Genomic DNA, 71,497 nt, shown 5'->3' with positions numbered 1-71,497 from the left:
GACTGCTCGTTGGAGGGGACATAAGCTCCTCGGACACGTCGAACGCCACTACCTCTTCGGAAGAGGTGACAAACAGGAAACGCTTTCGTGAGGACGACGAGGCGGGGCCATCAAAGGAGAAGTAGTTGGAAAAATTAGTTTATATTTTTCAAAAAATTTACGTGTAATTTATTATAATATGTTGCACTACTTTGAAAATCTCGATTGTACCTACAAATTCCTTCTCTATTGAAATAAAAATGCAAAAAAAAAACAGATAATGAGTTATTTTAATGTTTGGGTGCGCGTTTGGGAGACGCGGCTTATAAGCGACGTCCCCAAATGCGACACGAAGAAAAAACGTCCCTCAAACGCTCGATTCGCCGGCGTTTGGGGACGCGGGACGCTGCTGGAGATGCTCTTAATAAGTTAATTAATCGGCTAATAGGTTGATGATGTGAAGTGAACAAATTGGAAGCTAGTGGAAAGATGTTACACGAAGCAGAACAAAATCTATGGATCTCAGACTTGCAATAATGCTTCCTTATGATGGCCCCTGAACGGCGACTTTTTTAAAATAATACACTTTTTATTATTAATTTTAGGAATAATATTCGTTTTTAGCAAATTTCCGAAATAATACACCGTCGGGGTGGATGAACCCGAATTTACAAAATCGGGTTTGAGGAACCCTATTTCCCAATCTCGGGTATGACAAACCCGATTTTAGGATTCTTCTGCGGTGTCAGTCAAGCGAAAAAGAAATTGGGGTGGAAAAAAGGAAATCGGGGTGGAAGAACCCGATTTCAGTAAATCGGGCATGGTGAACCCGATTTCAGTAAATCGGGCCTGGCGAACCCGATTAAGACCCGACTTGTAAACACCAGCGATTTTTCCCGCCTTTTCGCGTTCACACTGCTTCCCGGCCGCCACCCTTCCCGCCACTCCTTCCCGCAACTCGTTCCCGCCACCATTTCCCGCCAATTTTATCCCGCCAGTCGTTTCCGTCACCATTTCCCGCTATATTTTCCCGCCCACGCTGTCAAATTTTTGCCTATAAAAGCAGCATCGCTAATCTGGATTGCACAAGTGCTTCTATCTCTCTCTCACCCTTAGCTATCATGAGTGTGCCGTGCTCTGACCAGGAGTTTAGGCCGGTGAAGGCGAAGGCTGCAAGTTTACCCCCGGGTGTGACTGCGGAGCGTTGTTGGTGCGGCCGTCTTGCTAAGGTTAAGCAGGTGGAGGATTTCTCCGACCAGTTCGGCATGAAATTTTTCATGTGTGCGAGCTATGAGCATGATCCACCCCGTAGTTCAGCTTCGTCGTCCACCAGGCCGCCGGTATGTTTCGACATAATTTTATGTTGGCTTAATTTTGTTTGTAAATGTGATTTAATGTTACTGTTTGTGTTGCAGTCTCCCCCGCTCCTATGCAAATGGTTTCACTGGATAGACGCGGAGCAGCCGGATTGGGCGCGCGAGGAGGTTGAGGAGAAACACCGGCGTGTGTGGGCAACGTTCTTTGAGGAGGAGCGTTGGGAAAAGGTTCGTGCTAATGAGAAAGCAGAGCGAGAGAGGCAGATACAGAAACTAAGGGCGGAACAAGCTCGTAATCGAGAGGTGAATCAGAAGAGGATGGATGATGAGGCTGCACGTAGGTTTGCAGAGGAAGAGGTGCGCAGGGAGGCTCGTGAAGCGGAGAGGAAGAGACTAAGGGAAAGAGTTGCTGAAGCGCAAGCGGCAGAAGAACGCGGCGACAAGTCTGGAAAATGGCCACGGTAGACGCAGGGAAAGTAGTGTGATGTGTCGTACTGGCTATGTACGTATCTTAATTTCAGTTTTAGTTTGTCGTTGTATCTTAAATTCCGTTGTAGTGATAAACCGTATATTAATTTTAGCTGCAATGTATCTTAATTTCAGTTTTAGTATTAATGTTTCCCTCCTAAATTCGCCGCCCAATTTTTCCCGCCTAATTTTCCAGCCTTTTACTGCCCTAATCTGCCGCCACTTTTTCCCGCCCAATTTTTCCCGCTCACCTTTTCCCGCCGAAAGTCATCCCTTCTAGCCTATAAAAACCCCCCATCGTTTCCTTCTGTTTCAGTGTATTCTCTCAATAAGATGGATCCCCCATATAAGAATCCCCCCATCTTTTCAACGAATCCATGGCCAAACCTCTTCTAGACGAGGCCCGCAAAGTGATGAGGGAGAGTAATGTAGACACATTCGAGGAGTTCATCAGTAGCGACGCCTTGCTCCGTAAGGTGGGTAGGGAATTTGAGAAATATTCCTATGGGTGGCCAGTGAAGAAGATGCCTGCTCGCAGCCCACAGGAGATAAGGTGTGAGCTTATCAGGTTGAATGAGAAGTGGAAGTCACTAACATGGAAGAATGAAGAAGATAGGGAAAGGGATTTCAAATATCCATTCCGGTGGGCGGTTGAGAGTGAGGACGATGATGATATCTTTGAGCCTAGCAGCAAGGCGAAGAAAGCTGCATCGTTGAAGGGCAAGAGTGCCAAGTCCTCGAAGGGCAAGAGTGTTGCACCACCGGTTGTCGACTCGGACGACGACTTCGAGCCTAGCACGAAGGCGAAGAATGCTACATCGTTGAAGGGCAAGAGTGCCAAGTCCTCGAAGGGCAAGAGTGCTGCACCGCCGGTCGTCGACTCAGACGACGACTTCGAGCCTAGCACCAAGGCCATGAAAGCTGCATCGTCGAAGGGCAAGGGAAAGGGTGTGCTGCGTTCTTAGTGTTCTAGTTATCAGTAGTCATGGATCTTGCAGTATGTTGTAGCGTTGGTGTAGTTTAATTTGTTAGAAGAGAGGTATGTTGTAGTGGTAAGTGATGTCTACATGTGCTTCTATTCTTGTAGACAGTATTGGGCCTCCAACAGCAGAGGTTTGTAGAATAGCAGCAAGTTTCCCTTAAGTGAATCACCAAAGGTTTATCAAACTCAGGGAGGTAGAGGTCAAAGATATTCCTCTCAAGCAATTCTGCAATTAAGATACAAGAAGTCTCTTGTGTCCCCAACACAGCTAATACACTTGTCAGATGTATAGGTGCACTAGTTCGGCGAAGAGATATTAAAACGCAGGTGGTATAGATGGTGGTAAACGGTAATTGCGATCTGAAGTAAATATTGCAGGAAGTAAAGATGCAGTAAAATAGTAAATAAGCGATGTTTGCAGTATTTCGAAACAAGGCCTAGGGATCCTACTTTCACTAGTGGCCACTCTCAACATTGCAATCATAATTGAATATAAATATAAGCACTTCATCATACTACTCTCATGTTGGATAAAGAACTCAAATTCATTGGGCAAGTGTGCAAAAGCACACCTCAAGGGCATATTCCCAAGTACTAATAAACACCCCACACTATCACCGTGAGCATTCATAGGAGGTACTAACACACCACAATTCATAAGGGAGTTACACACGGCGCACACACTGTCACCATTACACCGAGGTCACAGTAACTCCAAAGTTCACATAATAAAACACTTGAATAGCATATGACATCTAGATTGCAAAGCCTACGATCACATAGATGAACAAATAAGTACTACTCTCAAACACTCTCTTGTTGGATAACAAACACCATTCATTGTGTAGGGCTACAAGAGCTCCCTCAACCCGGAGTAAACAAGCTCCACAACATCCGGAGTTCATATTTAAAGTAACCTCTAGAGTGCATAATAGACAAGAGTAACATCTACATATTCATAAAGATCACACCATGGGAGAGAGAGATGAACCACATAGCTACCGGTAGAGCCCTCAGCCTCGGGGGAGAACTACTACCTCATCATCATGGGAGACAGCAACGGCGATGAAGATGACGGTGGAGTCGATGGAGATGACTCCGGGGGCAATTCCCCGTCCCGGCGGCGTGCCGGAACAGAGACTTCTGTCCCCCGAAACGGAGTTTCGCGATGGTGGCGGTGCCCCTGGAGTCTTTCTGGAGTATGATAGATTGATGTAGGGTTTTCGCGTCGCGAGGAATATATAGGCGAAACGGCGGCGGGAGGGGGTGCCTGGGGGGCCCACCCCATAGCTGGGCGCCCCCCCCCCCCTCTTGGCCGCGTCGCCAGGTGGTGTGGGGGCCCCTTGGCCTCTCTCCGTCTCTCCTTCGGTGTTCTGGGTCCGTCTCGGTAAAATAGGAGGTTTGGCTTTTGTTTCGTCGAATTCCGAAAATATTGCCCGAACAGCTTTTCTGGAACCAAAAACAGCAGAAATAAGGAACTGGCACTTCGGCATCTTGTTAATAGGTTAGTCCCGAAAAATGCATAAAAACATTATAAAGTGTGAGCAAAACATGTAGGTATTGTCATAAAACTAGCATGGAACATCAGAAATTATAGATACGTTGGAGACGTATCAAGCATCCCCAAGCTTAGTTCCTACTCGCCCTCGAGTAGGTAAACGATAAAAAGAATAATTTCTGAAGTGACATGCTACCAACATAATCTTAATCATACTATTGTAAAGCATATGAGATGAATGAAGTGATTCAAAGCAATGGTAAAGATGATGATTAAACAACTGAATCATATAGCAAAGACTTTTCATGAATAGTACTTTCAAGACAAGCATCAACAATTGTTGCATAAGAGTTAACTCATAAAGCAATAGATTCTTAATAGAAGGTTTTGAAGCAACACAAAGGAAGATTTAAGTTTCAGCAGTTGCTTTTAACTTTCAACATGTATATCTCATGGATAATTGTCAACATAAAGCAATATAACAAGTGCAATAAGTAAACATGTAAGAATCAGTACACACAGTTGACACAAGTGTTTGCTTCTAAGATAGAAAGAAGTAGGTAAACTGACTCAACATAAAGTAAAAGAAAGGCCCTTCGCAGAGGGAAGCATGGATTACTCATGTGCTAGAGCTTTTTGTTTTGAAAACATGGAAACAATTTTGTCAACGGTAGTAATAATTCATATGTGTTATGCATAAAACCTCCTATAAGTTGCAAGCCTCATGCATCGAATACCAATAGTGCCCGCACCTTGTCCTAATTAGCTCGGACTTCCATGGATTATCATTGCATAACATATGTTTCAACCAAGTGTCACAAAGGGGTACCTCTATGCCACCTGTACAAAGATCCAAGGAGATAGATCGCATTTGATTTCTCAGTTTTGATAGATCTCAACTTGAGGACATCCATACCGGGACAACATAAAAAACAGATAATGGACTCCTCTTTAATGCTTAAGCATTCAACAACAGATAATATTCTCATAAGAGATTGAGGATTAATGTCCAAACTGAAACTTCCACCATGATACATGGCTTTGGTTGGCGGCCCAATGTTCTTCTCTAACAATATGCATACTCAAACCATTTAATCATGATAAATCACCCTTACTTCAGACAAGACGAACATGCATAGCAACTCACATGATATTCAACAAAGGTGTAAAGTTGATGGCGTCCCCAGAAACATGGTTACCGCTCAACAAGCAACTTATAAGAAATAAGATACATAAGCAACATATTCAATACCACAATAGTTTTTAAGCTATTTTCACATGAGCTATGTATTGCAAAGGCAAGGAATGAAATTTTAAAGGTAGCACACAAGCAATTTACTTTGGAATGGCGGAGAAATATCACATAGTAGGTAGTTATGGTGGACACAAATGGCATGAGTTTTGGCTCAAGGTTTTGGATGCACGAGAAGCAGTCCCTCTCAGTACAAGGCTTAGGCTAGCAAGGTTGTTTGAAGCAAACACAAGTATGAACCGGTACAGCAAACTTACATAAGAACATATTGCAAGCATTATAAGACTCTACACTGTCTCCTTGTTGCTCAAACACTTTTACCAGAAAATATCTAGACCTTAGAGAGATCAATCATGCAATCCAAATTTCAACAAGCTCTACGGTAGTTCTCCACTAATAGGTTTAAACTACATGATGCAAGAGCTTAAACATGATCTATGAGAGCTCAAAACAATTGCCAAGTATCAAATTATTCAAGACAATATGAAGCATTTTCTGTTTCCAACCAAATAGCAATAAGTGAAGCGATCAACTTTCGCCATTGAACATTAAAAGTAAAAGCGAAGAACACTAGTATTCATATGAAAAAGCGGAGCGTGTCTCTCTCCCACACAAGGTATGATCCAATTTATTCAGAGAACTAAGATAACAAAACGAAAATAAAAGCACGCAGACGCTCCAAGTAAAGCACATAAGATGTGACGGAATAAAAATATAGTTTCACTAGAGGTGACCTGATAAGTTGTGATGAAGAAGGGGATGCCTTGGGCATCCCCAAGCTTAGACGCTTGAGTCTTCTTGAAATATGCAGGGATGAATGATACGTCTCAAACGTATCTATAATTTCTTATGTTCCATGCTTGTTTTATGACAATACCTACATGTTTTGTGCACACTTTATATCATTTTGATGCGTTTTCCGGAACTAACCTATTAACGAGATGCCGAAGTGCCAGTTCCTGTTTTCTGCTGTTTTTGGTTTCAGAAATCTTACAAAGGAAATATTCTCGGAATCAGACGAAATCAATGCCCAACATCTTATTTTTCCCGGGACCTTCCAGAAAGTCAAAGGGGGACCAGAGGGGAGCTAGGGGGCCCACCCCACAGGGCGGCGCGGCCAGGGAGGGCGCTCCCCCTATTGTGGGGAGGCCCCGTGGCCCCTCCGACTCCGCCTCTTCGCCTATAAGATGCCTCCTGACCTAAATCCTCGACACGGATTGACGAAACACCAGAAAGCCTTCCAGAGCCGCCGCCATCGCGAAACTCCAATTCGGGGGACATAAGTCTCTGTTCCGGCACCCTGCCGGGACGGGGAATTGCCCCCGGAAGCCATCTCCACCACCATCTTCACCGCCATCGCTGTCTCCATGATGAGGAGGGAGTAGTTCTCCCCCGAGGCTGAGGGCTCTACCGTAGCTATGTGGTTCATCTCTCTCTTTGTGATCTAGTTGTGTTACTCTGGTGATGTTATTAAAGTACTCTATTCCTCCTTCATGATGTAATGGTGACAGTGTGTGCATCGTGTAGTTCTTGGCGTAGGTTATGATCATAATCTCTTGTAGGTTATGGAGTTAATTATTACTATGATAGTATTGATGTGATCTATTCCTCCTTTCATAGTCTGTCGGTGAAGGTGTGCATGCTATGTTAGTACTTGGTGTAATTGCAATGATCTATCATGCACTCTAAGGTTATTTAAATATGAACATCGAATGTTGTGGTGCTTGTTAACTCCGGCATTGAGGTGCTCTTGTAGCCCTACACAACTAATGGTGTTTGTCATCCAACAAGAGAGTGTAGAGTGGTTTTCTTATGTGATCAATGTTGAGAGTGTCCACTAGTGAAAGTATGATCCCTAGGCCTTGTTTCCGAATATCGAATCTCCGTTTATTTACTGTTCTATTGCATGTTTACTCGCTGCCATATTTTATTCAGATTGCTATTGCTACTCATATACATCCATACTACTTGTGTTTTACTATCTCTTCGCCGAACTATTGCACCTATACATCTGACAAGTGTATTAGGTGTGTTGGGGACACAAGAGACTTCTTGTATCGTGATTGCAGGGTTGCTTGAGAGGGATATCTTTGACCCCTTCCTCCCTGAGTTCGATAAACCTTGGGTGATCCACTTAAGGGAAACTTGATGCTGTTCTACAAACCTCTGCTCTTGGAGGCCCAACACTGTCTACAAGAATAGAAGCACACGTAGACATCAAGCACTTTTCTGGCGCCGTTGCCGGGGAGGTAAGGTAAAAGGTATTCACATCCTCCGACTACTAAGCTATTTCCTAGTATTGTTGCCGGTGTGTGAGTGCTCGAAGCTATTTCCTTTAGATCCTGCAATTGCATCTTTTTGTTTCTTGTTTTACACTAGTAAGGCATAATGGAAAATAACAATGAGCTTCTTAATCTTTTTCCTGAGTTAGAATTGTTTGATGCGAAAATTAAAAAACCTATGGAACCTTATTTGCATGCTAGTAGCGATGTTATTAGTATGAATGCAATTACTGCTAATGCTATGGAGAAGTCTAAGCTTGGGGAAGCTAGTTTTTGTGATCTTTTTAGCTTCCCATCTTTAGGGGAGAAAATTTGCTCTGATAATACTTTATCTCCCATATGCGATAACTCTAATGATGCTTGTGATATTTTAAATGCACCTACTGAAAGTATTCCATATAAAATCCCTATGAAAATTATTGAACATGTTGTGGATAACCGCTATGAAGGGGATGGAACTGTCCATCCTGGAGATCATTTACTCTTTTTGCATGAATTATGCGGGTTATTCAAGTGTGCAGGTATCTCTATGGATGAAGTGAAGAAGAAATTATCCTCTATGTCGTTGTCTGGTAAAGCGGCGCATTGGTATAAACTGCTGAAGGATGAGCATTCTCTTGATTGGAAGGATATTGTGCCTCTATTTTATTCTAAATTCTATCCTCCAAGTGAAATTCACAAAGACCGAAACCGAATATATAATTTCTGGCCTCATGATGGAGAGAGTATTGCCCAAGCATAGGAGAGATTGAAGTCTTTAATGCTCAAATGCCCCAATCATGAGCTTCCTGGTAATATCATCATTGATAATTTCTATGCAAGACTTACTTTTCAAGATAAAACCTTCTTTGGATACCGCTTGTTCGGATCATTCACGCGCAATAAAGAAGAGTTTAAATGGGACCTTCTTAATCGGATTCAGGAGAACGCTGAAGATTGGGAGAACGACAAAGGTAAAGAATCAGGTATAAACTATGATTATGAATGCATTGAAACTTTTATGGATACTGGTAAATTTCAAAATATGAGTGCTACCTATGGTCTTGACTCTCAAGTTGCTGCAAATCTTTATAAAGCTTTTGCCACTCATTTTGAATTGCCTAGGAAGAATTTTGATAAGTATCATGAACCTTTTAAAGAGGCTTGTATGAAGGATGAAATTGTTGTTAATGATTTCAATAAACATGCTCAAACTCCTAAGAATGCTATTTCCTATAAGCATGTTAATTTTTGTGGAATGCATAGACCTTGTGGAATTAATCAAATCGAAGATGAATATTGTATCCATCATACTAATGAAAAAACTAGAAAGTGGTCTAGGGCGCTAGATGATCTTGGTAAAAAAGTTTGTGTCCTCTATCCTTTTATTTGTGAACTTTGCCATAGAGTGGGTCATTTTAATTTTCAATGCTCCTCCAATGATAATTTGAACCCCATGAGTGCTGCAAATTTGTATTGTGATGATGAAATTACTCCTAATCAGCATGATGAACTTGCTTTATTTTTGTGGTGTGAAGAGTTATCAAGAAAAATTTCTTTGTTACATATTAACGATCTTGATGTTGATGATGTCCTGCATGGGTGTTTTTCTTATTGCATTGATAATTGCCAAACAAATACTTACATACAAAATATTTTAGAAGATGACACCTTGCCAAAATATGATAGGACCGATGTGTGTTTCAAACTTATTAATGAAAAGGAGGAATCCTCCCAAGTTTCTTCTATTGTTTCTGGAAGTAAAGCAGGTTATGTGGAGAAGCCTCACATCAAGCCTCTCCCTCCTAAAGAAGGGAACGAGGAGAAGGAGAAGGAGAAGAAGAAGAAGAAGAAGAAGGGAACGAAGAAGAAGAAGAAGGGGAATAAAAAGAAAGAGCTAACAGCATATCCCCGCATGTATGAGATAACGATAGGTAACCGTAAGTATGTTGCTCCTGATGATTATTATGATAATGAATCTGAGTACAATGATCTTCCTATGCCCTTTACCTACATTAGTGATCATGATTTGAAAGAGCACACTACTTTTGATATTGCAAATCTCTGGGAAACTAATTCTGAAAATGATAATGTTAATAATTGCCATAGTATCAGTACTATCCATGCTTCCTCCCATAATGATATAGAAAGCTCTAAGCTTGGGGATGAGGTGTTTGAAAATCATTTTGCTACTGATCATTATATGTTTGATACATCTCCTTCTAGTAACAATGATGGTATGTTCAAAGATGAACATACTGTGAAAGATAACTATTCTATTTCTTATGATAACACTGTGCCTCCAATCTTTGATGATTATTATAAAGAATGCTATGATATAGGTTATAACTATCCTTATGAAAGTTGTCATAGTTATGATTGGATTGCCAAAAACAATTCCCTTAGTATGCAACTTGTTTACCATGTGCAAATTCTTGATAATAATCTTGCTCCAATTACTATTAATGAGAAGAACTCTTCTTATGCCAAAATTAACGATACTTTTATGCATATGAACCATGATAAGAATGTTTTAAGTGATGGTTATATTGTGGATTTCATTAATGATGCTACTGAAAGTTATTATGAGAGAGGGAAACATGGTTATATGCGTCCTAATAATATTAAGTTTCCCCTCTTTATGCTGAAAATCTTGAAGTTACTCGTGTTTTATCTTCCTATGCTTGTCACTTTGCTCTTCATGAATTTATTTATCTACAAGATTCCTTTTTATAGGAAGTGGGTTAGGCTTAAATATATTTTGAATTTGCTTCTTGATGCTCTCTTTTGCTTCAACTCTTATTTCTTGCGAGTGCATCATTAAAATTACTGAGCCCATCTTAATGGCTATAAAGAAAGCACTTCTTGGGAGATAACCCATGCGTTTATTTTACTACAGCAAATTTTTTTTTATATTTGAGTCTTGGAAGTTGTTACTACTGTAGCAACCTCTCCTTATCTTATTTTATTGCATTGTTGTGCCAAGTAAAGTCTTTGATAGCAAGGTTCATACTAGATTTGGATTACTGCGTAGAAACATATATCTGTCTGTCACGAATTTGGGCAGGGTTCTCTGTAGGTAACTCATAAAAATCTGCCAATTTATGTGTGTGATCCTCAGATATGTACGCAACTTTCATTCAATTTGAGCATTTTCATCTGAGCAAGTCCAGTGCCTCTGGAAAATTCGTCGTTACGGACTGTTCTATTTTGACAGATTCTGCCTTTTATTTCGCATTGCCTCTTTTGCTATGTTGAATGGATTTCTTTGTTCCATTAACTTTCAGAAGCTTTGGGCAATGTCCAGAAGTGTTAAGAATGATTGTGTTACCTCTGAACATGTGAATTTTTGATTATGCACTAACCCTCTAATGAGTTTGCTTTAAGTTTGGTGTGGAGGAAGTTTTCAAGGGTCAAGAGAGGAGGATGGTATACTATGATCAAGAAGAGTGAAAAGCCTAAGCTTGGGGATGCCCCCGTGGTTCATCCCTGCATGTCTCAAGAAGACTCAAGCATCTAAGCTTGGGGATGCCCAAGGCATCCCCTTCTTCATCGACAACTTATCGGGTTTCTTCTCTTGAAACTATATTTTTATCCGGTCACATCTTATGTACTTTACTTGGAGCATCTGTTTGTTTTTGTTTTGTTTGAATAAATTCATGCTTGTGTGGGAGAGAGACACGCTCCGCTCGTTCATATGAACACATGTGTTCTTAGCTTTACTTTTAATGTTCATGGCGAAGGTTGAAAACTGCTTCGTTCATTGTTATATGGTTGGAAACGGAAAATGCCACATGTGGTAATTGGTATAATGTCTTGAATAATTTGATACTTGGCAATTGTTGTGCTCATATAGATCATGTTTAAGCTCTTGCATCATGTACTTTGCACCTATTAATGAAGAACTACATAGAGCTTGTTAAAATTTGGTTTGCATGATTGGTCTCTCTAAGTCTAGATATTTTCTGGTTAAGGTGTTTGAACAACAAGGAAGACGATGTAAAGTCTTATAATGATTACAATAAGTTCATATGTGAGTCTTGCTGCACCGTTTTATACTTGAGTTTGCTTCAAATAACCTTGCTAGCCTAGCCTTGTATTGAGAGGGATTCTTCTCGTGCATCCAAATCCTTGAGCCAAAAACTATGCCATTTGTGTCCACCATACCTACCTACTACATGGTATTTCTCCGCCATTCCAAAGTAAATTGCTTGAGTGCTATCTTTAAACAATTCAAAAGTTATTACCTCTTATTTGTGTCAATGTTTTATAGCTCATGAGGAAGTATGTGGTGTTTATCTTTCAATCTTGTTGGGCAACTTTCACCAATGGACTAGTGGCTTCATCCGCTTATCCAATAATTTTGCAAAAAGAGCTGGCAATGGGGTTCCCAGCCCCGAATTAACTTTCATAAAGTTACAAATAGACACTCCTTCATGGTATGTGATTGTTGGTCGGCACCCGAGGATTCGGTTAGCCATGGCTTGAGAAAGCAAAGGTGGGGAGGAGTGTCATCTAAATAAAACTAAAATAAAAAGGCACTCCTTCATGGTATGAGATTGTTGGCAGGCACCCGAGGATTCGGTTAGCCATGGTTTGTGAAAGCAAGGTTGGAAGGAGTGCCACCCAAAAATAAAATTTCATGGGAGCCGCTCTTTGAAAGTCTGTCTGGCAAGGGGGTTAGAGTGCCCACTACCATTCGTTGACAACAACAAACACCTCTCAAAACTTTACTTTTTATGCTCTCTTTATGTTTTCAAAATAAAAGCTCTAGCACAAATATAGCAATCAATGCTTCCCTCTGCGAAGGGCCTTTCTTTTACTTTATTTTTGAGTCAGTTTACCTACTCCTTTCTATCTTAGAAGCAAACACTTGTGTAAACTGTGTGCATTGATTCTTACATGTTTACCTATTGCACTTGTTATATTACTTTATGTTGACAACTATCCATGAGATATACATGTTACAAGTTGAAAGCAATTGTTGAAACTTAATCATCCTTTGTGTTGCTTCAATGCCTTCTACTAAGAATTTATTGCTTATGAGTTAACTATTATGCAAGTCTTATTGATGCTTGTTTTGAAAGTACTATTCATGAAAAGTCTTTGCTATATGATTCAGTTGTTTAATCATTGTCTTTACCATTGCTTCGAATCGCTGCATTCATCTCATATGCTTTACAATAATGTTGATCAAGATTATGTTGGTAGCATGTCACTTAAGAAATTATTCTTGTTATCGTTTACCTACTCGAGGGCGAGTAGGAACTAGGCTTGGGGATGCTTGATACGTCTCAAACGTATCTATAATTTCTTATGTTCCATGCTTGTTTTATGACAATACCTACATGTTTTGTGCACACTTTATATCGTTTTGATGCGTTTTCCGGAACTAACCTATTAACGAGATGCCGAAGTGCCAGTTCCTGTTTTCTGCTGTTTTTGGTTTCAGAAATCTTACAAAGGAAATATTCTCGGAATCGGACGAAATCAATGCCCAACATCTTATTTTTCCCGGGACCTTCCAGAAAGTCAAAGGGGGACCAGAGGGGAGCCAGGGGGCCCCACCCCACAGGGCAGCGCGGCCAAGGGGGGGGGGCGCCCCCCTATTGTGGGGAGGCCCCGTGGCCCCCCCGACTCCGCCTCTTCGCCTATAAGATGCCTCCTGACCTAAATCCTCGACACGGATTGACGAAACACCAGAAAGCCTTCCAGAGCCATCGCCATCGCGAAACTCCAATTCGGGGGACAGAAGTCTCTTTTCCGGCACCCTGCCGGGACGGGGAATTGCCCCCGGAAGCCATCTCCACCACCATCTTCACCGCCATCGCTGTCTCCATGATGAGGAGGGAGTAGTTCTCCCCCGAGGCTGAGTGCTCTACCGTAGCTATGTGGTTCATCTCTCTCTTTGTGATCTAGTTGTGTTACTCTGGTGATGTTATTAAAGTACTCTATTCCTCCTTCATGATGTAATGATGACAGTGTGTGCATAGTGTAGTTCTTGGCGTAGGTTATGATCATAATCTCTTGTAGGTTATGGAGTTAATTATTATTATGATAGTATTGACGTGATCTATTCCTCCTTTCATAGTCTGTCGGTGACGGTGTGCATGCTATGTTAGTACTTGGTGTAATTGCAATGATCTATCATGCACTCTAAGGTTATTTAAATATGAACATCGAATGTTGTGGAGCTTGTTAACTCCGGCATTGAGGTGCTCTTGTAGCCCTACACAACTAATGGTGTTTGTCATCCAACAAGAGAGTGTAGAGTGGTTTTCTTATGTGATCAATGTTGAGAGTGTCCACTAGTGAAAGTATGATCCCTAGGCCTTGTTTCCGAATATCGAATCTCCGTTTATTTACTGTTCTATTGCATGTTTACTCGCTGCCATATTTTATTCAGATTGCTATTGCTACTCATATACATCCATACTACTTGTGTTTTACTATCTCTTCGCCGAACTAGTGCACCTATACATCTGACAAGTGTATTATGTGTGTTGGGGACACAAGAGACTTCTTGTATCGTGATTGCAGGGTTGCTTGAGAGGGATATCTTTGACCTCTTCCTCCCTGAGTTTGATAAACCTTGGGTGATCCACTTAAGGGAAACTTGCTGCTGTTCTACAAACCTCTGCTCTTGGAGGCCCAACACTGTCTACAAGAATAGAAGCACACGTAGACATCAATGAACCACGGGGGCATCCCCAAGCTTAGACTTTTCACTCTTCTTGATCATATCATATCATCCTCCTCTCTTGATCCTTGAAAACTTCCTCCACACCAGACTCAAAACAATCTCATTAGAGGGTTAGTGCATAATCAAAAATTCACATGTTCAGAGAGGACACAATCATTCTTAACACTTCTGGACATTACCCAAAGCTATTGAAAGTTAATGGAACAAAGAAATCCACTCAACACAGTAAAAGAGGCAATGCGAAATAAAAGGCAGAATCTGTCAAAATAGAACAGTCCGTAAACATGAATTTTTTCGAGGCACTTAACAGGCTCAGATGAAAAAGCTCAAATTGAATGAAAGTTGCGTACATATCTGAGGATCACGCATGAATTTTTTCAGCATTTTACGAGTTTCCTACAGAGAGATCTACTCAAATTCGTGACAGGTAAAAATCTGTTTCTGCGCAGAAATCCAAATCTAGTATCAACTTTACTATCAAAGACTTTACTTGGCACAACAACATGATAAGGAGAGGTTGCTACAGTAGTAACAACTTCCAAGACACAACAAAACAGTAGTAAAATAAAAACATGGGTTATCTCCCAAGAAGCGCTTTCTTTATAGCCATTAAGATGGGCTCAGTAATTTTAATGATGCTCGCGCAAGAAATAAGAGTTGAAGTAAAAGAGAGCATCAAGAAGCAAATTCAAAACACATTTAAGCCTAACCCACTTCCTATGAAAAGGAATCTTGTAAATAAACAAGTCATGTAAGCATAATGCAACAAGCATAGAAAGGCAACACAAGCGCAACTTCAAGATTCTCAACATAAAGAGGGGAAACTTAATATTATTAAGATGCATATAACCATGTTTCCCTCTCTCATAAAGATTTTCAGTAGCATCATGAACAAACTCAACAATATAACTATCACATGAAACATTCTTATCATGAGCTACATGCATAAAATTATTACTCTCCACATAAGCATAGTCATTATTATTAATTGTAGTGGGAGAAAATTCAATAAGATAGCTATCATTATTATTCTCATCACCAGAATCATCATATATAGGAGGCATATTGTAATCATAATTAATCTTCTCCTCAATAGTAGGTGGACCGAAAATATGATAGTCATCATTGTAATCATCATATATAGGAGGTAAAGTATCACCAAAGTAAATTTTCTCCTCCATGCCTGGGGGGCTAAAAATATCATGCTCATCAAAACCAACTTTCCCAAGCTTAGAACTTTCTATATCATTATGGAAAGAAACATGGATAGTACTAATACTATGGCAATTATTAACATCATCATTTTCATAATTAGTGTCCCAGAGATCTTTAATATCAAACGTAGTGTGCTCTTCCAAATCATGATCACTAATATAGGTAAAGGGCATAGGAACATCATTGTACTCAGATTCATTATCATAAGAATCATTAGGAGCAACATACTTACGGTTACCTATCGTTATCTCATACACGCGGGGATATGCCGTTACCTCTTTCTTTTTATTCCCCCTCTTCTTCCTCTTCTTCGTTCCCTTCTTCTTCTTCTTTTCCTTCTCATCGTTCCCTTCTTTAGGAGGAAGAGGCTTGAAGGGAGGCTTCTCCACATAACCTGATTTATTTCCAGAAACAATAGAAGAAACTTGGGAGGATTCCTCCTTTTCATTAATAAGTTCGAAACACACAGCGGTCCTATCATATTTTGGCAAAGTGTCTTCTTCTAAAATATTTTGTATGTAAGTATTTGTGTGGCAATTATCAATGCAATAAGAAAGACACCCATGCAGGACACTATTAATATCAAGAGCACTCATATCCACCAAAGAAGTTTTTCTCAATAACTCTTCACACCCCAAAAATAAAGTAAGTTCATCATGCTGATTAGGAGTGATTTCATCATTACAATACAAATTTTCAGCACTCATAAGGTTCGAATTATCATTGGAGGAGTGATGCGTGTAGTTGACACGTCCGTTGGGAACCCCAAGAGGAAGGTGTGATGCGCACAGCGGCAAGTTTCCCTCAGTAAGAAACCAAGGTTTAATCGAACCAGTAGGAGTCAAGAAGCACGTTGAAGGTTGATGGCGGCGGGATGTAGTGCGACGCAACACCAGAGATTCTGGTGCCAACGTGGAACCTGCACAACACAACCAAAGTACTTTGCCCCAACGAAACAGTGAGGTTGTCAATCTCACCGGCTTGCTGTAACAAAGGATTAGATATATAGTGTGGATGATGATTGTTTGCAGAAAACAAGAGAACAAAGATTGCAGAGATTGTATTTCAGTAAAGAGAATTGGACCGGGGTCCACAGTTCACTAGAGGTGTCTCTCCCATAAGATAAACAGCATGTTGGGTGAACAAATTACAGTTGGGCAATTGACAAATAGAGAGGGCATGACCATGCACATACATATTATGATGAGTATTGTGAGATTTAATTGGGCATTACGACAAAGTACATAGACCGCTATCCAGCATGCATCTATGCCTAAAAACTCCACCTTCAGGTTATCATCCGAACCCCCTCCAGTATTAAGTTGCTAACAACAGACAATTGCATTAAGTATTGCGCGTAATGTAATCAGTGACTACATCCTTGAACATAGCACCAATGTTTTATCCCTAGTGGCAACAGCACATCCGTAACCTTAGTGGTTCTTGTCACTCCTCCAGATTCACGGAGACATGAACCCACTATCGAGCATAAATACTCCCTCTTGGAGTTACTAGCATCAACTTGGCCAGAGCATCTACTAATAACGGAGAGCATGCAAGATCATAAACAACACATAGACATAACTTTGATAATCAACATAACAAGTATTCTCTATTCATCGGATCCCAACAAACGCAACATATAGAATTACAGATAGATGATCTTGATCATGTTAGGCAGCTCACAAGATCCGACAATGAAGCACAATGAGGAGAAGACAACCATCTAGCTACTGCTATGGACCCATAGTCCAGGGGTAGACTACTCACACATCACTCCGGAGGCGACCATGGCGGCGTAGAGTCCTCCGGGAGATGAATCCCCTCTCCGGCAGGGTGCCGGAGGCGATCTCCTGAATCCCCCGAGATGGGATTGGCGGCGGCGGCGTCTCAGTAAGGTTTTCCGTATCGTGGCTCTCGGTACCGGGGGTTTCGTGACGGAGGCTTTAAGTAGGCGGAAGGGCAGGTCAGGAAGGGGCACGAGGGGCCCACACCATAGGGCCGCACGGCCAAGGGGGGGCCGCGCCGCCCTAGGGTTTGGCCACCTCGTGGCCCCACTTCGTCTCCTCTTCGGTCTTCTGGAAGCTTCGTGGCAAAATAGGACCCTGGGCGTTGATTTCGTCCAATTCCGAGAATATTTTGTTACTAGGATTTCTGAAACCAAAAACAGCAGAAAAACAAGAATCGGCACTTCGGCATCTTGTTAATAGGTTAGTTCCAGAAAATGCACGAATATGACATAAAGTGTGCATAAAACATGTAGATAACATCAATAATGTGGCATGGAACATAAGAAATTATCGATACGTTGGAGACGTATCAAGGAGCATTGAAAATTAAAATGACCCACTCTATGGCAAAGTTCACAAATAAAAGGATAGAGGGCACAAAATTTTTCACCAAGATCATCTAGAGCCCTAGACCACTTTCTAGTTTTTTCATTCATGTGATGGATACAATATTCTTCTTCAATTTTATTCTTTTCACAAGGTCTATGAACTCCACAAAAATTAACATGCTTATAAGAAATAGCATTTTCAGAAGTTTGAGCATGTTTATTGCAATCATTAACAACAATTTCATTTTCCATGCAAGTGTCTTTAAAAGGTTCATGATACATGTACCAATTCTCTTTAGGAACATTAATATGAGAAGCAAAGGCTCTATAGCAATCAACCATAATTTGAGGATCAAGACCATATTTAGCACTAAGCTCTTGAAAATCAGCAGTTTGAGCGAAAGACTTAATGCAATCATACTCGTAGTTTATACCTGATTCTTTACCTTTGTCATTCTCCCAATCTTCAGTATTGCTTTGAATTCTTTCAAGAAGATCCCATCTAGCTTCAACCTCCTTGCTTGTGAAAGATCCCTCCAAACAGGCATCTAGATAGTCCTTGTGATGTCCTGAAAGCCTTGCATAAAAATTATTAGTAATAACATTACGGGGGAGCTCATGAATGGGACATTTGAGCATTAGTGACTTCAATCTCCTCCATGCTTGGGAAATACTCTCTCCATCACGAGGGTAAAAGTTATAAATGTAATTCCTATCAATATGCACTTCATGAGGAGGATAAAATTTAGAATAAAAGAGAGGTACAATTTCCTCCCAACCAATAGATCGACCATTCTTCAGCATCTTATACCATTCCGCAGCTCTGCCCTTCAGAGATATAGAGAATAGCTTCCTCTTAACTTGGTCCTTTGAAATACCTGCACTCTCGAACAACTCGCATAATTCATGTATAAAGAGTAAATGATCACTAGGATGGATAGTCCCATCTCCAAAATAGCAATTGTTCACAGCAAGTTCAACAATTTTCATAGGTATCTTGAAGGGAATACTTTCAGTAGGTGGATTTGGAATATCACAAGCATCATTCGAATCACCACATATTGGAGACAAAGCATTATCAAGGCAACATATTTCTTCCAAAGCTGAGGAGCAAAAAAGATTATTTTTATATAAACTAGCTTCCCCAAGCTTAGACTTTTCCATAGCATTAGCAGTAATTGCGTTCATACTAATAACATTGCTACTAGCATGCAAATAAGGTTCCATAGGTTTTTTAATTTCCGCATCAAACAATCCATGTCTTAACTCAGGAAAAAGATTAAAAAGCTCACTAAATTTTTTGTTGTTTTCCATTATGCCTAACTAGTGAAAATAAAAACAAGAGACGAAAAGATAAAATTGCAGAATCTAAAGGAGATAGCTTCGAGCACTCACACACCGGCAACAGTGCTAGGAAATAGCTTAGTAGTCGGAGGATGTGAATACCTTTTACCTTACCTCCCCGACAACGGCTCCAGAAAATAGCTTGATGTCTACGTGTGCTTCTATTCTTGTAGACAGTGTTGGGCCTCCAAGAGCAGAGGTTTGTAGAACAGCAGCAAGTTTCCCTTAAGTGAATCACCCAAGGTTTATCGAACTCAGGGAGGTAGAGGTCAAAGATATTCCTCTCAAGCAATCCTGCAATTAAGATACAAGAAGTCTCTTGTGTCCCCAACACACCTAATACACTTGTCAGATGTATAGGTGCACTAGTTCGGCGAAGAGATATTAAAACGCAGGTGGTATAGATGGTGGTAAACGGTAATTGCGATCTGAAATAAATATTGCAGGAAGTAAAGATGTAGTAAAATAGTAAATAAGCGATGTTTACAGTATTTGGAAACAAGGCCTAGGGATCCTACTTTCACTAGTGGCCACTCTCAACATTGCAATCATAATTGAATATAAATATAAGCACTTCATCATACTACTCTCCTGTTGGATAAAGAACTCAAATTCATTGGGCAAGTGTGCAAAAGCACACCTCAAGGGCATATTCCCAAGTACTAATAAACACCCCACACTGTCACCGTGAGCATTCATAGGAGGTACTAACACACCACAATTCATAAGGGAGTTACACACGGCGCACACACTGTCACCATTACACCGAGGTCACAGTAACTCCAAAGTTCACATAATAAAACACTTGAATAGCATATGACATCTAGATTGCAAAGCCTACGATCACATAGATGAACAAATAAGTACTACTCTCAAACACTCTCTTGTTGGATAACAAACACCATTCATTGTGTAGGCCTACAAGAGCTCCCTCAAGCCAGAGTAAACAAGCTCCACAACATTCGGAGTTCATATTTAAAATAACCTCTAGAGTGCATAATAGACAAGAGTAACATCTACATATTCATAAAGATCACACCATGGGAGAGAGATGAACCACATAGCTACAGGTAGAGCCCTCAACCTCGGGGGAGAACTACTCACTCCTCATCATGGGAGACAGCAACGGCGATGAAGATGGCGGTGGAGTCGATGGAGATGACTCCGGGGGCAATTCCCCGTCCTGGCGGCGTGCCGGAACAGAGACTTCTGTCCCCCGAAATGGAGTTTCGCGATGGTGGCGGCGCCCCTGGAGTCTTTCTGGAGTATGATAGATTGATGTAGGGTTTTCGCGTCGCGAGGAATATATAGGCGAAAGGGCGGCGCGAGGGGGTACCTGGGGGGCCCACCCCATAGCTGGGCGCGCCCCCCTCTTGGCCGCGCCGCCAGGTGGTGTGGGGCCCCCTTGGCCCCTCTCCGTCTCTCCTTCGGTGTTCTGGGTCCGTCTCGGTAAAATAGGAGGTTTGGCTTTTGTTTCGTCGAATTCCGAGAATATTGCCCGAACAGCTTTTCTGGAACCAAAAACAGCAGAAAACAGGAACTGGCACTTCGGCATCTTGTTAATAGGTTAGTCCCGGAAAATGCATAAAAACATTATAAAGTGTGAGCAAAACATGTAGGTATTGTCATAAAACGAGTATGGAACATCAGAAAATTATAGATACGTTGGAGACGTATTAGTAAGTTGTATCTTAATTATCACTTCATGTTGAATTTGAAATGTTTGTTGAACACAAATAGTAGTGATACATGGTCGATACAAATAGTAGTCATACATGGTGCATACAAATAGTACTCATACACTAGATGAGGGAAATAGTAGTAGTAATAAGTCTCCTCCGTACAGATGACTCAGTGAGTGTCATCTCGCTGACCACGGCCCCTTCCTCGACGCCTGATATCCCACAAGTATAGGAGATCGTTTGTAGCCTTTTCGATAAGTAAGAGTGTCGAACCCAACGAGGAGCTAAAGGTAGGATAAACATTCTCTCAAGTTCTATCAACCACTGATACAACTCTACGCACACTAAGCGTTTGCAATATCTAGGAAATAAAACTAGAGCGATAACGGGTATGAGAGGTGACTTTGCAGAGCAATAAAATACACGGAATAAATGTTAGTGCTGCAGCAATAAAACAAACTAAACTAACAGTACCATGAGTGTGGAAAGGCGGTGGTAATAGTGGTGGCTTTGTCCAAGATCAATTAGTGAAGATCTTGGGTTCAATGTCTTCGATGCAGCTTTCTATCTAGGAGAGGCTAAATATACATGCTCTCCCTCCGGGATTACAAGTACTATATGATTGGCTTGCTAGCAAACATCCGTAAATACTAGCAAGCATTAAGGTTTGCCCAACCATAGCCTTAAGTAAATGGTCCTCTTACTCCCATACATGCAACTATCCGGTTCGCGTCCTCAGGTTTCTGTCACTCCGGGGGACTTCCCCCTTCTAGTATACAAGTACTACCAACCCTATGGTGCTTGATCCATGCGCGCACAAATATAATGGGCACCAAGGACGGTAACATATCAACATACAACTCTAATGAACCAAAGAGAAACAACCAATCAATCAAAGAACAAATAAACTATGGCAACATGACATAGATCATAGGATTATAACTTATATCATCAAACACCATGTTTACATAGGGCGGTACAGAGGTTTGTGAGAGGATGGACCACTGAATACAATGAGGAGTTGGTGATGGAGATGGCGGTGAAGACGTTGGAGGGCTCAGTGAGGAGCGTCGGGAAGCGGAGGCGTGGGCGGCGGCGGCGACGCGGGGGACTCCTTCCCCGCCGCCGGCATCATGGGGGAGCGCCGCCCCTTAGCCTTCTTCTTCCTTGGGTTGGTGCTGGTGTAGATGAGTGTTTCCCCCTCCTTGGTTGCTGCCAAGGAGGAGGATTTTCGTGACAATGCTTGGGGGCCTCCAAAAATAGGGGTTTCCCGTCAATATATAGTGTTGGAGATGCAATCTAGGCCATGAGATGGATGCCCCTTTGATCCAAGGGCTCTTGGGCACCTCTAGAACCTTCGACTCCCCTCTGTCCTTCATGAGCTTCACAACTCGTGGCTGGGCCGAAATATCCAGGTATGGAAAGAGTTTGTGTCAAATACGTCACCAACTTTCGGAGTCCCGAGACTGCACGAACCTCCGCAGTAATTCTGCTCTGCCGGATGCATCCGTTGTCCGTTCTGCACGAATAAGATGTCAAAATTGTTCGGCTTGAAATTCTCTACAACTTTGTAGTTTACGACTTTTCCATTGGACGTCGTTTTGATGGAGTTTCGAAGCGATCTTTGAAAAGTGTTCAGCAGGGACAGATTCCGGGAAATTCCAGATTTCACCATAATGAGCTATTTCCTTCCATATTTGCCTATTTCCCGCGCAACAAAGTTGAAACCAAGAACTTGTGCACTTTTGCAACTATTAATAGGTTAGTCCCTTAAAACATATAGTAATTGGTGTAAAAACAAGCATGGAACATCAAAAACTATATATACATTTGCGACGTATCAACGCCTCAGTGGTGGTCCAGCCTGAAAAGGTGAGGGCGAGTTCCCTCTGATAGGTGGCTGCCGCTGTTGTGTCATACTTCGGACAGTACCCATGCACCCTTGATGGACATCTAGCATCGCTGCAGACCACTGTCAAGAATTTCTGACTTGAAACGGTGGTTCTGAATACCTTTTGCGTGTTCATTGCATACTGAGTGATTGCTTCCTGCAGATGTCTCTTGTCAGCATATCTAGCACCAACTGAGATGGTGTTCATGTTGTACTCCCAGGCAGAATCGTGCCGATCATCGACTATCATTGCCTCCGACAAATCATGGTTCCAAGAAGAGGGGATCGGATCCTCCTCTTCGTTACCATCTGAAGTATCGGATCCACCGGATTCATCTGAGTCAAGCTCATAGTCCACTCCATCCTCGTCTTCCTCGTCCATCATGTTTTGCATCTGCTCTTCTTCTTCATCCTCGCTTTCAAGCTCGACACTACCGTCATGACCACCTGCTGCATGGCTACTCTGCCCGGATTGGAAACTGCTGCCGCCAGCATCAGAACTTTGAATGCTCTGGCCTGGATGGAACTCACCCTCGCCTTCCTGGGAATTCACCACCTTCGCCTCGGGAAGCATTAAGGCGATGGGGTGAGTTCCCCTGCGCTCGCACGCTTCCAACCAGTGCACCCACTGAGAGGTCCGCTCAATCGGCTTCAACCGCCAGAAAATATGGGTACTTGAGCTGCTCCACAAAGCATGCACACCAACTGTGTATGCTTCGGGATTAAGCCTGAAATTCACGGTCAACCAGTCCTTCAACTGACTAACTCGCCATGTTTTTGGGTTTGTCAGATGCAACTCCTCGTACTGAAACTCGCTCAAATCAGCTCCCATCGGAGTTGTTCGGACCGTGCCATGACCGAAGTAAACAACAAATTTTACTCTATCTGACATATCTCCTCACCTATACAAATTATAGACTCGTCAAAAAAATCTAGCACCTACACTCTAAAATAAATAAAAATCTAGCACCTGCAGTCCTAAATAAATACTTTCTACCGGCACATATTTCAGTAACTAATGTGCGAAGCTAACGAACGCAACATGCATTATGATTACACCATCTAATATCAGGAATTAGGGTTTACCCTTGAAGCGTGCCAAACACCTCCGTCAGCAGCTCAGCTCCTCCACCCCGCAGCAGCTGCACCACCACGTAGCAGCTGCAGCAGCAGCACCACGAAGCAGCACCACCTCCAGCAGCTCCACCACCACCACCAGCTCCACCACCACCAACAGCACCTCCACCAAAACTCCTCAAAAACTAACCCATCCATAGATCAGCTAATTTTACAGCATTTGGTGGTGAAACTACAACAAATGGTTGGATAAATCGCTCACAAACGAGGAAAATGGTGCTGGACTGAGAGCTAACGAGAGAGAGACAGAGAGCGGATGACTGAGAGCGAGCTGGAGGAGGAAGATGAGCGTCGAGCAGCGCTGCAGGCGAATTTAATCTGCCGCACTTCGGGGTCAGTGCGCCCGAATCGCCCGAGTCAGGGTCGCCCCACCCGAAATTGCCGCATCGGGATTCCTCGCTCCAACACCGTCTGCCCCTGGCCAGGGGACAGGCCGACACGGGCCTTCGGTGGCCGACAGCCACGCTTCGGGGAGGGGCACCCCGAAATTGGCCTGACACGGCAGATTCGCCTCGTCTCGGGCTCCTCAAACCCGATTTTGTAAATTTGGGTTCCACCACCCCGACGGTGTATTATTTCTGAAATTTGCTGAAAACGAATATTATTTCTGGAATTAATATTAAAAAGTGTATTAATTAAAAAAATCGCCCCTGAACGCACCTAGGCACGAAACAAATCCGGGGATCCAAAAGCTTCCAGATTCTCGTGATCTCCTGCTCCTTTTCATCCTCACCCGCGTGCAGCCATGATGATGGCAAGGATTGCTTTCCTTTTTTTTGAGGTAATGGCAAGGATTGCTTTCTAATTATTCAACTCGAGCAATTAACATGACTACCGAGCTAGTGTACTACGTAGTAGTAGTGCATGCATGGTTCATTCATGGCGGCTCTCATCGTGAACGCCCAAGGGAGATAAGGCTCGGGGGCACACTCTACACTAGTTTATGTAATCAGGTCGACTAATTATCACGTCTGTATTTGTATCGTTAGCATATCCGACGGCTAAGTTAGTAGGTATTGTAGGCATGTTCGCGCACATATGGATTTTGCTTCTTGGCTCGGCGGATATCGGGACAGATCTCTCGCTACATGTCCCCTTGTTCTAGCAAAATGGCCATCAAAGTCAAACTGAGCACATGCATGCATGTTCAATCAAAATTAAGAAACATTTCATCTAAAAATTTCAAGAAATAATTAGGCACGCCTCCCACTTGGGGTTCGGAGGGACTGACATCATAGTTTCAAAATAATAATAATATTATTACGAAGTGAAAATGTAGGGTAGGCATAAAAAATACTCCCTCCGTTCAATAATAATAATAATAAACTACTCCCTCCGATTCTATAGTAATTATCATGGGTTTAGCTTAATTTTAAATCACGTCACTTATTATGGATCGGAAGGAATAACAACATAGTTTCAAAAAAAAGACACCCAGCAATCTCAATGATTTTTTTTGAAAATTAGATGCACGGTTGGTTGTGCACCTAGGATCGTAAGGCTTAGAGCATCTCCAGTCACGTCCCACAAAAAACGTCCGGCATAAATGATTTGGGGGACGTTTAGGACTGCGCCGGACAAAAAGAGACGAAAAATCTGTACCAAAAAGAGACCCTTTACAGGGGACGCCGGACACAAAAACAGCGTCCGGACGCATGCATGCAGCCCCTACTCCCCACATGTCATTCTCTTTTCTCACACTTTCTCTCACCTACTTTTCCCACATGGAGTGGTTCCCTCTATTAAAAATCATGCATCCGGACGCTGTTTGAGGGACGCGGCTGGAACGCGATTTTCCCCATTTGTTGTCTGCCGTCCCCCAAACGTTATTTGGGGGACGTGACTGGAGATGCTCTTAGGTTGTTAAGGGACTACGTTTGGCATCATTTTGTATTGGCTCCCCTCTCTAACAAAACCTTGACCTTTCATAATCAACCATGATTGAGGCATAAAATTTTCTTGTTTCTTGCTAAAAATAAATGGTGGGCACGAGGCTATCGAAACCCACCTGGTAATTTCGCCTCTCCTTCCAACCACAAAAAGAACTAGTACAAAAACATGCAAAAAAAACCCCCTCAGTCCCAAAGTCACTGACCGACACTAAACCAGAGTATGTTTGACGTCTTTGGAGTGCTTCGATGGAGTTTTTCGAAATTTCTTTGTTGATTTGTTGGTATTTTATACTTCCTCTGTTTCAAAATGTAAAGCGTCTAAGGATTACTCAAAAGACTACTTTTTTCAAGTTTGACTAAGTTTATACACAAAAATATAAACAATTACAATACTAAATCAATGTCAATATATTCACCATAAAGTATATTTTCTTAATGTGTCCATTCAATATTGTAGATGTAGATATATTTTCCTAAATATTTAGTCAAATATATTTGTGTCAAATATTTGCACCTATACGTAGCCACAAATTTATTTTTTATATAGCTCAAAAATACAACACATTTTGCACCGAAATTTTGCACGAGTATTCAAGACATATTTATGTATTCACGGAATAAATGTGACATTTTTCTGAAACATAGATATTCAATTTTTAAATATTTTGAAAACCAGAAGCACAGTGCTCATTCACGGAATGAATCTGCTTCCTACATCATTCACTACTCCTACCGTCCTACGGTACAGTAGTTGCCGTTTGAGCTGTGCAATTTTCACCTTTAACCAGTTGTACGCCATTGCACAGTCTACGATACGGTCTACTGGGGTGGAGTATGAGTACATGCTTCCCTGCCGCGGCAGTCCCCACCAAGCTCTGCGCCTCCTGCCTCCCTGCCATCACTGTGCTCGCCTCCCGCCTCTTCCGCTCTCCTTTTCACCTTTCTCCTTTCTTTAATCCCACACACGCCCCCCGGCCTCCTTTTCCGACGAGATAGAAATATCCCCAGCGAGCCGAGCGGCGAGCAGAAATAGAAGTACTGATTTCTACTTCTCTCACACAGCCGTTGCTTGCAGTCGCCTTGACTCGTATGGAAAAATATTTTGTAAAGCTGGTGCCAATGCATAGCCTCACTCTCACCCGTCACGTCAGCTTTTTTCCTCACTCTCACCCCACTCTCACCCCACCTTGCCAATGCATGGGCTATAGTGAGAGCTCTCACTTCTCTCTCCTCCACATCAGCTTTTCTCTCTCCTCGACATTAGCATTTCTTTTTCAGATTATAATATTAAAAATAATGCAAGGAAATTATTTTATTGAACTAAAATTGTTACCGATTACATCATAAAAAGAAATTACATAAAAATTTGAAAAAATTACATAAAAATTTGAAAAAATTACATAATCTAGGCATTATGAGCCCACACATGCTCTATCAAATCTTGTTGGAGCTGTGTATACACCGGTGAGTCCCTCATATCGTTGTCCATCTGAATCCTGGCTGCTAGGCTTGGTGGTGCATGGTGGTGTATTGCAGGGCCGACATTGGACTCAACGATCTCATAGGTTTGCTCCAAATTTGTACCACGCTCATCGTCGATGATCATGTTGTGCAGAATGACACATGCACGCATGATCAACCCAAGAGTACGCCTCGAGTAGGAGCGTCCCGGAACTGCTAGAATGTTGAACCTAGCCTTCAGCACTCCAAAGGCACACTCGATATCTTTGCGCCAAGCTGATTGAGCAGCAGTGAACATTCGCTGCTTTTCACTTTGTGGAAGAGTAACACCTTTCATGAACACCGGCCAGGAGGGGTAGATGCCGTCGGCAAGGTAGTAACCATAGTTGTACTCGTGTCCATTCACCGTGAAGTTCACTACGGGTGCTTCTCCCCTAAGCACATCCGTGAACAACAGCGACTAGTTGAGTACATTGAGGTCGTTGTTGGACCCGGCCACTCCAAAAAAGGCATGCCAGATCCAGCGATCATACGACGCAACGGCTTCTAAGATTATGGTAGGGTGTTTGATGTCTCCCCTTGTGAATTGACCAGCAAAAGCCGCTGGGCAGTTCCTCCACTGCCAATGCATGCAATCGATGCTCCCTAACATCCCCGGAAAGCCACGCTCCTCGGCTTTCGCTAACAGACGCTGAGTATCCTCGACAGTTGGTCGACGGCAAAACGTCTCCCCGTAACAGGCAATGATGCCTTCACAGAATCTATCTAGACAATCTGATGTAGTTTGTCTAGCTAACTTAAGCCACTCATCTATTGTATCTGCAGAGGCTCCATAAGCTAACAGACGCAAAGCCGCAGTACACTTTTGTATGGGAGAATGACCAGGACGGTTGAGAGCATCATGTCTTTGGGTGAAATACGGAGAGTATACTCCCAATCTATCCACAATGCGCAGGAAAAGGGATCGCCTCATCCGATACCTTCGCCGAAAGAAGCTCGGAGGGTAAGTAGTCCTCGAAGAGCCGATCGCTTGCACCCAGACGATCACGTCTGATGAACTCTCGGCGGCGTCGCGGCCGTCTTGGCTCCTCCTCCTCGTTCAGCATCTCCTCCTCGTACTCCGCCTGGAATGCATCGATCAGATCACCCTCTATTCCGTCGCTCGAACTGCTGGACGACATGGCGTTGAGAGGAGTGGAAATGGAGAGTGGAGGAGATGAAATGGGTGTGGAGTGAGTGAAACCATATGGAGGTATTTATAGAGGGGGGCTGAAATTTTAGGGTTTTTTGAAGTACCAACGGCTACCCCAACGGCTAGCTGAGGTGGACGAATCAGATCGTGCCACCTCAGCTACTACCGCCCCTCTCTCGCCCGCGCTGTCGCCCGCCCCTCTCTCGCCCCGCCTCGCCACCGCGCCGCCCCGCCTCTCGCCTCGCTCCCGCCTCGCTCTCGCCCCAACGCGGGCGGTAGCCGGCGGCGGCGGGTGGTACCGGCCCGGCGCCAGCAGCCGCTGTCCCGCCACTCCACTCGCTCTCTTCGCCGGCGGCGGCGATTGCCGCCAGCCAAGCCGTCGCGTTGGCACCAGCCTAATGATGCTAATGGGTTAATTCTTGATCAGAGATAAAACATGAAAAACGAGGACGCCTTATTCATGAAAATTGGAGGAGTATCGAATTAGTGGTAATAAAATAACTTGCCAATCAGCCTTAAAATTTATAGAATGTAGACTAGGGAGTACAGCCGACTCATGCCATGTGTGCATGCGTGTGTGGTGTACATTATATGTGTTGACGTTGTAAAGAAATCGCAAGCACCATGAGCTTGTTGGCAAAATGCAAAGCGATGGAATTTGAAATTAACAACGTTGGACATGAGGCATCATTTTATATTTATTTTTCCAGAGAGAACCATCCCAAAAAAAAAAAGACAAAAAATAGAGGGTCAGAGTGGGGAGCGGGGAGGTCCCAACGAACTGTCGCGGTCGGTCACCACCGTCGGGCCGGTGGCGGGTCCACGTTGGAGCGCGCGCCATCAACGGAACGGAACGGAACGGCCGCAGAATTCCGTTCTGACGCTCCCCGAGCGGAACGTCATCCGTCCGATTGAGATCGGGCGAATGACACTGCAACGCGGAGGGAATCTCGGGGGAACAGCGTGCGATCTGGATTCTGGGCTGGTCCACGGTTCATGGCGTCGGCCGCTCTCTGCCCGGTCCGGATCGCACTTCCACTGACTTGCTCAGTGCCACCTCTCTTGCTTGCCCTTGGATCCTCTGCGCAAGCTCTCTTGCTCGTGTAATTCTAGGCAGCTCACCGGCTTTTGCCGTATCTTGGGCATAATGGTGGTATCCACTCTCAACCGTGAGCTCACATTAATACGTCTCTGCATTTGCCAGTAGTAATTTCTTAGACTACTCACAATGATACTCTCATTGTGACTAGTCTTAGTTATTTTAGCTGGCAAGTTTACTACTCTCTCGGTTCTCCCCCATGATGCATGTATAGATTTCGATTAAATGAGAACCGAGAGGGTAAATGCATGCCCATTTATAGTTCAAGCTCGTGTACAACACAACCACCCGAGGCTGCCGCCAATCTTAGCCTTGCCTAGGGCTAGCGGTTCCTTCAAGTCGTTGGGTTATGCTTGGAATTTGATGTCTGTCAACTCGTTGATGAATATGATGTCCATCAACTGGATGATGAAGTGCAAGGCTTCAAACTCTGGTTCATGTCGACAACGTCTATCATTCCATCGGCTACTCAAGTTTTGGATCATCTTCTCAAGTGGTTTTCATGGAAAAGCGCATGGCGCTCCTAGACCTATGGATTGAAGAGGATCCAATCATGTATGTGGTTTTGAGGAGTCACATTGGAAAGTCCCGCTTCGTCGACCTTGGCACCATTGGGTACCACACCACCATCATGGTGTTGAATGAGCTGGAGGCGATTATGCTAGGAAATATAGAAGCTTTTGGTGGCCCCTATTGAGTTCGAGACGATGGCGGAGGCGTGGTTCTAGATGCGAAGAAGAAGATTCTTTACAGTTGTTACATGATTAAGGTTTCGTTTGCGTGACGAGGTCCACGTCAAAATCATGCGCGTGATGTTGGTGAGCCTCATGGTTGGTGATTTGCGACATCATACAATTTAGTTGCTGCGAATTGTTAATCACTTGGCAGGTCTTTTTTCTTTATTTTTCGAATTTTGAATTTTGGTTGTGTGCATCCTTAATGTCTTCACAAGTTCTTGAAATTATGTAGATAGAGAGGGTGGGTGTATTTCTTCTTGATATTAATATATTTCCATTATAAAAAAGCTGTGTAATCAACAATAATGTAACATAAAACACGAAGCAGTCCTAATCTCTCTATTAGATGTTATTAGTTTCATGTTGCTTGGATTGGTTTTTCATACAACAAAGCAGTCGTTGACAACAAATACCCAACCATGTAGGTGCAAGGAGCTTGGTCAGGCCACTATACCGGGTGGCTCGTGAGATGCGGGCAACCATTTCGTTGCTCAAGACAAGGTGGGCCGGCTCAAGGCCCGAGCAAAAGACCAAAGGATCATTGTGAAGCACAAGTTATAAAACTTGACCATGATTCCACTAGACCCAGAAGCCGATGGTATTCGTAGCATAGAAAACAAAAAAATTCATACCGCAAGAACGAATAACAAGCCAAGATCCAATCTAGAAGATGGGAGCAACGAGAAGATCATGAGACTAACCCTCAAAGATTTCCAAAGCCTACGAGATTAGATCTCGTTGTTGCTGTAGTCGATCATTTGCCGCTTTCGAAAGCGCATAGAAGATCTTGACGGTGCCACAGTCGGGCAGCACCTCCGTACTCGGTCACACGTTCGTTGTTGATGACGACGTCCTTCTCTCCGTTCCAGCGGGCAGCGGATGTAGTAGATCCTCCTCGGAATCCTGCCAGTACGACGGCGTGGTGACGGTGGTGGTGGAGATCTCCGGCAGGGCTTCGCCGTAAGCGCTGGGGAAGAAGAAGGAGGAGGGAGAAGATAGGGTTTGGGAGAGAGGGGGCTCTTGGGCGCCGACCCCAATGCCCCTTGGGTGGTGCGGCCAACTTGTGGTTAGAGTGGCCGGCCCCCTCCCTCTCCTCCTCATTATATAGGTGGAATCCCTAGGGTTTGCCCAAAGTCTTCGAATATGACCCCAATTCAAAAACTGCCATATGGACGAAACCTAGAGGGACAGGGACTCTCCCCTTCCCCCCTTGTTGGCCGACCAAGGAGGTGGAGTCCACCATGGACTCCACCCTCCCACTTGGTTGGCTGGTTAGGGTTGGTGGAGTCCAAAGTCCAACCGGGACTCCACCTTCCATGGTGATTTCTTCCGGAAGGTTCTAGAACATTCTAGCGCCTTCCATAAATGCGCCGGATCATTTCCAAACTTGGAAAGTGATTTCCTATATATGTATCTTATTCTCTGGACCATTCCGGACCTCCTCGTGATGTCCTGGATCCCATCCGAGACTCCGAACAAAACTTCGAACTCCATTCCATATTCCATATCTACTTAAACGACATCAAACCTTAAGTGTGTCACCCTACGGTTCGTGAACTATGCAGACATGGTCGAGACTCTTCTCCGACCAATAACCAATAGCGGAATCTGGAGATCCATAATGGCTCCCACACATTCAACGATAACTTAGTGATCGATTGAACCATTTACATACGATACTGATTCCCTTTGTCTCGCGATATTTTACTTGTCCGAGGTTTGATCATCGGTATCTCAATACCTTGTTCAACCTCGTCTCCGACAAGTACTCTTTACTCGTACCGTGGCATATCATATCTTGTGAACCATTCACATGCTTGCAAGCTAATCAGACGACATTCCACCGAGAGGGCCCAGAGTATATCTATCCGTCATCGGGATGGACAAATCCCACTCTTGATCCATATGCCTCAACTCATACTTTCCGAATACTTAATCCCACCTTTATAACCACCCATTTACGCAGTGGCGTTTGATGTAATCAAAGTACCCTTCCGGTATAAGTGATTTACATGATCTCATGGTCGAAGGACTAGGTAACTATGTATCGAAAGCTTATAGCAAACTGAACTTAATGACGTGATCTTATGCTACGCTTATTTGGGTGTGTGTCCATTATATCATTCACCTAATGACATAACCTTGTTATTAATAACATCCAATGTTCATGATCACGAAACCATGATCATCTATTAATCAACAAGCTAGTTATACAAGAGGCTTATTAGAAACTCCTTGTTGTTTACATAACACACATGTATCAATGTTTTGGTTAATACAATTATAGCATGGTATGCAAATATTTATCATAAACACAAAGATATATTATAATAACCATTTTATTATTGCCTCTTGGGCATATCTCCAACAAAAGCCTAACTGACTTGGTACTCATCTTGTAAACTCTAGCCGGGTCATATATATAAGGCCCAGCTAGAGGACTTGGAACTGACAAAGCCTATGTTCTAGCAAAACCCTAGCTCTAGTTCATACTTGTTGTTGTCGATGTCCACTGTAAATGATATGAGTAATACATCTAAGCAAAAGTAGTTCTTTACCTCCACCGCAAGTGGTTAGACCACGATGGAAGTTGTAAGGTGTTTTTGTGTGTGTGTGTGTGTGGGGGGGGGGGGGGGGTATTGTCTACGTTGACCTCTATGGTATAACCCATCGGGAGGCCTGGGAGACGATGGTTTACCCTGTGGTGGATGTTAACTTCAAATCCGCTTATCTCCAGCCCGTGAACCTTAGCGTATACTATGATAGCACCCGATCTATGTTTTCCCATTTATAGACATTAAGTTGTCACATGTACCATCTCTCCCTACATTTCCTCGATAGTTGTATTAATTGGCTTGCTAATTGATTTTAAAATTTGTAAAATGTAGACTTCAAAAGAACGGAAGGACTATTTTTGAACTGAGAAGTACTACACGACCTACGAATGCTAAACTAAGCTAAGCACGATGTTGGTCTAGAAAAATGGTGGTAGCATCAGATACGTGTCCATTCCCCATAGCTTCAATCATGGGCGTACATGTCCACAAGCAGAAAGAATCCGCCCTCCTCGAAAGAGGCCATTCAATTCAAAGCTCGCACCCGCTCTCCTCCCTGACAGAGCACGACGAGAGCGCAGAGATAAACCTCCATTTTTATTACACCCAAAAACCCAGCACAGCACTGAAGTCTCCCCAGATTCGCTCCACGTTCCGCGCGAACCACCCTTCTCGCCGAATCAAGCTCCAACCATTGCGCGCGCGGTCAGCGCGGGCGGGTGAAGAAGAACCGAGCCGGCAGCAGCGAGGTCCTGGAGCGCCGCCATTTGACCTGAGCAGAGCACACGGCCTCCCCAAAAAGGTCCCAGCGCCGCCGCATTCCGCTAGGGTTAGCGCTCCGGTAAGCTCCGCTCCCCTCTCGCAACTCATTTTCTTCGACCTCCAGTCTTCCAGATGCATTTCAACCGCCGCCTGCTTGGGAGGTGGAGAGCTTTGACTTCCTCTGTATGTTTTGTTTTTGCTCAGGGACCAAAATTTAAATGTCTTCTTTTTTCCTTTGTTTATTTATTTTTTGAAAATGTTGGTACTACTACGATTCTGTTGCCACATTCAAAGCGTGCCCTGCGGAATCTGCAAGCACTGGTTGTTAGATTCGGCCGTGAAATCGGTTTACCATACCCGAGCAAGCAATTAGTCTCGCGCTTCCGTGGAGTGGTTGGGTGGTTAGCAATAGTACAAAAGGGGGCGCTAATTCAGAGCGGGCTTCTACGGATCTGCTTCAGTCACAGATTGTTCGTACTAGTTTGTATGGATATTTTGTATCAGTGGGTGAGACTGAGTACGGATTTGAATGGCCACTAGAACCAGTTTGACTTTTGAAAATACTCGACCAATATATTCGTCAGTGGCTTTGTTTCATTTATCGTGTTTACACGATGCTGCAATTAAACTGGTACTGAAGATTTTTTATCTTGATCTATTGGTTGTTTCAAGCAGATATATTCTTAAGGTATGGATTTGAAACTTTAGCTTCAGTCAATGTCATGTTAGCAGTTTATGTTGGTTAACCAAACTCATGATTCCCACTGACCACTCCAAGTGTACAGGAAGTCTTTTCCCTTAACTCTTTCATCAATTTGCCCTCTCTGCCATCTAACTAACTGGTATACTTTCTAGTGGAATTAAAGACACCCTTGTGGAAATTAGTTGGTTCTTCTGGTGCTAGTTGCTTCTAATGCAGCTTTCTAGTCCTGGATTTAGTGGGTGATACTGTACGAGATCCATGTGATGATTGTACGTAGTTGCTTGCACCACATAAGGGTTGGTAGTACCACATGCAGCTCGGCTTGGCTAGGTGTAGTTGTATGCCCTTGTTTTCTTCCCTTTGGAGGAGAAATCTCCCACCTGCTTCTGCCTGTTCATGAGGTTCCACACTGCAATTTCACAATTTTCATTATAGTTCCTCGTGTTCTTTTCGTTTGCCGCGTTTTACCCTCTTTTATGTTCTGGATGAATGTTTACAGCATAGAGCATAAGCATGGCAAATCTGTACTAATAATGTAATCGTCGTGGCCAGCTGTGAACTTTCAGATACTGACACATGGTTTTGTGGAATTATGATTCAGAGTTAGTTACCGATGACTCGTGCATCAACTATTGATTTTGGGCGAAAGACACGGAGTCAGGTCAACTGGTCTGGGCCGTTGCGTCCAGTAAATGTCATCAGGAATAAATTCCCAACTTACAAGAATGGTTCGAATGGGATAGTGATCAAATTGGCTGATGACCCAGAAATCCCATCTCTTAAGGAGACTGTTGCCAAGGAGACAGCAGATCTACTTGATAGGCGTCAGCGCCCTTCAGTCCGCGAGCTTGCGATGAAATTTGAGAAGGGTCTCAATACCGCTACGTTGTTGTCTAATGAGGTGGGTCTTCCTGATTCCCGAACACTCATTTGGCAATTGGTTCAGTTAGTAGAGCTATTTGCACCTCAAGACATTTATCCAGCCTTGGCTTTAACTCTCAGGTTAAATGGAGGCAAGTGGCTTTATTGGAGCGAGACATCCTTCTGAAGAATCTAAAGAGTGTATTGGAGTCACTGAGAGGTCAAGTATCTGGAAAATTTAAGGATGAGATCGAGGAGTCAGTATCCATGGTTAGTTTCTTCTTCCGAACCATATTTAAAGTCTCATGAGGGATTCTTGTTTCACGGTGTGTGTAGAGTATATTTAATGACATTGGAAATGTTTTAACCTGTCATTCACTTTTACTTCAAAGCAATCTTCAGCTACATGTATACCTAAATAATCCCTTCCTTTCTGAGCGCTTTAATAGTTTGATACTTTTCGTAGGTGGATATTTTGGCAATTCAGCTGTCCAAAAGAGAAAATGAGTTGCTTCAGCAGAAAACAGAGGTCACGAGAATAGCGACTTCACTAAAACTGGTGCGTTTGAAATTCCTTGGTAGTATCTTAATAGTGTGCATGTTCTTTAATACGCTTACAGTATTTACGCCATTTTCCAACTTTAATTTTCTCAGTTTTCTACTGGATTTGGAGTAAAACCAATTTCCTCCTTTAAAATGTGAATTATCTTCCATGCTCGGTATGACTTATAATTTTTTACTTTGAAGTTGTGAAACTTTGTTTCTGATGTTACAGTACATAAGAAAGAGTCTAGAGAAAGTGTTGCCTTTGTTCAGGCTCCAGAAAAAAACAGTGTATCCCTGCATACTATGAACTTGAGATAGTACTCTTCTCTTCCAGATGCATATAGAAATTTCAGGGACCTGCAGTGGTTTCAGATTTTCTGAAACAAACAAGCTGGCAATGATACGTGCGCAAAGCATGATCCAGCCCATCTTGGAGTTGGATTAGCATGTCCTTTTAGACTTCTTAATAATCATTTTTCTACATCAAAGTATGCTTAAGCTCTTCTCGAATAGATCTCTCCGTTTTTATTTTATTTTTCAAGCATTTTTTTCCTATATTGCTTGTAGGCTTCTGAAGATGCCAGGACAATTGTTGACGAAGAAAGAGCTAATGCTCGCACGGAGATTGAAAATGCTAGAGCAGCTGTTCAAAGAGTTCAGCAAGTACTTAAAGAGAAGGAAAACTGTTCACAAAGAATTGGGAAGCAGGTAAATGATATATAAATAATTGTTCACAAAGAATTGGGAATCAGGCAATATTGATCACTTAATACTGTAGTCTCTTGTACTAACCATAAGTTATTTACTTTGGGACATTTTTCTTTGAGTTACTTTGTTATTGTCTTTTTTGTTCTCTTGAGTGTTTTGGCCTCAAACTTCTTCCTATTTTCCTTTATATCGTACCATTCAAATATGTTGCGAGATTGATGCCGTTACTTATGAAGAGTTCCTTCTATTTCCAGCTGAACTGTGCACATAAGTTTATTTTCTGTTTGAAATTTGTAAGGATGTGGATGAACTCAGGGAAAAAGTTCAAGAAGCACGAAGAGTTAAAATGCTGCATTGCCCCAGCAAGGTAGACTTCACAGGCTTATTATGTTATTCTAAGTATATGGTGCATTTACATTATTATATATTTCAAGCCTTCGAATACCTTTCTAGGCAATGGACATGAAAAATGAGATCCATGTTCTACGTGATCAATTTGCTGAGATGGCTTCCAGTTCTGCTCATCTTTCGAAAGAAGTATGGTTTACAACTTCACATTCACTGAATTTGGCAATTTTAGTGTGCGTCTTTCTCGTCGTTCTTATAGACTTATCTTGATTTTTTATCATTAGCTGGAGTTGCATCAGAAATTTGAAGAGAATGATGCACCATCATATGAGTTAGAGGGTCTTGAAAGCTTAGGCTCCATGTTGCGCCTAGTTGTCCGGAACAATGTGAGTTTATCGAATGCTTCAGTACAGTGGTTTCGCGTACAGCCTGAAGGAAGCAAAACAGAAATCATTTCAGGTAGAAATATTTTCATCCTGCATAGTGCATATACTCTGCTTTCTGCAGGTAACATTCATTTTAATGCTTGTTGTCACTGAACTATCTAGGTGCCACAAAGCTAGTATACGCTCCAGAACCTCATGACGTAGGGCGGTACTTGCGAGCTGAGGTTAACCTTGGTGGTGAAATCTCCGTTGCAAAGTCTGCTGGCCCAGTAGACCCTGGTATGTTTGCTTACATATGGTGATCTGACAAAGTTGAACTGCTTTCATGGTTATCACATGGCTAACATTACTTCGGTCATGAGCAGCAGCAGGTTTGGTCGATTATGTAGAGACCCTCGTCAGGAATCCTGAAACTGAGTACAATGTATGATCATCCCTTCCTTAGTCACTTATATTTTCTGTACAGCATGCTTACAATTTATACTCCCTCCGTTCTGGAAAGGATGTCTCAGATTTTTCTAAATTCGGATGTATCTAGATGCTATTTGGGACGGGGAGAGTACAAAGTTTTCTCTTTGCTTATTTATACTCAACTAAGAAGTATTGGGCCAGTATTTTGGCATGTCAAGATAGTGTCAATAGATAAGCTGGCCAATTTTATCGCAATTTACCAGATGGCATGCCATCTGCTGAATTTTAGGACATATTTCAGTAGCACTAGGAGAACATATATAATGGTATCTATTCACCCTATATTGGCAATGCACTTGTACTTCCACTCCACAGCTCATCATGACAGCTTTATCCACTGAACCAGTACCTTAAAGTCGTGTTTTTTGAATGTCGGTTGTTTTGCTCCTTATGGTAGGTTGTTGTTCTTCAAGTGAATGGAATTAGCCAGCCTACAGATTCCATCCACGTTCTATGTATTGGGAAACTACGGATGCGGCTTGCCACAGGAACGACGGTCGTTGCCAAGGAATTCTACTCGTCGTCGATGCAGGTAATCTCTAGCAACACTGCCAGTATCACAAATCTGTGGCTGCGTCACTGGCTGACACAACCTAACTCATGTCCATCATCCATCTCCATCAGCTATGCGGTGTTAGAGGGGGCGGAGATGCTGCGCCGCAAGCGATGTTCTGGCAGCCCAGGAAAGACCTCAGCTTGGTCCTGGGCTTCGAGACGGCCAGGGAGCGCAACTCGGCAATCATGCTCGCCCGGAGATTCGCTATCGACTGCAATGTAAGTTGAAACCATTCATACTTTTGACCATGTTGTGGCAATCACGCATACCTTGATCTTCTTCTTTCTTGAACACAGATTATACTTGTTGGTCCGGGGGACAAAACTCCTTGGTAACACGATCAACCGCCAGCTAACTTAGTTCTGACCCTAACGGAATCAGTGTACATCTCTGTGTAGCTCAGTTCCTCAGTGCTTCGCATTTGCACATGTTCTTGCCTAGGTTTCGTCATATCTTCTTTCAGGTCATGTATCTCCTGCTAGCTAGTATCTTACTAGGTAGAGCATTATTATTTTTTCTTTACTGATACCCACTGTAATTTTATTTGTGAACAATAATTAAAGAGGTCGTGTTGAATGCACGACCTGACACCCAAGTTATTTCTTGTGTGAACCTTCCTTAAGAAATCTGCTATAAGTTCAACGAAACCAATTCCATTCATCCTGGTATAGTTGTGCTAGCTGACAGCCTGAAACCTGGTCTAAGGTTCAGGTCCAGATTAACAGATTAAGGACACTGCAACTTGCGAGTAATTAAATTTGCGTGCTTGTTTAACTAGCCAACCGTGCGGTCAACATACACCGGCTGAACTATGTAAAATAGTGTTCTTCACTGCTGAACCCCAAAGCTAATCCATGCTTTTATTTAATTCAAACTGATCTTCCATCCACTCACGGCACGCAGCAAATCACTGTCTTGCTAGTTGCTACTCCAAGGCATCTCACATCATCTAATCTATATGCCAATCTATATATAGTCCACATTACACCCACAACTACCATCAACCCAGATCACCATATCCACCTCGAGTCCTCACTCCTCAGACTACTTGAGCCCCAACTTCTACTCCCAGCCGGTCATGGCTAGATACTCAATGGGTTTCCTTGTCGCCCTCGCCTTGTGTGCCTGCATGCTTAGTGCTCTAGCGGCACGGGACCTCACCGACGATAGCTCCACAATCGCGAGGCACGAGCAATGGATGGCCAAGTACGGGCGTGTGTACAGCGATGCAGCCGAGAAAGCACGACGGCTAGAGGTGTTCAAAGCCAACGTGGAGTTCATAGAATCGGTGAATGCCGGGAACGACAAGTTCTCCCTCGAGGCCAACCAGTTTGCAGATATGACCAAGGATGAATTCAGGGCTACTCATACAGGGTATAAACTTCCTGTGGGTGGTAGCAAGAGCCAGAAGATGACGGGCTTTAGGTACGCGAATGTCAGCCTCGACGCTGTCCCAACTTCTATGGACTGGAGAACCAAAGGCGCTGTCACTCCCGTCAAGGATCAAGGCCAATGTGGTAAGCTCAAATTCACTGTTTGGTCTTTTCTCAATTCACACATCAACTAAATTCAGTGTTTTTTTTCTTTATCGAAAAAAAACTAAATGAGTGAAATTTTCAAAATTAGTGAGATTTTATTGAAAATGAGAACTGGTACAGGGTGCAATATCTTACTGTACACATACAAATTATTCCATAATTATATTATGTTTATATGGAACTATTGGGTAAGTGACTAACTACCAAATCATGTCTATATTTCAGGGTGTTGTTGGGCGTTCTCCACAGTTGCCTCCATGGAGGGCATTGTGCAGCTCAGCACCGGCAAACTGATCTCTCTGTCAGAGCAGGAGCTCGTGGACTGCGACACCTCGGACAATGGCTGTGGCGGCGGGCTCATGGACAATGCCTTTGAGTTCATCGTCCAGAATGGCGGCCTCACCACCGAGACCAACTACCCTTACACCGGCACAGATGGCTCCTGCAACTCCAATAGGGCATCCAGCTCCGCCGCATCAATCAAGGGGCATGAGGACGTGCCGGCCAACGACGAGGCATCTCTACAGAAGGCGGTCGCAGCACAGCCTGTGTCCGTGGCACTTGATGGAGGGGACGACCTCTTCCGGTTCTACAAGGGTGGTGTGCTATCTGGTGACTGTGGAACGGACCTTGATCACGGTGTTACTGCTGTCGGGTACGGTGTGGCTGATGATGGGAAAAAGTTTTGGGTGATAAAAAACTCATGGGGAACGTCATGGGGTGAGGATGGTTATATCAGAATGGAGAGGGACATCACCGACAAGCAAGGCCTCTGCGGTCTGGCCATGCAGCCCTCGTACCCGATGGCATAGCGGGATATAATCCTCATGTTCAAACTGATCCAGCTTTGAATCCCTTGTATGTATACACATGTAATACCTGAAATCGTGAATTAGCTTGTAAAGCAATGTATGTTGTGGTGAGTAAACATATGGAGCACTTTAAAATTGTGAAACTCAATCGCGCAATTTGTTTTTCGAAATGGTGAGTATGGCTTCAGCCTCTTCATCAATTGATGCACCGAACTATTTTTACTACTTAATTTAAAATTCAAATCAATCCATCCCAAGGATCATGTAAGGTTGATATGTCGTTATCCAGCCTAATTGTAGATCATTTGCGACCGTCTCATGGTCGCAACTGGTAACCATGAGCTTTTCGGTTGATCCCATTAGGAGTTGAAAAGATCAAAATTGGATTCAATGTGAAGCCATTACGAAGAACATGCAAAAATATTGGAACCTCCAGTCTTGTTAATCGCAATATTATTTCTGCAATACCAAATCGGCCAACATAAAGCTGAAACCCCTATGCGTATTCTAACTTTAGTACTCTTGTTGATTCCATTTAACCATCAATTTTCAAACTTACTTATGATATTGGTTGGTGGTGAAAAATTATAAGTAAAGAAACCAATGCACCAAGTGAGTTGCGCCAACATACGTGAGAGCTCAATGTTTTCCTCTGAATCACAAAAGCAGATTTTTTTTTACACCAGTACATTTTCTTCCGGCGCGAGGTTATCTTTGTGAGTAAAACTGAACTGCACACGTACAAGGTTGGATTTATTGCTTAAACTAATGAATAAGGGCATGTACAATAGTGATGATTCAGCTGTCTGTAAGGGGTAGTTATAGGTAATTTTGGTGATGTGGAGGAAAGAGAATGAGGAGAGAGAGGGAGGCTGTCTGTAAAGTTACAGACAGTCTATAGGCTTCTTACAGACGGCTTACAGACAGCATTTTTGTTGTTGTATGAAGGGTGTCTATAAGTTATACTCACACATGGTTATGACTAAAAATAGATAGCTTATAGACAGACCACTGTAGACACTGTCTATACTACTGTCTATATATGATATGAAGTGCTATTACAGACACCACCTGTCTAAACCATTGTACATGCCCTAACAAGTTCGAATAGACGTACGGTTATCATTCAGAGGTAAACAGTTAACAATTTCAATGCATAACACACACAATGACTAGCAGTCTAGCACATACACTAAATACGTGTGTTTTGAGTTTTGACGCCCATAAAATTAAGCCACTAATTCGCGCACCGAGAAATCTGCAGTAAATTCAACGAAACCAAGTCCTTTTATCCTGATTTGTCGAGAGGCTGAAACCAACAAGTCTAAAGTTCAGATTCAGATCAGGAGATTGCCAGAAACATCCGGAGGGGACGTGTGTCAAACAAACGATCACTCTCATCCTGGAATTCCATGGAGGAAATTTTGACTAGCCAGTAGTAGCCAAGTACTAGCACCCACCCGCCAAGAAATGTCATTTGCTAGCTCGCTATAAACACCAGCAGAAACGCGAAGCTGCTCCACTAACTTCTTTTGCACAAAGAAAACAAGGAGCAAGAGATCATCAGGGAGATCGAGAAGGAAACGGCGGCAATGGCGGGTGGGGAAGGAGACGTGAAGCTGCTGGGCCTGCGGCTGAGCCCGTTCGTGGCCCGCGTGCGCATGGCGCTGGACGCCAAGGGCGTGGCCTACGAGTACGTCGAGGAGGACCTCGCCGCCAAGACCGACCTCCTCCTCGCCTCCAACCCGGTGCACCGGAAGGTCCCCGTGCTCATCCACGCCGGCAAGCCCGTCTGCGAGTCCCGCGTCATCCTGGAGTACGTCGACGAGGCCTGGCCCAGCAGCCCCCGCAACCTCCTCCCCGTCGGCGCACTGGAGCGCGCCGCCGCGCGGTTCTGGGCCGCCTACGTCGACGGCGAGCTGTTCCCCGCCTGGGGGCGCGTCATGATGGCCGCGACGGAGGAGGAGAGGGCGGGGAGGGCTGCCGAGGCGGCCGAGATGGTGGCGCACCTGGAGGAGGCCTTCGCCAGGTGCTCGAACGGTGGCGCGTTCTTCGGCGGCGACGCCGTTGGGTACGTCGATCTCGTGCTCGGGAGCAACCTGTTCTGGTTCGAGGCGCTAAGGAGGATGTTCGGCGTGAGGTTGATCGACGAACGGAGGACGCCGCTGCTGGCGGCGTGGGCTGAGCGGTTCGGTGAAGCCGCGGCGGCGAACGGGGTGGTGACGGACACGCTCGTGGGCATGGCCGTGGAGCACGCCAAGAAGCTCCGGGCTGCTGCTATGGCCAGGAACTGAGCAGTGGAGCTGCTTCAGTTTTTTTACTCTAATGTTATGGATCAGGGGTAGTTCAGTGAGATTTAGCTTCAGGTGTACTTCTACTAGTCATAAAAAAAAATAGATTTACACAAGATCGATACATCACGTATCCATCACGTGGAACAAAATTTGAGAACGAAATTAGAACCGTGAAATAAAGAAGACAGATGCGTCCTGAGATAGTAGTCACAATCTGCTAAACAGGAGTATTTGAATTTCCTGCTATTCCAACCATGATTTGTCTTAATTGTTTTTTATGTATGAATCTGGATCTGAAATTAGTGGCAAGTTAAAAAAAAAATCTCCCAAGACCTTCTAGAGCCAATTGGTAGTTTGGCACACAATTTAAAGGAAATCTAACAAGAATTTTTTTTTAAGGTTGAATAGGCCTTCCAAAGGCAAACACGCCACAACAGGCACCTCTACGGTGCAAAACATCACTGCTTCAATAATGTGCACAGTGCACTACATTCCGAATGTGCAAAAGTATACCAGGCTTCTCTTCATTTCAATGGAAAAGAGATGTACTGTATATGGTCGATCCTACAACAACGCTCGACCCAAATCTTATTGGGCATGGAAAAACAGAGAACAAGACCAAGACATACGTCAAATGTTCCAAGTCACCATATAACAACACCAAGCATCCTAACAGGGGCTTGACAAGAGAAAATCCTTCAGTGAGCAACGGCGGACGCCTTAGCCTTGTCTGGGAGGATGTTGTCGGGAAGGATGAGCTGTGGTGGGATCTCCCGGACCACTCCGAGCATCGAATCGTACTCCTCATCTTTGTGAGCAAACTTCTTCCTCAGCTTCTTCTCAAGCTCAATCTCATCGAAGCTCTTGTCATTCTCGGCTGCATGAACTTGAGCTAAGTTGAAGTAGTTGGTTGCTGATTGGGAGATGAAGGCAATCTCCTCCTCCGTAAGCTTTCTTAGGAACTTGGCAGGATTACCGACCCAGACCTAATCATGTCAGGAAATCGTATGAGTCAGTGGGGTCAAACAAGATAGATTTCTTTCGAAATAAAAAGCTGAAAATATCTGTGTCTTGCAGCTGTTAAAAAACAGTTTTATTAATTATTGAATTCAGAATATGATTATATGCTTCCAGCTTCCAAACATAAAATAGAGCCTATAATATGGAGACCAATCTACACTTGGTTCAGTTGCTCTCCAGCAGAAATGCTGCTAAACACGAGACGGATTTATTTAAATATATTGTATAGAAAAGCATTTAAACTGTAATCGATTCTTGCACAAACATGGCTCCAGGCTTAACCCAGACACATCGATTGAATTATTTAAACTGGGCATGGCATTTGTTTTGAGCAGGAGAATGACAATCTTCTAAACAACATGTCACAGCAGAATGGCATCTTATATAATGTACAAAGGTGACCAATCTATTAAGTAACATAATGATGACAGTTAAATGCATAGTGCCCATCTACCAAGCGTAAAATTGAATTATCCAGACTCAAAATAGCAAGAAAGTAACCTCTCCAGAAGGAATCCTCGTGTTCTGCTTAACAAGGGATCCCGCACCGACCATGCTGTGCTTTTCAACAACCACTCCGTCAAGCAAAGTGGCACCCATACCAACAAAAGCTTCATCCTCAATGGTGCATGCATGTAAAATAGCACTGTGCCCTGGAAGAAGTTTGCTACTTTAGGCAATACTATAGCAGTCGGTTGTCCAGATAAAATGAAGTTCAGCAATTTAGATCCATAAATTGATCACAAGAATGAGAGATAGAGCATTTTTACAAGTTATTTTGGTTAAATTGACATGCAATGGCTGTCTTCAAGATAAACTAAAGCAACATCTTAGTAAGCATACTGGAGTTGTTACCAATATTAATCTAGAATAAGTGGACACGATTTTTACTGACCTACTGTAACATTGCTTCCAATTATGGTCGGGAGCACATTCCCGCTGATGTTAGTTTTTGCAACATGTACAAGAGTGTTGTCTTGTATATTTGATCCAGATCCAATACGAATGCCGTTGACATCACCTGAAGAAAAGAACAAAAACAGCAAAAGATGGTTAAACTATAAACACTGGAATATGTAGTTAAGCTAGTAATAAACCATAACATCAACATGATACAAGATCATTTTCCTTCTTGAACTTGACTATGAATGCTTGGTTGGGAAGTAACATTGGTTTCCAAGGTATTACTACTGGATGGACTAGGAAACAAATATAGCATGGCAATCTGATAATAATGCAGCTCTAGATGTCTTAAGGCCTCACTAAACCTAATTCTCTACGAAGTTACTGGTGTCATCAAGAAAAGGTGTATGATGCTTCAATATCACATTCACATTTTCTATAACAGATATAACAATTTATGAAAAATGATTCTGAGGTTATTCAGTAACTAGACATTCTTCCACATGTGGAGTGAACAGCAGTTCAGGTGTACAAACATGGTTTGGAGCTCTCTAACCCATTTATTTGGTCATGTGCGTGGTATTAACCTAATCAAAACACCATGTATATCATTGCAGAATAGACAATATGTTTCTTGCTGACCATTCTCATTGGTATCCTGGATCTAGTGAGAAAGCCGGTATATAATCTACAGAAAGCTCTGGGTTGGTAACAATAAAAGGTTTTGTGTTAGTTTTGCTGCAACAAGGTTAAGTTACAGGCAAAAACCGAAATTATTTAACAATTTAGACTCCATGTAAAATCATTAGATGGCAAACGCGTGTACTGTAGCCAAAAAATCTACCTAAATGTGCTTAGTGCTGTTCAATAAGAATGTGCATCCTATGACGGTTGATGATTATGTTCTGTCGCATATAAACCTTTACTCTGACGATGGTGTTGTCAAACACAAGTTCATCTAGAGCACCTCCTTGTTTGAAGAAAACATTGTGCAAACACGAACGGGGAGATAATGAGTTAAGGGTTCATGAGTTTACCTCTCAAAACGGAGCCATACCAGATTGAGGACCCATGTCCAATCTCAACATCACCAATGACTGCTGCACTGGGAGCAACAAAAACATCTTTGTCGATTCTCGGCTCTTTTTCGAATATGCTCATGATTGTACGATGTCTGGATACTGAAAAGGGGCACACAAAAGGGTCACTGCCAGTTAGGGATGAAGTTTTCGAATCTCACCAAGTAATGCATGATTCTACAATCATCTATCAAGTTAAATACAAAGAGCCCCAAAAACTCCATATCGCTCTGTTCAATTAATTAAAATTCCTGGTAATTTAGCAGTTGAAGCATGTTCACAGTTAATCAGCAGCAACTATAGCTCAGCATACACCTAAAACAGAAAATAACATTGTTCAAGATGCTAGGGAACACAAGCTAGATACATAATAACTTTGGACAGACACGCAAATACAGCATTCCGGCAAAAGTCAATAATCACGAAATGCAATGCAGCATTTCACAGATACTTGATTTACAGCTACTTCAATCAAGGCCACAGGAGCAATGCCTTATTATGCTTGATTTACAGCTACTTTAATCATGAGTATCACTAACTGCAACGCGACATTTCACAGGTAGCTGACAATACTGCAAGGGGATACAAACAATAGCAAACCTGGACCGAGACCTAACTGGTAGGCCCAATTCAACTCTCGAATCTCACTACCAGTATCCATCTCTGCCCCAGTTCCATTCTCTACCACGCCACATCCAGAGGTTACGAGCCTACGAACGAATGGAGCTGCCACTTAATCAAACTAATCTGGTACAGAACATTTCCGAAACAACTACGAATGGCCACCATTTAGCAACGAGCTAAGACTGCGGCCGCGCGAAATCGAAACGACTACATAGCGTCTAGGGGGCAACCGGTGGCCAGGCTGAGGGAGGAGACAAAGAGAGAAGGATGGTTACCCTGCTCCTCGACGCGGAGGCCGCCCTGCATGGTGGATCCGAGGCGGTCCATGGCCTGCCCCGTGCCGCGGATCCACTTGCCCACCGTGTAGATCGCGCGCCCGAGGGTCCCCATGTCGCTCCCCCTCCTGCGCGCTCGATCTCCGGTCCGGTCGGGGCTCGCCGCCGGCAGCCGCGGGCGCGGTGGGGTTTAATGGCGTCTGGGTGGAGACGGCGAGGGGAGGTGGGAGATGAGCAATGGCTGCGGCCGAGGGAGTGGGACTGCAGGAGAGAGAGAAGGGAGGTCAATAGCTCTCGGCCCAACGTCGATGGGCCGACGTTGGGCCTTTCTGTTGACCCAGAGTAAGGGGGCCGTATACAGGTCGGCTTAAATCAGGCCTATTAGGTAGGGCATAAATAGGCCGGATCCCATCGGCTTTTGCTCGTACCATATCCTTTATCGTGTATTTTTTTCGGATTTGAATTGTGGCAGATATTGATCGGTTTCGTATTCCCTGTGGATATAATGCAGTGCGGATTCGAAATGGATATATCTGAGGCAAGGCGGCGTGAGCGCTGCAAGGAGCGGTGTATAGGATGCCCCCTACTAAGAATAATATTTCAGATAAGATGGATATATCTGAGACATGGCAGCCAATTAAAGGAGGGTGCGTCAGGAGAATAATAACCTGAAGTTTACTTTTGTCTAAAAAACCCAATTTTATTTGTTTTTCTCCCTAAAAAGGAATCCATGTGTGGTTTTGTTCTTCTCCATGCATTTTTTACTTCAGTCAGAAGTACAAACAAATTTCAAAATTAACTATTCCATTCGTTCCATAATTCTTGCCATGAATTTTGTTCACATTTGAACTAATTAAGTAAAACCACGATAAGAATTATAGAATAGAGGGGGTAACAAGCTTTAGTCTAATATTTTTGGTGTTATATATATAATGCAATCTTATTGTTGTCTATGTAAAATTACCACATAAGCAAAATAATGTTTAGGTGCCTTATGAAAAAGGTTTCAACACATGTGTTTCATGTGCATCATTTTCTTGAAATATGAACAAACCTACGGGAAAATGTTCATGTACCTACTGTTAACGTTCATATGATGCCACATAAAACATTTTGCATAACTTCTGAGTTTATGATGGTTATAGTTTTTGTATTTAAAATGAAACACCGGTTCCCGGGGAAAGGACACATGCAATTATGCTTTCGTGCATTGCGGATGTCATCAACCTTCGGGATTTTTATGCATAGAGATAAAGTGCATGCATGCATTAATGTTCTACCTCAAGTTTGACATTGTGAACATTACTTTCCGATTTTCAACATTCAAAATAATTTATTTTCAAGATCGTTAATCCGATCAATCATCTGTCTTTACCATGAGCTCATTCCACATGGAGACAAATCAAGATTTTGACTAATTTTATTGTTGCCACGAATTACCATGATGTGGCTTGACATCTACCATGTAAGTATTGAATGGTTACCACTCTAATAGTATGCATTACGAGTAACATTTTTTATGTTATCATATGTATTGTGATGTTATGAAAGTGTTAGATGGTATATTGAATCTGATAAGGGCTAAGCCCTAGGGTGTGCCCGATCTTCACGGATTGACCCGGGTAAGTGTGATTGCGGAGGGGGAATTCGCGGGGAAGTGGATGAACGCGAAGAACTCGATACAAACACACGCACACACACAAATCGGTTATCCTCGTTGGCCCGAACTACCAACCGATAGAATTGCGAGAGAAAGACCAAAGGTAGAATCTCTTGCAAAAGATCGACAAATCCAAATAGAATTCCCAAAGAGCAAAATACCAACTAAGAATAGAGTTGCAAAACAAGAGATTCTCAATTGATAGAATTACTAGAATGGAAAAAGATCCGGATAAGGAGGGATACAATAGATGGTTAATCTAAGGTGGGGGTTTCCCAAATCCACTAAGGGATAATAGAGGCATAAGCCAATTCATCTAAACATCATCTCTCCCTCATGAAGGTGGGTGTTGGTTCCTATTTATAGGTAAGGGGCCGAAGGGGTAAGTTACAAGCCAAAGGGGGTTGAGATCTGGCTGAGATTCGATGGGGCGGAAGTTCAGGCTCCTGGGGGCGGAAGTTCCGGCCGGGCGGAAGTTCCGGCCATCAGGGGCGGAAGTTCCGGCTGCATCTCTACTGTGCGAGCATCTTTGGTCTTGACAGCATCTGGGCGGAAGTTCCGGCGAGGTCGGGCGGAAGTTCCGGCCTGGAGCGTTCAGCACCTCTTTCTCCTTCTCTTCCATGCTTCCGTGACATCGGCCTTGCGTCCTCGGGTCTCCATGGCATCCTCTCTTCTCCCCGTACTTGTCGTCGAGTTCCTATCATCAAGATATGACGGGGTATGAGGTAGTATATCGTCCCAAATAAGCGATTCGAGGCACGCATAAAGGAGAAGATTCACCTTAGCGTGCCGTCTTGGCGATGAAGCACATGATGCGGTGAAGACCGAAGGTCTCCCCGTATCAGAATCATAATGTTTTTATAACACAAGTAATACTTGGGTCATTGGGTGACTAGTGATGTTTAGTAATCTAGCAACCATGCTACTATAAACAGTAATCAAGTGGCTAAAACCTTTACGGTCTTAGTAAGGAGTGATAATATCTTGGCAATTTCCACTAATCTTTTTTCCAAACATCTCTTTAAATAAATCAAGATAATTTATGGAAGAAATTAGAAAAGAATTATGGACCCCACCTGAGATAATAATATGAGGCCACGCCACGTGGTGACCTTCCGTCTCTCTTACACCTTCTAGGAAAAACAGTTTCACGGCTTGTCTATGGCTAGAACTGTCGGAGTTGCGCATTTAGCTCTCAAGTTCCACCTCTTATACTTGGATGAGGATGCATATGTGCACACAATTTTTGTGGTGGTTTGTTCTTATTCCAGTATCAAGATGTTAGGGAGTAGATCAAAGATGAATTTCATCCATCTATTTGTTTGAAAATTTAGGGAAAATGTGTGGAGCCAAGTGAAATTTATGAACAATTGCTACAAATAATTAGGAATAACATCTTTAAAATATTTCATGATTTTTAATTAGTGCAATCATTGGAAACGATGGAAGAAGTTTCAAATGATGTGACTATTTACAAGTATTTATAAACTATTTTTACCGGATGAAATATATGGGACATGTTGAAATGTGTGTTAGATTTGTCAACACTATTGAAATAACTGAAATTGGTTTGAAATCTGCGTGGAATGGGTTTCTGACATTGCTTGAAGTATGAATGAAATATAGTAATGTTTGTGAATAAAAATATATTTGGAGCATCCTGGAAATGTTTAGGAAAATGATAGTAACAAATTTGTAAATTTCTTTGGAACCACGAAATATTTGGTACATGTGTTAATGCTTATGAAATGATTGAAGTATGACTAAATAATTGAATCCGTGTGAAATATCTCTCTAATGTTTTTAAAATTGATTGTTATACGAGTGAAATAATTGAAACGTGTGTGAATATTTATGTAATATGTTTGTAAGAAAATTTGAAACAAAAAAAATTATTTGGTTAGTATGAGAAATTTTGAAATATTGATTTAAATGCGATTGAAATTTTTTAAAAAATGAATCTCTTGGAATGTTTTCAAAATTTATTTCAATGCGACTTCAAAAACTAAAATGTGTATTAATATTTATTAAGTCAATTTTATGTGAAATAGCAAAAATATCTGGAACAACCTGAAAATGGTTGAAATGGCTTAAATTTGTGTGAAATTGTATGTGAAATGTTACTAAAATTGGCTGATGTATAACTGAAATATTCAAACGTGTCTAGATCATTATGAATTAATTGAATCAATGAAATATCAATGATATTGTTGATTTTTTAGACTAAATAGTTGACTTTTTCGAAATGCCATCGAAGTAATTGGAAAGGTTGGATAACAAAGCCAAAAATGGACGTGATATTTGGCTGACACCGTGTTTCTTCGCAATTATGCATGATATTTATTTACGTAAACTGTGTCTTACCTAAGGAGAAGAATGTAAGAGAATATAGAGATTACATAAAAAAATCATATCAACGTGAGATGCAAAAATATGATATAAAATATGTTGGTTTTGTGATTTTTATGTTGTTATTACCCATATGTTGCACTTCTTATATCAATTTTTGTTTTGGTTTATTATGAGCGTAAGCATTTGTATACCAAAAAAAATTAAATGTGACAATGCAAATCCTGGGTGCCCTGGATGCTGAATGGCAGTGTCTAAAACCAAAGAAACATGTTTGAATTTATCTATTTTCTAAGTAGTGTATTTGAGTTTTCTTTTCGGTAAAAACAGAAGATCTATGGTGTGTCAAATCATTTCTTACAAACGGAGTCGCTATATGGTGCAATGCCGTGAGCCCTTGCTGCTAACATGACGAGAATCTCTGTAGCAAACAAAGTGTTTGACGTGTATAATTTCAGTCCATGAACTACTGTGTCTCCTTATTTATTGATTGATGGCCCCCACACGAGGTGTTTGTATATTCCCTTTCTCTCTTGTCTACATCGTGTCTCGCAGTAGTAGTTAAGCGAGCGTGGATCGCCACACAACACAATATAGGGTGTGTTTGGTAGCCCGAGCCAACTCAGAATATACATCTTATCATACATGCTCCTCTTAGCTATGTTGAGGTGAGACTCATCACATGTTTGGCAACCCCTATGTGTTGAGCTATGGTCACATGAGATGATGTTTGGTACAACTTATGATGAGGTGAGCATGGTTCACAACAGTTTTACAAAATGGTCCAACTTTTTAGTAAAGAGGCCCTGGAACAAACAGATAGAAAAGCAATCCGGCCCTCAAGATTGCATCTCACGCCATTGACGAGCTGGGCGGCGTGGTGGCCGGCGCTGGCCGGCGTTGGGTGGCCATGGGCGGCGGCAGGCGGCGCTGCGCGGCGGAGGGCGGCGGCGGGCGGCGCTAGGCGGCGGCGGGTCTGCGAGGGCACGGCATGGACGTGCTGGGCGGCGCGGTGGCCGACGCTGGCCGGCGTTGGGCAGCCATGGGCGACGGAGGGCGACGCCAGGTGACTGAGGGCGGCGCTGGAACGATGGCCGCCGGTCTGCGGGGGCACGACAGTGGTTGGCTTCTTCAATGGTTGGCGACCGGCGGGTCGTGCTGACGAGGGTGGCGGCCGGCGTGCAACGGAGGGTGCGGCCGACAACGGCGTGGCCTGGGCGCGGCGGAGCTCGTCCATGGCCTTGGCGCGGTGGAGCTCTGCGTGGAGGCGCTTGTCCGTCGCAGCGGCGGGTGGGCGGGCTAGAGGTTGATGGGAGAGAAGATGGGAGAAAATGAGAAGAAGAAAAGGTGGGGGTGGGGTCTGGGGGTGGTGCTGGGTCTGCACAGTGTTTTGCGGGATGAGGAGAGCATGGGTCTGTTTTTTTGTTTTTACGAAACACAGTACAATCAAAGGCGCTCATACATACGCGCACACATGTGAAGCTCGATTTGAGCTTCGCTCCTCATCTCGGCTCTCGGACGTTTTTCGTATCCCTTCGGCAGTGCTGAGATGAGAAGAACCGGTTTAACAAACACTATCTCCCCTTAAAATCTCGGTTGGGAGGAGAGATTCTGAGTAGCCCCGGGCTACCAAACACACCCATAATGTTCGAGGCCATCCCCAACATAGCGATGCATTTTGGATGCTTAAAATGTTCACGCGAGTTCGTTTGTGTCGGGTAGCGGACACAGAATTTGCCGTTTTTTCCACGTCCGTTTGTGCCTTAGGTGCCTCCAGTGGGGCGATGCATTTGCGTGTTCGCACTGGAAAGATTTAAACAACAACATAAACAGGTTCAAAGTAGTCTCACTTACATCCAAATTCTTACGGTCTACATAAAAATAAGATGATATTGACCTCTACGTATTCCCTTCGTGACTAGCCAATGCTCACTGATGCTCAATCAGATCCTTTTATAGGCGTCAGTGACTTCAACATTCATATGCAGATACTACTGCCAGGATGATGCCCTAGGGATTGGTGCAACCAGCTCACCTTGGAAATCTCATTGATGCTTATTGCGGCCATCATGACATGATCACGCACTAGTGGAAAACAGGGCTTCCGTGGGAGCCTTTTGTCGCGGGCGCGCCTGCACCCGCGACAAATGGCCTGGCCACGTCGCCCCGAAACCATGTGGAGCGCGCAGAGGCTTTTGTCGCGGCCTTTTGTCGCGGGCCGTATTACGACCCGCGACAAAAGGGGTAGGAGCGACGTGGCCACCCCTTTTGTCGCGGGTCGTAATACGGCCCGCGACAAAATGTCCCCCCTTATATATATAGAAGCAGCCAGCCACCCCCCACCTCATTTTTTCCTTGGTGGTGAAGGTGGAGGTGTATGCTAGCTCATTTTTTCTACATGTGCACAAGAGGTGTTTGATGGAATGCTTGTGAGAGGGATGCCACTTGGTTTTATTTGATAAGATTTCTCCTCTTTTTGATCCTAAAAGGTTAGCAACTATTTTCTCGACTATATATATATGCATAGTCCGTACAATACTAATTTTAGCAAGGTGATTGCATCTGATACATATATAATTGTACTTATGATGCAGATGAGTCATCCATGGATGTACGGTAACCGATGTGCTCCCGCTTTCAGAGAGGGCGTGAATTCTTTCCTGCTTGTGGCCGAGGCCAACAAGTCGAAGCAAGGTTTTATGTGCTGTCCATGTCTAAATTGTAAGAACGAGAAGGATTACTCTTGCTCAAGAGATATTAAGAGCCACCTGCTTCGGTTTGGGTTCATGTCCAGCTATAATGTTTGGACCAAGCACGGAGAAGAAGGGGTTATGATGGAAGACGGCGATGAGGAAGAAGATAATGATGAGAAGTACCGATCTATGTTCTCTGAATGCTTTGATACCGCAATGGACGACAATGAAGAAGAAGGAGGTGAAGAACAGGCATCGATGATCCCGTTGATGATGATCTTCGTCGGGCCATTTCGATGCAAGAAGAGACTGTGACACGGATAAGGAGAGGTTGCAGTTCGACAAGATGTTAGAGGACCACCACAAATTGTTGTACCCAGGTTGTGAAGATGGGCATAGAAAGCTGGGTAGCATATTGGAATTGCTGAAATGGAAGGCAGAGGTCGGTGTGACTGACTCGGGATTTGAGAAATTGATGATAATATTAAAGAAGCTGTTTCCAAGAAATAATGAATTGCCCGTCAGTACATAGGAAGCAAAGAAGCTTGTCCGCCCTCTAGGATTAGATGTGCGTAAGATACATGCATGCATTAATGATCGTATCCTCTACCGCGGTGAGAAGTACGAGAATTTGAATAAATGTCCGATATGTGGTGCATTGCGGTATAAGATCAGAAAAGATGACCCTGGTGATGTTGAGGGCGAGCCACCCAGGAAGAGGGTTCCTGCGAAGGTGATGTGGTATGCTCCAATAATACCACGGTTGAAACGTTTGTTCAGAAACAAAGAGCATGCCAAGTTGTTGCGATGGCACATGGAAGAACGTAAGAAAGACGCGATGTTGAGGCACCCCGCTGATGGTCGGCAGTGGAGAAACATGGGGAGAGAGTTTCCGGATTTTGCAGGTGAGGCAAGGAACTTATACTTTGGTCTAAGTACAGATGGCATGAATCCTTTTGGGGAGCAGAGCTGCAGTCACAGCACCTGGCCCGTGACTCTATGTATCTACAACCTTCCTCCTTGGTTGTGCATGAAGCGGAAGTTCATTATGATGCCAGTGCTTATCCAAGGCCCAAAGCAACCGGGCAACGACATTGATGTGTACCTAAGGCCATTAGTCGATGAACTTTTGGAGTTGTGGGCCAACCCAGGTGTACGTGTGTGGGATGAGCACACGGAGCAAGAATTTGACCTACGAGCGTTGCTATTCGTAACCATCAATGATTGGCCTGCTCTTAGTAACATTTCAGGACAGACGAACAAAGGATACAATGCATTGATGCGTGTGGTTGGCACGTCCGTTGGGAACCCCAAGAGGAAGGTGTGATGCGCACAGCGGCAAGTTTCCCTCAGTAAGAAACCAAGGTTTAATCGGACCAGTAGGAGTCAAGAAGCACGTTGAAGGTTGATGGCGGCGAGATGTAGTGCGGCGCAACACCAGTGATTCCGGCGCCAACGTGGAACCTGCAAAACACAACCAAAGTACTTTGCCCCAACGAAACAGTGAGGTTGTCAATCTCACCGGCTTGCTGTAACAAAGAGTTAACCGTATTGTGTGGAAGATGATTGTTTGCAGAAAACAGTAGAACAAGTATTGCAGTAGATTGTATTTCAGTAAAGAGAATTGGACCGGGGTCCACAGTTCACTAGAGGTGTCTCTCCCATAAGACGAACAGCATGTTGGGTGAACAAATTACAGTTGGGCAATTGACAAATAAAGAGAGCATGACCATGCACATACATATCATGATGAGTATAGTGAGATTTAATTGGGCATTACGACAAAGTACATAGACCGTCATCCAACTGCATCTATGCCTAAAAAGTCCACCTTCAGGTTATCATCCGAACCCCTTCCAGTATTAAGTTGCAAACAACAGACAATTGCATTAAGTATGGTGCGTAATGTAACTAGTGACTACATCCTTGAACATAGCACTAATGTTTTATCCCTAGTGGCAACAACACAACACAACCTTAGAACTTTCCTGTCATCGTCCCTGTGTCAATGCAGGCATGAACCCACTATCGAGCATAAGTACTCCCTCTTGGAGTTAATAGCAAAAACTTGGCCAGAGTATCTACTAGTAACGGAGAGCATGCAAGATCATAAACAACACATAGATATAACTTTGATAATCAACATAACAAGTATTCTCTATTCATCGGATCCCAACAAACGCAACATATAGAATTACAGATAGATGATCTTGATCATGTTAGGCAGCTCACAAGATCCGACAATGATAGCACAATGGGGAGAAGACAACCATCTAGCTACTGCTATGGACCCATAGTCCAGGGGTAGACTACTCACACATCACACCGGAGGCGACCATGGCGGCGTAGAGTCCTCCGGGAGATGATTCCCCTCTCCGGCAGGGTGCCGGAGGCGATCTCCTGGATCCCCCGAGATGGGATCGGCGTTGGCGGCGTCTCTGGAAGGTTTTCCGTATCGTGGCTCTCGGTCCTGGGGGTTTCGTCACGGAGACTTTTTATAGGCGGAAGGGCAGGTCAAGAGGCGGCACGGGGGCCCCACACCACAGGGCCGCGCGGCCAAGGGGGGGGGCCGTGCCGCCCTACGGTGTGGCCCCTCCGTGGCCCCTCTTCGTCTCTCCTTCGGACTTCTGGAAGCTTCGTGAGAAAATAGGCCCCAGGGCTTTGATTTCGTCCAATTCCGAGAATATTTCCTTACTAGGATTTCTGAAACCAAAAAATGTTAGAAAAACAAGAATCGGCACTTCGGCATCTTGTTAATAGGTTAGTTCCAGAAAATGCACGAATATGACATAAAGTGTGCATAAAACATGTAGATAACATCAATAATGTGGCATGGAACATAAGAAATTATCGATACGTCGGAGACGTATCAGCATCCCCAAGCTTAGTTCTGCTCGTCCCGAGCAGGTAAAACGATAACACAGATAATTTCTGGAGTGACATGCCATCATAATCTTGATCATACTATTTGTAAAGCATATGTAGTGAATGCAGCGATCAAAACAATGTATATGACATGAGTAAACAAGTGAATCATATAGCAAAGACTTTTCATGAATAACACTTCAAGACAAGCATCAATAAGTCTTGCATAAGAGTTAACTCATAAAGCAATAATTCAAAGTAAAGGCATTGAAGCAACACAAAAGAAGATTAAGTTTCAGCGGTTGCTTTCAACTTGTAACATGTATATCTCATGGATATTGTCAACATAGAGTAACATAATAAGTGCAATAAGCAAGTATGTAGGAATCAATGCACAGTTCACACAAGTGTTTGCTTCTTGAGGTGGAGAGAGATAGGTGAACTGACTCAACATTGAAAGTAAAAGAATGGTCCTCCATAGAGGAAAAGCATCGATTGCTATATTTGTGCTAGAGCTTTGATTTTGAAAACATGAAACAATTTTGTCAACGGTAGTAATAAAGCATAAGCATCATGTAAATTATATCTTATAAGTTGCAAGCCTCATGCATAGTGTACTAATAGTGCCCGCACCTTGTCCTAATTAGCTTGGACTACCGGATCATCACAATGCATTGTTTTTACCAAGTGTCACAAAGGGGTACCTCTATGCCGCCTGTACAAAGGTCTAAGGAGAAAGCTCGCATTGGATTTCTCGCTATTGATTATTCTTCAACTTAGACATCCATACCGGGACAACATAGACAACAGATAATGGACTCCTCTTTTATGCATAAGCATATACCAACAATTAATAGTTTTCTCATTTGAGATTTGAGGATTGTTGTCCAAAACTGAAACTTCCACCATGGAGCATGGCTTTAGTTAGCGGCCCAATGTTCTTCTCTAACATATGCATGCTTAACCATATGGTGGTAGATCTCTCTTACTTCAGACAAGACGGACATGCATAGCAACTCACATGAAATTCAACAATGAAAAGTTGATGGCGTCCCCAGTGAACATGGTTATCGCACAACAAGCAACTTAATAAGAGATAAAGTGCATAATTACATATTCAATACCACAATAGTTTTTAAGCTATTTGTCCCATGAGCTATATATTGCAAAAGTGAATGATGGAATTTTAAAGGTAGCACTCAAGCAATTTACTTTGGAATGGCGGAAAATACCATGTAGTAGGTAGGTATGGTGGACACAAATGGCATAGTGGTTGGCTCAAGTATTTTGGATGCATGAGAAGTATTCCCTCTCGATACAAGGTTTAGGCTAGCAAGGCTTATTTGAAACAAACACAAGGATGAACCGGTGCAGCAAAACTCACATAAAAGACATATTGAAAACATTATAAGACTCTACACCGTCTTCCTTGTTGTTCAAACTCAAAACTAGAAATTATCTAGACCTTAGAGAAACCAAATATGCAAACCAAATTTTAGCATGCTCTATGTATTTCTTCATTAATGGGTGCAAAGCTGAAAGTGCATGGAGCCCCCATGTGTGGTTTTGGTAATTAATGACAATCCCTATGGACTAATGTTTGCATTGAGTTATATTTGTAGGAGTTGTCCATAGGCAATTCTTGAACCATATGTTGGCTTCAAGGTTGCAATAAGAAGAAATTGATGAAGGATATCAAGTGTCAAGTATGTCTTGAAGATGAAGATGAAGTGAGCCCTCAAGCTACTTCAAGACATCAACATGATGAAGAATGAAGAAATGAAGTGCAAGTTCAAGATGAGCCATCTCGAAGAGATCCTTTGCTTGAGTCTTGCCATCCATATGGTGATCATGGATATGTGAAGATGCGCCGAAGAAGAAGCTCTCCCATGGTGGATTATGGGGGAGCAATCCACAAGACTTCGTCAAGCAAGCACAAGCAAGAAAGGCGTTCCATCTTGTTGAGGTCAAGATCGTCGTCATCGAGCTCAAGTGGAATGCGCAAGTATAAGGTTTGCTCTTGATAGGGTTTGTTTCTCACCGGTCTCATAGTGTAGTTGGAGACCGGTTTATAGTTTAGTTGCCGTACTATCAAGAGGGCTCTCGAGTGAGTAACTCGATCGTATCGTTCGGAGAGAGCTCAAACCTTTGCATCCTTGCATCATCTTTCTTGGTTGTTATTTGGACCTTATCCATGTGATGTTTTAGAGCTTGTGCTTATTCTCATGACAAGCTCTAGTTCATCGAAAACGGATTTCGCATAGATCACTTGTTGCGTTTTCGAGTTTGGTTCATCATCTTTCTTGGTTGTTATTTGGACCTTATCCATGTGATGTTTTAGAGCTTGTGCTTATTCTCATGACAAGCTCTAGTTCATCGAAAACGGATTTCGCATAGATCACTTGTTGCGTTTTCGAGTTTGGTTCATCATCTTTCTTGGTTTTATTTGGATCTTATCCATGTGATGTTTTAGAGCTTGTGCTTATTCTCATGACAAGCTCTAGTTCATTGAGAATGGTTTTTCCATGGGCAACTTGTTGCATTTTCAAGATTGGAGGTTTTACCGGTATGTCTTTTTGAGATAGGTCAAACCTTTCTTCATTTGTTTCTATCCTCCTTTGCTGGACTATGATGTTTCTATGCATATTGTTGTAGAGCTCGTTGTTGTGATTTCAACGAGCCCAAGATCATCGAAATCGGAGTCCGGATGCAAAAGTTATGCCCGTTTTAGTTTTGGTGTTTCTGCGTTTTTCTTAGGCCGGATATTTTGGAAATATCCGGGCCGGATTATCCGGGCCGGATATTTCGGAAATATCCGGCCCCCGAAATCGTCTAAGGACCGGAAGAAAAGCAGCTCTGGATAGGGGCCGGATTTTTGGCCGGATTTTGTCCAGGTTTTGTCCCCGAGGCCGGATTATCCGGCCCCTGATAATCCGGCCCCAACTTGGGCCGGAATATCCGGCCCTGTTTTTGCCCAAACGGCTCGATTTTCTTGGGGGGTATAAATACCCCCCTTCTTCCTCCTTGGGCTGTGCTTCTCTCACTCTCTCTCTCCTCCATTGTTGAACTAGAGAAGCTTGCTCTATCTCTCAATCCCTCCATGATTCTTGCCCCCATTTGAGGGAAAAGAGAGAGGAGATCTAGATCTACATTTCTACCAATCAAATCCATCTCTTTGTGAGTGGAACTCTCTAGATCTTGATCTTGGTGTTCTTTGTGAATTCCTTTGTTCTTCCTCTCTTATTCCCCCAATAGCTTTTGTAGCTTTGTTGGAATTTGAGAGAGAAGGACTTGAGCATCTTTGTGGTGTTCTTGCCATTGCATTTGGTGCATCGGTTTGAGTTCTCCACGGTGATTCGTGGAGGTGAAAGCAAGGAAGTTGTTACTCTTGGGTTCTTGGAACCCTAGACGGATTCTAGGCCTTTGTGGCGATTTGTTGGGAGCCTCCAATTAAGTTGTGGATGTGTGCCCCAATCTTTGTGTAAGGCCCGGTTTCCGCCTCGAAGGAAATCCCTTAGTGGAACCGTGACCTAGGCCTTTGTGGCGAGGGTCACCGGAGATTTAGGTGAGGCGCCTTCGTGGCGTTCGGTGTGTGGTGTGAGTACCGCATCTTGGGGTGAGGCCTTTGTGGCGTTGGTGTGCATCGAGCAACCACACCTCAAGGTGAGCCTCTTGTGGCGTTCGGGAGCACTAAGCAACCGCACCTCTCCACCGGAGATTAGCACTCGCAAGAGTGTGAACTCCGGGATAAATCATCGTCTCCCGCGTGCCTCGGTTATCTCTATACCCGAGCTCTTTACTTATGCACCTTACCTTGTGATAGCCATCGTGCTTGAAGTTATATATATCTTACTATCACATACTTGCTTGTATTGCTTAGCATAAGTTGTTGGTGCACATAGGTGAACTCTTGCTTAGAATAAGTTGTTGGTGCACATAGGTGAACCATAGTATATATGCTTTGGGCTTGACAAAGTAAACGCTAGTTTTATTCCGCATTTGTTAAGCCCATCTCGTAAAAGTTTTAAATCGCCTATTCACCCCCCCCCCCTCTAGGCGACATCCGTGTCCTTTCAATTGGTATCAGAGCAAGGTCTCTCATTCTTAGGCTTCACCGCCTTGAGAGTAAAGATGTCGGTTAGGGGATTAGATCACAATAACTCGTTTATATTTGATGGCACAAATTATGATCTATGGAAAATTTATGTGCTTAATATTTTGCGGGGTATTTCCCCGAACATGGAGCGATTTCTTGACATGGGTTTTTCTTCTCCTAAGGATCCCCAAAATTTATCTTATGAGGAGAAGAAAAACTCTTGTCTCGATGCTCTTGCTTCTCATGTGTTTTCCATTGTTGTGAGCAATGTAGTTACTTCTTCAATCATGCCTTTTGGGAGCGCTCATGAATTATGGACAAAGCTTCGAGATAAATATGATGTGTCCAATATCATTGAGGATGATTGTATTGCTTCCACTTCCGGCCGTGATGAGTTCTCATCTTCATCCACTTCACCAAAGTGTTTCAAGACACAAGGTAATGATATGGTGAGTGGTGATGGAAATTGCAATGTTGGTATTGAGCTTACTATTGATGATCCTTCATCTATATCTCATTGCAATGGTTCATCTTTGGACTTAAACACATCTAGCACTAGAAATGATTTACATGCTTGTGTTGATAGTCCTTGCATATCATGTGTAAGTTGCTTGAAAAAATCTAATGATGATATGCTTGCATTGTCTTGTGGCCATGATAAAAATGATTCTATTTCCTCTAGTTGTTGTGTGTCTAACAATGTAGAGGAAACCAAAGATTCTATTGGTCAAGACAAGATCTTGAAAGGAGCCTCAAGTAACTCCTCATCTTTATTTCACGGTCCTCATATATGCCTTATGGCCAAGGGTTCCACGGTACCTCCTACCATGGAACCTAATATGTCTCGTGGTGATAAGAATGAGGATGAATATGAAGAAGAGGATTGGGTTGTCTCTCTACGCGATAAAGGTGAGAGTGTATTCAAGGTTCTTTACAAAGATAAAATTGCTAGCTCTCACTTCTTTGAAATCTTGACTACCGCTATTGAGAGCCAAAAACTTATTTGGATGCATGAGAACACCATTGATAAAAAGGGTGCTCTTGAACGAGAGTATGCCGATGATGTAGCATCTTTAAAGAATGATCTTGAAGAAGAACAAGAGACCGTAGCCTCTCTTGAGGAGCAACTTCAAACCCTTGAGGTGTCTCAAAATGAAATATTTGCTAAACTCACTAAAGAAAGAGACCATGCTAAAGCTAAATTAAAATTGCTTAAAAATGAAAAGTTCAAAGTTGGTGTTGGCCATGATAAACTTGTTAAGGATCTAGATGATCTAGACAAGGCCCACAAGGCCTTGGAGAGCGAACACTCTATCCTCACCAAGTCATATGAGCAACTACAAGCTTCATATTTAAAAGAGCATGCTATGTTACCTTCTCTTCTTAATATGTCTTGTGATGATGCTTGTGCTACTAACTCTACTTCTTGTGAAGCATCTATCTTGAAGGAGAATGTTGAGCTAAGGGCTCAACTTGAATTGCTAACTAGCAATTATGGGAAATTGGAAGAAAATCATGGAAAGCTTTCTAGCTCCCATGAGGATCTTCTAGCCTCCCATGATAGGCTAAAGTTAGCTCATGAGACTATCATATCGAAGGCAACACCTTGTGAGCCTCATGTGGATACTAGCACTACTACCCAAAATGCTATATTGCCATGTGCTAGTCCTAGTAATTCATCCACTCATAGTATTGCTAAATCTTGTGATGAATTATCTTCCTTGCCTTGTTGCTCTAACAATGAAGGTTCTACTTCCTCTAGTACTTGTGTTGTTACTAACCATGTAGAGGAAATCAAAGAGCTCAAGGCCCAAGTCACTTCTTTGAAGACCGACTTGGTAAAGAGTCATGAAGGGAAATGCAAACTTGACACGATGTTAAGTGTGCAACAATCCCCCAATGACAAGAGTGGACTTGGATTCAAATCCAACAACAAGAACAAGTCCAAGAACAACAACAACAAGAAGGGCCAAGTACAAGTCAAAGACCCGGCCAAGATTGTTTGCTTCAAGTGCAAAATTGAAGGGCACCATGTTAGATCTTGCCCTTTGAAGAAGAAGCAAAAAGGGAAGCGGCCTCAAGCTCAAACTCATATTCAACCTCAAGTTGAAGAAATTCCACTTCCCAAGAAGAATCAAGCCAATGCTCCCATTGTGGAGAAATCTAGTGAGAAGAAGGAGAAGAAAAGAACTTGCTACATATGCCGTGAGAAGGGCCACATCTCCTCTTTTTGCACTATTGGTACCTCATCCAACTCTATCTCCATTGATGATGTTTATTCTCTTTGTAAGGATGAGGGTGGCAATGTGTTTGCCAAATATGTTGGTGCTCAAAGTGGTGTCAAGAAAAGAACCATTTGGGTTGCCAAGCCTATTGTGACTAACCTCTTAGGACCCAACTTAGTTGGGGACCAACAATCCAAAACTTGATCAATAGGTGCTTTTTGGAGGGCATTGGAGACTTGGTTACATCATGAAGAATTAAGGGATCTTCATCACTTATCTTATCTCAAGCCAAGTCTTTTGGTTATCTTACTTCTATCATACACCCAATGTTCCTCCTTGCGGTAACATGTGCTCAACTCTTTTATATTGAAAGTTACTTCGCCCCTTTGCATGTGTTAGTTTTGTTCCTAACATATGTTTGTATATGTTGTGCATCCTACTAGTTTTTCTTGAGAAATCAAGTCTATGTATGTTAGGTTGCACACCATGTATTTGTGTGTGTGTTGGAGCCTCTTTGCATCTTGTTGTATCCTATATGGCTCTTATGAGCGATTAATGGACAATCCCATTTTGGGGGAGTGACATTCCTTTGGGAATTTCATGATCCTAACAATGTGTGTACATGAGGAATACCACTTAGAATTGATATTGCAAGATTATCTAGTCTCTATGTGGTATGTCATCTTCATGAGAAATTCAAATTCTAATGTCCATTAATATCTCTACTTGGATCTTATTTGCCTCTTGTGAAAATAAATTCCTTATCACATTATGGGGGAGTAATAAGCTTTGTGCATATTACAAGCCTAGAAAATGTGAACATTTGAGGTTGTGTCACATAGAATTGATACCGTAATTTATCTCTCTCCTATGTGGCATGTTTGCTCAAACAAGCTCCAATTTGCTTAAATGGCTTCATTGCTAATATCTTTGTGGATCTTATTTGTGAAAGTTTTTCTTGGCATGGTTTTTCACAACGTGTCCATCAATACATTTTTGGAAAACCATGTGCTTCAAGTCATACTATTAATTGCTTTGCATGTTGGTATGAATACTATTAATTGCTTCGCATGTTGGTATGAATACTATTAATTGCCTTGCATGTTGGTATGACTAAATGAAGCTATCAAGAAACTATCTTTGCATGATGGTTAACTCTTATCTTTTACCATATGCTTTGTTCGTTGTAAATATGATCTTATGTATACTTACAAACTACCACCGGAAATATTTCCTAATACCTCTTGTCCTAGGACAATTGGTAATCAATTATGAGGTAGATATTTATTGATCATATCTACATTGGCTCTTGTGTTTAAATTGCCTTATTTATTGCCATGAATTTGTTGTGCTTTGACTCCCATGTGTCTTCCTTGCATCTTATGGATCTTGTGTTTAAATTGCCTTATTTATTGCCATGAATTTGTTGTGCTTTGACTCCCATGTGTTCTTTTTTCTATTCAAACTTTCTTAGCTTTTTTTAGTAGATATAGGTAGTGTGATGATCCTAGTTGTGTGCATTTTGTATCCATATTCTAAATCCTAGATAATGCACTAATCTTGGGGGAGCTCTCCTATATTTGTTATATAAACTTCTCTTGATCTTTATCAAAAATTTGGTTTTGGGAGTCATAAATTTTCTTTTGGTACTGTGTGCCATCATAAAAAGTGTCGAGGGTTTGGTTTATTTGTTGGAACCTTGCTCTCTTGGGAGTTGGTTATCTCATTCCTTTGTGCTTAGGTTTAATTAGCTTCTTATAATGAGATAAGTCTTTGGAGTCAATCTTGTGTTGATTTGATTCTTTGATATAATTTGGACAACCATTGTCTCTTGGTTTATTTGGTGTTTTGTCCAAATTGTATCTTCCTTTGGTTCTTGAAAGTATTGTGCATGCATATTTAATATATGTATATCTTATGGCATGTGTCACTTTCTTTGATCCAATATATAGGGTAAACTCCATCAAATCCTAATTTGGCTAAGATGTGCATGAAATTCAATTTCATATCTATATGCACATAGAATTGTGGAGTTTGTCCTATATGTTGTAGTGTGTCTAACTACTTCGGACCCAATTAGTTTGGGGACCATTTTGTACTTACCTTTGTGTTAGGTACAATGGATATGCATTGAATGCTTGTCTCACTCTTGGAAAGAAGTGGTGACTCAATGGTAACGTGAGGCAAGCTAGGATGATCAACGAACACATATCTACTACATCCACACCAATGCTATCTTGGTAACAAGTATCTTCTCATGCATACTTTTCTTGTATCCAACCTTATGGTTGCATCTTGGCATGAATCTCTTGATTTGCAAATGTTGTGCTTCTTGCAAAAGTCTTAATGAAACCTCTTTATTGTGAATGTGAGTAATTTGAGATGAGTGCATTTGTTGGGAAGTATTTTAAATCATGCTCATGATTCATCCATCCCAACTATGCCTATCTAGCAATTTTGTTGCATATCAATTCCTCAAGGCTCTCACATGTGCAATATAGATGAAAGTGCAAATTTAGTTACTTCTTTTGGTATCCCCGTTTGTGATACTTGTTGCCTTTCTCAAATGCATCCCAACTATCTTCTATCCCTTGTTGATATTTGTGATGTATTTTAGTTGTTTGTGGTTGAAGTTCATGAATGTACAATAAGATAATATTGAGCCTTTGGCCATGCTATTAAGCAAAAATCTTATTGGTATATTGCATGACTTCGTCTTGGATATCATGCTATTTTTCTTGTGTATCTATTTGGTGTGTGCATGTTTCTTTGTGGATAAATATCTTTGTGATATTGTCCACTTAGAGAAACTTATACACATAAGAGATGATACATCTCCATTTGATATCTTATTTATTTGTTGCATGTTGATTGGTCATGCTAAGAAATATAATTCATTGAAGACTATGATGATGCTTTTTGCTCATCCATATAATAGTCTTATAATATGCTTTATCATGCCTTTCACATATCTTCTTGGTTGAGCCTTTTATTATGGTGCCTCTTACTTTTTGCTCAACTATTTGTTTGTTGCAAGTGTTAAGCTTATTTCTCTATCTATGATCTATTCCAAATGTTTGTGTTTTAAATGGTAATGAGGGAGTGAGGATTCCATGTTATGCATATTGTATTCAAATACAACATTTTAATTTATGCATGTACCTTGGGAGCTTCCTCATTTGATTTAGAGCACTATCTTGTGGTGATCATTAGAGTTTGATTCACTTGGTATCTTTTGTTTTTGAATGATATTATGGGAGTGATGATTCCATGTTTGTGCACTTTATACTCCAATGCAAATTGTCTAGTTTTGTGCACAAACCTTGGGGAGCTTCCTCATATTATTTAGAGCAATCTTCTTGATCTTATCATAATATCTATCTTTCTTTTGGTATCCTCTTTGTGATTCATTTGGTTGCTTGCTTCATTTGTTGAAGCTTCTTGACTTTGTTATCTTTTTGCAATCTTTGATCCTATCTATAGTGTGATTCCTTCCGAATATTCGCCATTGGATATGTGCATTTGATTCCACTCAAATTATGAGAAATGCACACGCTATGGAGGAACTCTCACTATATTAGCCTTTTAAATTTTTCACCCATTTCGGCAATTGGTGCCAATGGGGGAGAAGTTTGGAGGGTTTAAGGAATTTGGTTATGTCTTTGCTTTGTGCTTAAGCATGTGCCTTTATTGCATTGCATCTTGTTGCTTTGCATAGTTGAATATTTAGAGGAAACTCCACTAGGCTTTGAATGCCAATATATGCAATGAAAGTCAAGATCATTCACACATGCATATATTATGGGGGAGTTTGCTCTATATATTCAACTTATTTGTTACTTAAATTCCTTATATAAACCCTCTCAAAGAGATTGTCATCAATTACCAAAATGGGGGAGATTGAAAGTGCATGGAGCCCCCATGTGTGGTTTTGGTAATTAATGACAATCCCTATGGACTAATGTTTGCATTGAGTTATATTTGTAGGAGTTGTCCATAGGCAATTCTTGAACCATATGTTGGCTTCAAGGTTGCAATAAGAAGAAATTGATGAAGGATATCAAGTGTCAAGTATGTCTTGAAGATGAAGATGAAGTGAGCCCTCAAGCTACTTCAAGACATCAACATGATGAAGAATGAAGAAATGAAGTGCAAGTTCAAGATGAGCCATCTCGAAGAGATCCTTTGCTTGAGTCTTGCCATCCATATGGTGATCATGGATATGTGAAGATGCGCCGAAGAAGAAGCTCTCCCATGGTGGATTATGGGGGAGCAATCCACAAGACTTCGTCAAGCAAGCACAAGCAAGAAAGGCGTTCCATCTTGTTGAGGTCAAGATCGTCGTCATCGAGCTCAAGTGGAATGCGCAAGTATAAGGTTTGCTCTTGATAGGGTTTGTTTCTCACCGGTCTCATAGTGTAGTTGGAGACCGGTTTATAGTTTAGTTGCCGTACTATCAAGAGGGCTCTCGAGTGAGTAACTCGATCGTATCGTTCGGAGAGAGCTCAAACCTTTGCATCCTTGCATCATCTTTCTTGGTTGTTATTTGGACCTTATCCATGTGATGTTTTAGAGCTTGTGCTTATTCTCATGACAAGCTCTAGTTCATCGAAAACGGATTTCGCATAGATCACTTGTTGCGTTTTCGAGTTTGGTTCATCATCTTTCTTGGTTGTTATTTGGACCTTATCCATGTGATGTTTTAGAGCTGGTGCTTATTCTCATGACAAGCTCTAGTTCATCGAAAACGGATTTCGCATAGATCACTTGTTGCGTTTTCGAGTTTGGTTCATCATCTTTCTTGGTTTTATTTGGATCTTATCCATGTGATGTTTTAGAGCTTGTGCTTATTCTCATGACAAGCTCTAGTTCATTGAGAATGGTTTTTCCATGGGCAACTTGTTGCATTTTCAAGATTGGAGGTTTTACCGGTATGTCTTTTTGAGATAGGTCAAACCTTTCTTCATTTGTTTCTATCCTCCTTTGCTGGACTATGATGTTTCTATGCATATTGTTGTAGAGCTCGTTGTTGTGATTTCAACGAGCCCAAGATCATCGAAATCGGAGTCCGGATGCAAAAGTTATGCCCGTTTTAGTTTTGGTGTTTCTGCAGTTTTCTTAGGCCGGATATTTTGGAAATATCCGGGCCGGATTATCCGGGCCGGATATTTCGGAAATATCCGGCCCCCCCGAAATCGTCTAAGGACCGGAAGAAAAGCAGCTCTGGATAGGGGCCGGATTTTTGGCCGGATTTTGTCCAGGTTTTGTCCCTGAGGCCGGATTATCCGGCCCCCGGATAATCCGGCCCCAACTTGGGCCGGAATATCCGGCCCTGTTTTTGCCCAAACGGCTCGATTTTCTTGGGGGGTATAAATACCCCCCTTCTTCCTCCTTGGGCTGTGCTTCTCTCACTCTCTCTCTCCTCCATTGTTGAACTAGAGAAGCTTGCTCTATCTCTCAATCCCTCCATGATTCTTGCCCCCATTTGAGGGAAAAGAGAGAGGAGATCTAGATCTACATTTCTACCAATCAAATCCATCTCTTTGTGAGTGGAACTCTCTAGATCTTGATCTTGGTGTTCTTTGTGAATTCCTTTGTTCTTCCTCTCTTATTCCCCCAATAGCTTTTGTAGCTTTGTTGGAATTTGAGAGAGAAGGACTTGAGCATCTTTGTGGTGTTCTTGCCATTGCATTTGGTGCATCGGTTTGAGTTCTCCACGGTGATTCGTGGAGGTGAAAGCAAGGAAGTTGTTACTCTTGGGTTCTTGGAACCCTAGACGGATTCTAGGCCTTTGTGGCGATTTGTTGGGAGCCTCCAATTAAGTTGTGGATGTGTGCCCCAATCTTTGTGTAAGGCCCGGTTTCCGCCTCGAAGGAAATCCCTTAGTGGAACCGTGACCTAGGCCTTTGTGGCGAGGGTCACCGGAGATTTAGGTGAGGCGCCTTCGTGGCGTTCGGTGTGTGGTGTGAGTACCGCATCTTGGGGTGAGGCCTTTGTGGCGTTGGTGTGCATCGAGCAACCACACCTCAAGGTGAGCCTCTTGTGGCGTTCGGGAGCACTAAGCAACCGCACCTCTCCACCGGAGATTAGCACTCGCAAGAGTGTGAACTCCGGGATAAATCATCGTCTCCCGCGTGCCTCGGTTATCTCTATACCCGAGCTCTTTACTTATGCACCTTACCTTGTGATAGCCATCGTGCTTGAAGTTATATATATCTTACTATCACATACTTGCTTGTATTGCTTAGCATAAGTTGTTGGTGCACATAGGTGAACTCTTGCTTAGAATAAGTTGTTGGTGCACATAGGTGAACCATAGTATATATGCTTTGGGCTTGACAAAGTAAACGCTAGTTTTATTCCGCATTTGTTAAGCCCATCTCGTAAAAGTTTTAAATCGCCTATTCACCCCCCCCCCCTCTAGGCGACATCCGTGTCCTTTCAAAAGCATATGATGCAAGAGCTTAATCATGAGCACAACAATTGCCAAGTATCACATTACCCAAGACATTTATAGCAATTACTACATGTATCATTTTCCAATTCCAACCATATAACAATTTAACGAAGGAGAAACTTCGCCATGAATACTATAAGTAGAAACCAAGGACATACTTGTCCATATGCTACAGCGGAGCGTGTCTCTCTCCCACAAAGTGAATGCTAGGATCCATTTTATTCAAACAAAACAAAAAACAAAAACAAACCGACGCTCCAAGAAAAAGCACATAAGATGTGATGGAATAAAAATATAGTTTCAGGGGAGGAACCTGATAATGTTGTCGATGAAGAAGGGGATGCCTTGGGCATCCCCAAGCTTAGACGCTTGAGTCTTCTTAATATATGCAGGGGTGAACCACCGGGTGCATCCCCAAGCTTAGAGCTTTCACTCTCCTTGATCATGTTGCATCATACTCCTCTCTTGATCCTTGAAAACTTCCTCCACACCAAACTCGAAACAACTCATTAGAGGGTTAGTGCACAATATAAATTGACATATTCAGAGGTGACACAAACATTCTTAACACTTCTGGACATTGCATAATGCTACTGGACATTAATGGATCAAATAAATTCATCCAACATAGCGAAAGAGGCAATGCGAAATAAAAGGCAGAATCTGTCAAAACAGAACAGTTCGTATTGACGAATTTTAAAATGGCACCATACTTGCTCAAATAAAAATGCTCAAATTGAATGAAAGTTGCGTACATATCTGAGGATCATGCACGTAAATTGGCTTAATTTTCTGAGCTACCTACAGGGAGGTGGACTCAGATTCGTGACAGCAAAGAAATCTGGAACTGTGCAGTAATCCAAATCTAGTACTTACTTTTCTATCAACGGCTTAACTTGGCACAACAAAACACAAAACTAAGATAAGGAGAGGTTGCTACAGTAGTAAACAACTTCCAAGACACAAAATAAAAACAAAGTACTGTAGGTAAAAACATGGGTTGTCTCCCATAAGCGCTTTTCTTTAACGCCTTTCAGCTAGGCGCAGAAAGTGTGTATCAAGTATTATCAAGAGACGAAGTGTCAACATCATAATTTGTTCTCATAATGGAATCAAAAGGTACCTTCATTCTCTTTCTAGGGAAGTGTTCCATACCTTTCTTGAGAGGAAATTGATATTTTATATTACCTTCCTTCATATCAATAACAGCACCAACAGTTCGAAGAAAAGGTCTTCCCAATATAATGGGACAAGATGCATTGCATTCAATATCCAAGACAACAAAATCAACGGGAACAAGGTTATTGTTAACGGTAATGCGAACATTATCAACTTTACCCAAAGGTTTCTTTGTAGAATGATCAGCAAGATTAACATCCAAATAACAATTTTTCAGCGGTGGCAAGTCAAGCATATTATAAATTTTCTTAGGCATAACAGAAATACTTGCACCAAGATCACATAAAGCATTACAATCAAAATCTTTAACCTTTATCTTAATGATGGGCTCCCAACCATCCTCTAACTTTTTAGGAATAGAGGCTTCGCGCTCTAGTTTCTCTTCTCTAGCTTTTATAAGAGCATTTGTAATATGATGTGTAAAAGCCAAATTTATAGCACTAGCATTAGGACTTTTAGCAAGTTTTTGCAAGAACTTTATAACTTCAGAGATGTGGCAATCATCAAAAGTCAAACCATTATAATCTAAAGCAATGGGATCATCATCCCCAATGTTGGAAAAAATTTCAGCAGCTTTATCAAAGGCAGTTTCAGCAGTTTTAGCAAGCTTTCAGCAGTTTTTCGCGCTTTGCATTAGAAGTGGAAACATTGCTAACACCAATTCTTTTATTAGTATGAGTAGGAGGTGCAGCAACATGTGTAGCATTAGCATTACTAGTGGTGGTAATAGTCCAAACTTTAGCTATATTCTTTTCTTTAGCTAGTTTTTCATTTTCTTCTCTATCCCACCTAGCACGCAGTTCAGCCATTAATCTTATATTCTCATTAATTCTAACTTGAATGGCATTTGCTGTAGTAGTAATTTTATTATGATGATTCTCATTAGGCAAAACTTTTGATTTCAAAAGATCAACATCAGCAGCAAGACTATCGACTTTAGAAGCAAGTATATCAATTTTCCCAAGCTTTTCTTCAACAGATTTGTTAAAAGCAGTTTGTGTACTAATAAATTCTTTAAGCATGGCTTCAAGTCCAGGGGGTGAATTCCTATTATTGTTGTAAGAATTCCCATAAGAATTACCATA

At 42.5% G+C, this 71,497-nt stretch overlaps 5 protein-coding genes across 6 annotated transcripts; 3 read left to right on the top strand and 2 right to left on the bottom strand.

Moving 5' to 3' along the window:
- Positions 1–27,363: 27,363 nt before the first annotated feature.
- Positions 27,364–28,600, bottom strand: LOC139835460 (uncharacterized). The gene is made up of 2 exons (XM_071825313.1): positions 28,400–28,600; positions 27,364–27,879 (listed from the first exon to the last, which is right to left on the bottom strand). The coding sequence occupies exons 1-2, from the start codon at positions 28,598–28,600 to the stop codon at positions 27,364–27,366; spliced, it is 717 nt and encodes a 238-aa protein (XP_071681414.1).
- A 4,934-nt stretch (positions 28,601–33,534) lies between these two features.
- Positions 33,535–38,942, top strand: LOC127331901 (stomatal closure-related actin-binding protein 1). Of its 2 annotated transcripts, none has more exons than XM_051358128.2 (13): positions 33,535–33,843; positions 35,069–35,368; positions 35,470–35,598; positions 35,795–35,887; positions 36,442–36,582; positions 36,881–36,949; positions 37,036–37,119; positions 37,215–37,389; positions 37,479–37,595; positions 37,685–37,740; positions 38,185–38,319; positions 38,412–38,561; positions 38,640–38,942. In XM_051358128.2, exons 2-13 carry the CDS (start codon positions 35,081–35,083, stop codon positions 38,676–38,678), a joined length of 1,476 nt encoding a protein of 491 aa, XP_051214088.1. In that variant the 5' UTR covers positions 33,535–33,843; positions 35,069–35,080; the 3' UTR covers positions 38,679–38,942. The 2 variants fall into 2 exon arrangements, with proteins under 2 accessions (XP_051214088.1, XP_051214087.1); XM_051358127.2 differs by having other exon boundaries at positions 33,537–33,843; positions 37,682–37,740.
- A 128-nt stretch (positions 38,943–39,070) lies between these two features.
- On the top strand, positions 39,071–40,693 carry LOC127331902 (senescence-specific cysteine protease SAG39-like). The gene is made up of 2 exons (XM_051358130.2): positions 39,071–39,860; positions 40,107–40,693. Exons 1-2 carry the CDS (start codon positions 39,422–39,424, stop codon positions 40,691–40,693), a joined length of 1,026 nt encoding a protein of 341 aa, XP_051214090.1. The 5' UTR covers positions 39,071–39,421.
- A 1,533-nt stretch (positions 40,694–42,226) lies between these two features.
- LOC127331904 (probable glutathione S-transferase GSTU6) lies at positions 42,227–43,221 on the top strand. The gene has a single exon (XM_051358132.2). The coding sequence runs from the start codon at positions 42,286–42,288 to the stop codon at positions 42,985–42,987; it is 702 nt and encodes a 233-aa protein (XP_051214092.1). The 5' UTR covers positions 42,227–42,285; the 3' UTR covers positions 42,988–43,221.
- A 201-nt stretch (positions 43,222–43,422) lies between these two features.
- On the bottom strand, positions 43,423–47,157 carry LOC127331903 (gamma carbonic anhydrase 2, mitochondrial). Its single transcript, XM_051358131.2, has 5 exons — positions 46,889–47,157; positions 45,948–46,091; positions 44,903–45,028; positions 44,509–44,660; positions 43,423–43,973 (listed from the first exon to the last, which is right to left on the bottom strand). Exons 1-5 carry the CDS (start codon positions 47,001–47,003, stop codon positions 43,686–43,688), a joined length of 825 nt encoding a protein of 274 aa, XP_051214091.1. The 5' UTR covers positions 47,004–47,157; the 3' UTR covers positions 43,423–43,685.
- Between the last annotated feature and the right edge of the window lie 24,340 nt (positions 47,158–71,497).

Source organism: Lolium perenne, chromosome 2, assembly GCF_019359855.2.
Source record: "Lolium perenne isolate Kyuss_39 chromosome 2, Kyuss_2.0, whole genome shotgun sequence".
Classification (NCBI taxonomy): domain Eukaryota; kingdom Viridiplantae; phylum Streptophyta; class Magnoliopsida; order Poales; family Poaceae; genus Lolium; species Lolium perenne.
Note: the sequence above shows the minus strand (reverse complement) of the source record. Positions and strands in the feature narration are given on the sequence as shown.

Excerpts from the sequence above, each read along its gene's own strand:
- LOC139835460 (XM_071825313.1), bottom strand. The coding sequence starts at position 28,600 with ATGTCGTCCAGCAGTTCGAGCGACGGAATAGAGGGTGATCTGATCGAT. Across the intron at positions 27,880-28,399 it reads CCGAGCTTCTTTCGGCGAAG|TCGCTGTTGTTCACGGATGT; the intron begins GTATCGGATGAG and ends GTACTCAACTAG.
- LOC127331903 (XM_051358131.2), bottom strand. The coding sequence starts at position 47,003 with ATGGGGACCCTCGGGCGCGCGATCTACACGGTGGGCAAGTGGATCCGC. Across the intron at positions 46,092-46,888 it reads CCTCCGCGTCGAGGAGCAGG|TATCCAGACATCGTACAATC; the intron begins GTAACCATCCTT and ends GCCCCTTTTCAG. Across the intron at positions 44,661-44,902 it reads TGGAAGCAATGTTACAGTAG|GGCACAGTGCTATTTTACAT; the intron begins GTCAGTAAAAAT and ends AACTTCTTCCAG.
- LOC127331902 (XM_051358130.2), top strand. The coding sequence starts at position 39,422 with ATGGCTAGATACTCAATGGGTTTCCTTGTCGCCCTCGCCTTGTGTGCC. Across the intron at positions 39,861-40,106 it reads CAAGGATCAAGGCCAATGTG|GGTGTTGTTGGGCGTTCTCC; the intron begins GTAAGCTCAAAT and ends TCTATATTTCAG.
- LOC127331904 (XM_051358132.2), top strand. The coding sequence starts at position 42,286 with ATGGCGGGTGGGGAAGGAGACGTGAAGCTGCTGGGCCTGCGGCTGAGC.
- LOC127331901 (XM_051358127.2), top strand. The coding sequence starts at position 35,081 with ATGACTCGTGCATCAACTATTGATTTTGGGCGAAAGACACGGAGTCAG. Across the intron at positions 36,583-36,880 it reads CACAAAGAATTGGGAAGCAG|GATGTGGATGAACTCAGGGA; the intron begins GTAAATGATATA and ends GAAATTTGTAAG. Across the intron at positions 38,320-38,411 it reads TCTACTCGTCGTCGATGCAG|CTATGCGGTGTTAGAGGGGG; the intron begins GTAATCTCTAGC and ends CATCTCCATCAG.